The sequence below is a fragment of the Hordeum vulgare genome, chromosome 1H (assembly GCF_904849725.1).
Source record: "Hordeum vulgare subsp. vulgare chromosome 1H, MorexV3_pseudomolecules_assembly, whole genome shotgun sequence".
Lineage (NCBI taxonomy): Eukaryota > Viridiplantae > Streptophyta > Magnoliopsida > Poales > Poaceae > Hordeum > Hordeum vulgare.
The window spans coordinates 6,765,765-6,837,853 of NC_058518.1; the positions used below are offsets into that span (position 1 = coordinate 6,765,765).

General features: G+C 44.1%; 1 protein-coding gene and 1 pseudogene across 1 annotated transcript; one reads left to right on the forward strand and one right to left on the reverse strand.

Annotated features, from left to right (window-relative positions):
* The first annotated feature begins 21,210 nt into the window (after positions 1-21,210).
* Positions 21,211-23,979, forward strand: LOC123404021 (pentatricopeptide repeat-containing protein At3g51320). Its single transcript, XM_045097930.1, has 2 exons — positions 21,211-22,342; positions 22,431-23,979. The coding sequence occupies exons 1-2, from the start codon at positions 21,277-21,279 to the stop codon at positions 23,042-23,044; spliced, it is 1,680 nt and encodes a 559-aa protein (XP_044953865.1). The 5' UTR covers positions 21,211-21,276; the 3' UTR covers positions 23,045-23,979.
* A 19,913-nt stretch (positions 23,980-43,892) lies between these two features.
* LOC123395050 lies at positions 43,893-46,026 on the reverse strand (annotated as a pseudogene).
* Between the last annotated feature and the right edge of the window lie 26,063 nt (positions 46,027-72,089).

Consider the following 72,089-nt stretch of genomic DNA (forward strand, 5'->3'; position numbering starts at 1 on the left):
CTCTCCAACATTTCTGTATTGTTCCCCATCAATAATATGTCATCCACATACAATATGAGGAAAGCTACAGAGCTCCCACTCACTTTCTTGTACAGACAGGCTTCTCCGTAAACCTGTATGAACCCAAACGCTTTAATCACCTCATTAAAGCGAATGTTCCAACTCCGAGATGCTTGCACCAGCCCATAGATGGAGCGCTGGAGCTTGCACACTTTGTTAGCACCCTTAGGGTCGACAAAACCTTCTGGTTGCATCATATACAACTCTTCCTTAAGGTTCCCGTTAAGGAACGCTGTTTTGACGTCCATTTGCCAAATTTCATAGTCATAAAAGGCGGTAATTGCTAACATGATTCGGACTGATTTCAGCTTCGCTACGGGAGAGAAAGTCTCTTCGTAGTCAACTCCTTGAATTTGTCGAAAACCCTTTGCGACAAGTCGAGCTTTGTAAACGGTTACATTACCGTTTGCATCAGTCTTCTTCTTGAAGATCCATTTATTTTCTATGGCTCGCCGGTCATCGGGCAAGTCCACCAAAGTCCATACTTTGTTCTCATACATGGATCCTATCTCGGATTTCATAGCTTCAAGCCATTTGTTGGAATCTGGGCCCGCCATCGCTTCTTCATAGTTCAAAGGTTCACCGTTGTCTAACAACATGATTTCCATCACAGGCTTGCCGTACCACTCTGGTGCGGAGCGTGCCCTCGTGGACCTTCACGGTTCAGTAGTAACTTGATCCGAAGCTTCATGATCATTATCATTAACTTCCTCTTCAGTTGGTGTAGGCGCCACATGAAGAACTTCCCGCGCTGCGCTACTATCCTATTCGAGAGGGGATGTAATTACTTCATCAAGTTCTACCTTCCTCCCACTTACTTCTTTCGAGAGACACTCTTTCTCTAGAAAGGATCCGTTCTTGGCAACAAAGGTTTTACCTTCGGATCTAAGATAGAAGGTATACCCAATAGTTTCCTTAGGGTATCCTATGAATACGCATTTCTCCGCTTTGGGTTCGAGCTTTTCTGGTTGAAGTTTCTTCACATAAGCATCGCAACCCCAAACTTTAAGAAACAACAACTTAGGTTTCTTGCCAAACCATAGTTCATACGGTGTCGTCTCAACGGATTTAGACGGTGCCCTAATTGAAAGTGAATGCTGTATTTTCTAATGCGTATCCCCAAAATGATAGCGGTAAGTCGGTAAGAGACATCATAGATCGTACCATATCTAATAAAGTGCGATTACGACGTTGAGACACTCCGTTGCGTTGCGGTGTGGCAGGCGGCATCAGTTGTGAAACGATTCCACACTTCCTTAGGTGTGTGCCAAATTCGTAACTCAAATATTCTCCTCCACGATCAGATCATAGACACTTAATTTTTCTGTCACGTTGATTCTCGACCTCACTCTGAAATTCCTTGAACTTTTCAAATGTCTCAGATTTGTGCTTCATCAAGTAGATATACCCATACCTACTGAAATCATCGGTGAGAGTGAGAACATAGCGATAGCCACCGCGAGCTTCAACGTTCATTGGATCACACACATCAGTATGTATTATTTCCAATAAGTCGGTTGCTCTCTCCATTATTCCTGAGAATGGAGTTTTAGTCATCTTGCCCATGACGCACGGTTCGCATGTGTCAAATGATTCAAAATCAAGAGACTCTAATAGTCCATCAGTATGGAGCTTCTTCATGCGCTTAACGCCGATATGACCAAGGCGGCAGTGCCACAAGTATTAGGGACTATCATTCTCAACTTTACATCGTTTGGTACTCACACTATGAATATGCGTAACATCACGATCGAGATTCATCAAGAATAAACCATTCACCAGCGGAGCATGACCATAAAACATATCACTCATATAAATAGAACAACCATTATTCTCTGACTTAAATGAGTAGCCGTCTCGCATTAAGCAAGACCCTGATACAATGTTCATGCTTAAAGCTGGTACTAAATAACAATTATTAAGGTTTAAAACTAATCCCGACGGTAGATGTAGAGGTAACGTGCCGACGACGATCACATCGGCTTTGGAGCCATTCGCGACGCGCATCGTCACCTCGTCCTTTGCCAGTCTCCGCTTATTCCGCATTTCCTGCTTTGAGTTGCAAATGTGAGCAACAACACCGGTATCAAATACCCAGGAGCTACTACGAGCGCTGGTAAGGTACACATCAATAACATGTATATCACATATACCTTTAACGTTGCCGACCTTCTTGTCCGCTAAGTATTTGGGGCAGTTCCGCTTCCAGTGACCTTTTCCCTTGCAATAGAAACACTCAATCTCAGGCTTGGGTCCATTCTTTTTCTTCTTCCCGGCATCTGGCTTACCGGGCGCGGCAACGGCTTTGCCGTCTTTCTTGAAGTTCTTCTTACCCTTGCCCTTCTTGAAACTAGTGGTCTTGTTGACCATCAACACTTGATGCTCTTTCTTGATTTCTACTTCTGCAGACTTGAGCATCGAGTATAACTCGGGAATGGTCTTCTCCATCCCTTGCATGTTGTAGTTCAGCACAAAACCTTTGTAGCTTGGTGGGAGAGACTGGAGCACTACTAGGGAAAGGGCTATAGATGATATAGATACTAATGGCGCACCACACAAGCAGTGCGCCACTACTATATAGTAGTGGTGCACCATGTGAGGTGTGCCATTAGTGTGGTGGACACTAATGCGCACCACACACTCGGTGCGCCACTACTATATATTTTTTTTTGCGAAACTACTAATGGCGCACCAGCAGCTGGTGCGCCATTAGTAAAAAGGGTTACTAATGGCGCATCTGTTAGTAGTGCGCCACTACTATAAAAAAAATTGGGTTTTTTTTTGCAAACTACTAGTGGCGCACCATAGCTAGTGCGCCATTAGTAACCAGTGTTACTAATGGCGCATCTCACATGGTGTGCCACTACTATTTTTTTTACAGAACTACTAATGGCGCACCAGAGGAGGTGCGCCATTAGTAACCAGGGTTACTAATGGCGCATATGTAGGTGGTGCGCCATTAGTAACCTGGGACTAGCTAGATATTTTGGACAGCCACCTACCACACTCACTTTTCCCACTTTCATTCTCTCCACCTCCTCCTCCAAGCTTGTCTCGGGTGCCTCCTCCTCCTCACCTCATTTGCATCATAGATTCACCCAAATTAAGTGGTTAAATTACCTTTTTTTGATAGGTAAGTAAGGGAAAAACTTTTATGTTGTAGATCTACTTTTTTCTCCCTCCAACAACGTGCACATGCACTTTTTATGGCCTAGCTAGATCTACGTAAGTTTGTTGTGTTGCATATGTTCGTGGTGTTGCATATATGTTTGTGTTTGCAGGTACTGGTATTTGAAATGCGATAGTTGCCAATATTTTCCCGGAATGTTGATTCATTTCCGTTTCGGCGAGAATTTGGCACTATGCATTCTTTTTTGTCCTATTTTTAGGCAAAGTCATGCCAATTTTTTTTTGGTTCTAAAATATCGTTTTGCTCTACCCCGCAGGTGACCATGGTCCGCACGATGACCGAAGGCATCGTGAATAGGTTTTTGAGCTCCGCGAAGGCCGAGATGCTTCAAAAGAACGAGACGGAGATAAGATGTCCGTGTCGAAGATGCAAGCTGAAGAGCCTTATGGACCCGGATTCCGTAAAGGTGCGGGACCACCTGCTCTTGCGTGGTTTCATGGATGTCTATCGGTGGCAAGGTGATGAAGATGATTATGAAGTCGTCCATGGGGGACGAGAAAGAAATGAGGAAGGGCATGAGCAAGACAACCGCGGCGAGGGCGGGCGAGAAGACGAAGAATCTCCAGGACACGGTCATCATGTAGAAGATGCCGAACATGATGATGAGGAAGATCCCGGAGCAGACGAGGGCATGATCATGGAGATGAAGATGCCGGAGCAGACGACGATGGACCATCGATGGCCTAGGTGCAGGACCCTCATATTCAAGAGCTGCTTCTCAAGCAGACGGATAACGCAAGAGCTGCCGCCCGAGAGAAAGCCAAGCTGGATCAACTGGAGATAGACATGGTTACTCCATTGTATGAAGGATGCAGGCCCGAGGATACCCGCCTGAAAGTAACGCTCATGGCTCTGGAGATGAAGGTAAAACACAAAATGACCGACGCATGCTTCGACGAGAACATGTCATTCTGGCACGAACGTCTTCCCAAGGGGAACAAGTGCCCGACCAGTTTCGAGGAGGCGAAGAAAATCGTGTGTCCTCTGGATTTACCGCACGTGAAATACCATGTGTGCATGAACAATTGCATCATTTATCGGGACGAGCACGCGGAGTCTACCATATGTCCGGTGTGCGGCGTCAGTCGATACAAGAAGAGGAAGGAAGCTCCTCCAAAAGTGGTGTGGTACTTTCCAATCACTCCTCATCTGCAACGGTATTTCGCGGACCCTAAGGTAGCAAAGCTCCTGCGTTGGCACGCGGATAGGGAGGAGAAAAAGCGAGAAGATGACGGAAATGATCCGGAGATAAATAAAAAAGACAAGATGCTGAGTCACCCTAAGGATGCGAGCCAGTGGAAAGCGTTGAACTACGAATACCCAAATTTTGGGGACGATCCAAGGAACATCGTGCTGGGCGCGAGCACCGATGGAGTCAATCCGTTTGGCAGCCAGAGAAGCACACATAGCACCTGGCATGTGTTTGTGTGGATGTACAACCTTCCCCCCTGGTTGTGCATGAAGAGGAAGTACATTCACATGAGTATGCTAATTGAAGGGCCGAAACAACCAGGGAACGACATCAATCTATATCTGGGGCTGCTGAAAGAGGAGCTAGACACGCTGTGGAAAACGCCAGCCAATACGTGGGGCGCCACAGAGAAAGAATATTTCCCTATCAGAGCCGCACTGCTCACGACGGTGCACGACTATCTCGGTTACGGATATGTCGCGGGGCAGGTGGTCCACGGATTTTCTGGATGCGTCAGGTGCATGGATGACACAATGTATCGCCAGCTAGATAGAGATCCTGGGTCTTCAAAAACCGTGTTCATGGGACATCGAAGGTGGCTTCGCGACGATGACTCATGGAGAAAACGCAAGGATCTGTTCGATGGTGAAACCGAACCCCGAAGACGCCCCCTTATGAGGAGTGGCGAGGAAATATACGAGCTGTTGAAAAATTGGAAAGAATGCCCACCGCCGGGAAAGGCGCCATAGCCGGGAAAGAAGCGAAAGGCGCCAGAGCCGCTGCTGAAGGTATGGAAAACGAGGTCTGTTTTTTGGGACTTGCCGTACTGGAAGATCCTCCGTGTGCCTCACAGCCTTGATGTCATGCATATCACGAAGAACGTGTGTGAGAGTCTGCTTGGTACCCTGCTCAACATGCCAGAGAGGACCAAAGATGGACCGAAAGCAAGGGCAGACTTGAAATCAATGGGCATCAGGGAGGAGCTTCACGCTAATAATGATGATGATGATGAGGCGAAGCAGGACACGGAAAGTCATCACAAAGGCAAAAAGTCCAAGAAGACCGGAAATGACTTCCCTCCCGCGTGCTTCACTCTAAGTCAGGAGGAGATCGATCAGTTTTTCACCTGCCTCGTAGGAGTAAAACTTCCTTACGGTTACGCGGGGAAGATAAGCAGATACCTAGACTCAGCGAAGCAGAAGTTTAGCGGGATGAAGTCTCACGACTGTCACGTGCTGATGACGCAGATACTTCCAGTTGCAATCCGTGGGATCATGGACGCGCACGTCCGTGAAATGCTATTTGGCCTATGCGACTTTTTCGACGTCATCTCTCGGAAGTCAGTTGGCGTGAGGCAACTCAGAAGGCTACATGAAGAGATCATGGTGATACTATGCGAGCTTGAGATGTACTTCCCGCCCGCATTCTTCAACGTTATGGTGCATCTGCTGGTCCATATCGTGGAGGATATCATCCAACTCGGGCCGACGTTCCTGCACAGCATGATGCCGTTTGAAAGGATGAATGGTGTCATCAAAGGATACGTTCGCAACATGTCACGTCCAGAGGGAAGCATAGCCAGGGGCTTTCTGACCGAAGAGTGCATCTCCTACTGCACGAATTATCTAGGCATCGAGAACCCCGTTGGTCTGCCCGTCAACACGCACCTCGGCAGGCTCGCAGGATGGGGTCACCGTGAGGGTCGCCGCGAAATGCATGTCGACTTCGAGGGTTGACTCGCCGACTTTGAAAGAGCAAACCTAGTCGCGCTACAACACATAGACGTGGTCGATCCTTGGGTCGTAGAGCACAAAACCTTTATTGAAAAGACGTACAATGACCGAGGCCAACATAGGACGGACGGAGATATAATCAAAGAGCACAACTCATGTTTCACGCGTTGGTTCAAGCAGAAGCTTGTGTCGTACCCTTTACATGAGGATTCTTCCGCGGAAGAACAACTCATATTCGCCTTGTCACAGGGCGTCGAGCACAACCTGATGACGTATGAGGCGTACGATACCAACGGCTACACATTCTACACCGAGGGAAAGGACATGAAGAGCGATGGCTATCAGAACTCCGGGGTAACGATGGAATCCTACACCGGTAACGACAAGGACAGATACTACGGAAGGATCGAGGAGATCTGGGAGCTGAGCTACGCTGGAGAGAAGGTCTCGATGTTCCGTGTCAGATGGGCCAAGAGCGTCATAAAAGAAGACCGGTATTTCACCATCATGGTTATACCCGAAGCCAAATCCAAGACCGCGGGCGCAAACGTCACCGCAAAAAATGAGCCATGGGTACTGGCTTCCCAAGTGGACCGATGCTTCTTCATTACCGACCCGCCAAAGCCCAGTCGTGTTGTCGTGAGGAGAGGCAAAAGGAAGATCATCGGAATGGATGGAGTCGCCAATGAGCAAGACTTCGACAAGTACGGCGACCCGAAGATGGAACATGACGACGATGATGAAGTACCAGCATACACCACAAGAAGAAGCAGGACCACCCTACCTAAAGGACGTACGTTCAAGAGAAGAACTCCATTTACGAAAAATAAGGGCAAGAAGATTGTGAACAAATAGCTAGCTAAGATCGATTGTATTTAAATTGTAGCCTTCATTTCTCGACTGTATTTCGACATTTTCAAATTTGATGATATTTTTTCATATTCAATATGAAAAAATATTGAATATTCATGAGGACACTCGATCTCGATCCCCTCCATCTCGATCGCTATCACCCCTCGCAAGATCCCCCTCGCCGCCGAGCACCCCCCGCACCCTCCCCGCTCCACCGCCGCCGCCGTCGGCATACTTACCACTAGAACACCTATTCACAAGATTCAACTCCTATTCATAGGCATCTACTTGCAAACATCAAAAAAATATACTAGGCAGTGATGCACACCATGGTGTGATGCAAAAAAAAATATACTTGCAAACATCAAGAAAAATCTACTTGCAAATATCAAAAAAAAAATCACCCTCATGGTGTGATGCACACCACAACATCAGCTTCTCAAACCAAGGTGCAACCAGCACAAGAAAACAATGCATAGAAAAAAATAAAAGGAAAAAAAATAAAAGGAGGGGGGAAGAGGATTCGAACCCTGTCCCCCTAGTACTCAATCCTGCATCAAACCACTAGGCTAAGAAGCATCTGCTCGACAGCAAAGTGCAAGAGGGCAAGGAATACTCTCTGATGGCTAGTGTGCCGAAGGAAAATAACCCCAAAAAGGGTGCTGAGGGGGGATCGAACCCGCCACCTCCTGCTAGCACGCAAAACCCACGCACCACTGCGCCGGTCTTTCGGAGATTAACAATGTAGAGAAGGCGCACCTCATATACATGCGCCATTACTATATCTAAAAAAAAAATCTAATGGCGCACCGCTCGGGGTGCGCCATTCCTAAGCCGGCTGTCCTCGCGCGCCTCTACTCCATCTGCCCTCGCGCGCCCTCGTCCCCGCCCACCCCTTCCCCCACCTTCGTCCACGCAGAGAGCTCTGGCGGCGCTAGGGTTTGGCGGAGAGATCGCTCGCTGTCGGCCTCGGCTTTCGCGCCGGCCAGGCTCCCTTCCTTCGTCCCCCCGGAGCCGGCCGCCCCAAATCACCGCGGCCCCTGCCCCCGCGGCCCCTCCTGCGGCTTCGCGCACGGCGAAGGCGAGCTCCGCACGCCGCCTCCCTACTCCACCTTCCCGCCGCGGGCTGGACCTGGTATACGTCATACGCATCCCCCTCCCCCCCTCCCTCCCATCACCTCCTGCTTTTCTATGTGAGCTCGGTTAGGGGTTCTTGCCTGCTTAGCAACTGCGTCAGCGTCCAGAAAGCACCGATGATTTCTTCAGCGTGAGAGTGGACGGCAAAATTGCCGCTGTTGAAGGTACTTGCTTGCGATACGGAACAAGTCTGGGCGGCCTGCTGCTAGTACAAAAGGGGTGGCGTTCGGCGATATTTTTAGGCAGAAGCATCAGTGATCCAGCAAAGGAAGTTTTTATGTGTTTGTTGGATTTTGTTATAGCTTCAGGCAGTGTGTTATTTGCGAGGGGCATGGCAGGCAGTGTAAGATTCTGGTTGTGCATGGAGGAATAAGAGGGTATCAAATGCCATGCTTTCAGCAGAGGGCACTGAAAATGTTGTTAGCAACGATGGGAAATACTTGGAACAATAACTCCATTCTATCAGCTGACAAGAGACGCCCTTGCAAATTGGTATGCTTCTGCAATTATTGGAGCAAGTGGTATCAAATGCCATATGATTTCCAAGCTCCCGCAGAAAACGCTGAAAATCTTGTGTTTGGAGTTAGCAATGAGAGGAAATAATTGGAAGAATAACACCATTGTAGAAACTGACAAGAGTGCCATTGGAGGTTTATACAAAGTGGCATCATTCTGCTATTTCTAGTTGCTTGTGGTGGCCGAGGGAACTCTGTTGTCTGCTTCACAAACTTGGGGTCATTTTATAGTATGGAAATTTAGTACTATGATATTTTCTTTACATGTGCAGACATCAGAGTTATGTCATGTCTTGTTGTATTATCTTTTACATATGATCTCATATCCTTCCTATATATTACTTGAACTGAAGCCAAAGCTTCTTGCAGAACATCGTGGCATTCCTGCTGGTTATTCCGTTGATTTCACCACTGTACATATTAGCTGTCACCTGAGCAGATTTCTTAGGATTGATCACTTCCAGGGGATGACTCGTCCTATTTGCATTGCTTTCTCCCCCCCCCCCCCTCCACCCCTTTTTCCACACTGATCTCTACTATCAGTAGTTACTACCACTCCTGCAACCAATAGTTAATTACTTCCTCTGTCTGTAAAAAATATTGTTGTTATTTTCTTCCCCAGGATTAGCTAATGTTCTCGACGCGGATGAGGTCTACTGGATTTTTATGGTAACCAAAACATAAGTAATACTCTACAAAGTGTTACATAAAGTATCATCCCCAGTTTGTTTTATCTTCATATCGCTCTTTTAAACTACTGGCCAGTTAAGTATCAGACTGGCCATAGATCATTTTGCAGTCTCTGAAAGACTGACACGATTTTCTAATGGTTGTCTATGTGAGCATATGCTTGAATGTTAAGCTGAAATATTGAATGCTTGTCGTGGATACTGGACTCATGTCCAGTTTTGTATTTTTGTTGTTGCTGTTAATGTCTAATGGCTTGATAACGGTGGCTTATTCTTTATGAAAAAAAATCTAAGAGATGCTTATGATAGATACTTTCAAGGTGGGATCCTCCCTTCCATTCAAAGTTTAGTTTACTTCGTAAGTAATGTTTAGTTTACTTCGTAAGCTTGCAACAACGTCTACATTGTAATCCGTAACTCTTAACTTAGTCTGTCCTAGTACTTATCAATTTTACATGCGTTGTCATACTTAACGCATGCCTAATTTTAACACTAAATCAACTTCATTTATTTTTCAGGTACAGTACTCTGACGGAGTTACCTTCTTCAGAGTGCAGAGGACCAAAATTGTTCTAATCAGCAGCAGCACAGCACAATCACTTGGATCAGCGGAAGAGGAGCATCAGCAGAACAGGCACAGGAGCAGCAGCCGCTAGTTCTTCAGGTACAATGGGGGGACAACAGATATTGCTATGTGAAAAATGAGTTAGCTAGTCATCTAAGTTGAGCTGATTTTGATTTCCATATGTTATGGGGGGACAACAGATATTGCTATATGTTCATTCTTGAGGGTACAAACTTGCTAAACTATTGATGATTTTTTGTTGGGTGACCTATTTTTGTCCATATGAAAGCAGAGGACCATATGGTCTGTGTCCTTTTCATCCATATGAAAGTAGAGGCACATTGTGGTGCTAGTTTGCTGGGTTTTGTTTCCGACCATCGTGTCGTGATGATTTTGCAGGTACCCCAAGAGGCCCTTGAGTTTGCCGGAATGTCGATTAACTTCCGTTCCGGCAAATTCGGGTACTCCATATGTCCTATTTTCAGCAAAGGTCATGCTGAAATTCTCCGTGAATTTTAGCATGACTTTGCTAAAAATAGGACATATGGGGTACTTGCGACTAATGCATGGGCCGGGATATCTTAGTACTTAATTAAGTAGGATCAACTGCCCCTTTATTCTTGCTGCATTAAACCATAGGTGGCAATAGAGCCAAGTGATTAGGCCCAACTTAGAATTCTCCTTCCCTTTTCTTGATAGGGTATATTATTAGAAGATACCCACATATATCAGTCAACCTAGGGTGCCTCGGCATCGATAAACCCTAAATGATGAAAACTTAACTTAGCATTTAGGGTGCCTCAACATCGACAAACCCTAAATTATAAAACCTTGGCTTTTAGGGTGCCTCGGTGTCGATAAAAACCTAAATGATGAAAGCTTAGACTTTTAGGGTGCATCGGCGTCGACAAACCCTAAATGATAAAATCTTAGCTTTTAGGATGCCTCGGTGTCGACAAACCCTAAATGATGAGACCATGATCTTGTTCCTTGACAATAACCAACTTTTTGACCAATTTTTTTTCCTATTTAGAGCGAAACATGGCCCACAACGATGAGGCCGGCGGTTCGGGCAAGCCATTCTGGGAGTTGTCCCAGGAGATGGAGGAAGAACCTCACCGCTATGAGGACGCCGCGGAAGACACCGATCCCGAGTACACAACCCCTAGTGGTGTCGGGGATGACACCACTGATGGTGCCGCCGAGGATGCCACCACTGATGATGGCAGTGCACGCACAGATGGCGGCCAATCGAAGAGGCAACGGAAGGACCGGCGCCCGAACGTGCTCAGCACCGTAAAGGAGGGATTTACTGAAGTGAACTCCGAAGGGTATCCAACGGCGCCCAAAGAAATAGTCAAGGGGTACGCGGTTCAGCTCGGGTGCATTCTCCGGAGCACTGTCTCGATCAACACCGAGAACCTAAGGCATAAGGACCGAGGGAATTTGCGCAACCTCCTCTTCACGGAGCTGCACGAACGATATAAGTTCCCCGGTGACGTCGCAAACACACACCTCTCAAGGAATAAAGTGAACAGTGACGCCCTCACGAAGATGAGCAAGGCCCTGTCTACTTGGAGAAGCGTGGTGAAGAGAATGATTGACAAAGGTGATAGTTATGAGAAGATCAAGGCAAAAAGTTCTTGGATCAGCGAAGATGACTACAAGGAGTTCAAGATCAAGTGCGAGAGCAAGGAAACCGCGGAATCAAGTCAGTGGGGGAAAGAAATGCGGGAGTTGAACTTAGGGGTCCACCAACTCGGTCCCGGCGGTTACAGAGTGGCGGAACCTATATGGGACAAGGAGGACGCGGAGCATGCCGAGCAAGGCCTACCACCCCGCTTCGAGAAATACGGTGACAAGCAGACCAGGAACTATGTTAGGGCCCGGTACAAGGTGGACCCAGTAACAAAGGAGCTTACCACGGATGCGAAGACCAGGGCGCTTGAGCGTGTTCTGGTAAGGAATACACCCCACGTAATTAGCTCCATATGGTTGCATTCTAATTAATGAAGCCAAATTTCTAAATGGTTCATTCCTTCCGCAGGACACTGAAAGCAGTAGCGCGGGGTCGTCTCAGAGCTCCTATTGGGACACCAATTTAAATAGGGCGTTTAACATAATGAAAAACAAGGATAAGTCCAGTAAGCCGTCGTCAGCTGGTCGTGTGGCCGACAAAGGCTTGTCCACGAAATGGTCGTCATACTATAACGCTGGTGGGCGAAAGGACAGAAATACCAACTTGGAAAGCCAGTCGCGCGAGGTTGAAGAACTCAAGGAAAAAGTGGCGTGGATTCCGAAGATGGTCCAAGAGCTAGTGCAACACCAAGTGGGAGGGGTGATCACCGCCATTGTGCCTACCTTGATTGAGGGGCTGCAGGCATGGATTGCGGGCGGCCAACAGGGGCCGCCCCCGATTCCCAGCTTCACGGCCAGCAACTCGCACAACGCGCAGGCGACGCCATTGGTGTCTCCGGCGCTGGCGCCATTGGTGTCTCCGGCGCCGGCCGGCACCTCGGCAGCAAGCGACCCCTCCGTCACTTGCACGCCCGCCGTTGGCGGTGCCTCGACATTAGCCGAGCTTGACGCCATCACGGTAACTAAGCCTCTCTCGGCCGATGACTTCATCTCCTTGCCTTTGACTGGGCATCCCCTGACGCCCTACATGTTTTCGCAGGGCGCCGACGCCGACGTTCCATGCACTCTCGTGCACTTCATGGGCGACGAGTTGATGGATGTCGCCAAGGGCAGAATCGTTCAACCGGGCAACCCCATGTTCCACGGTAAACCGATGCCACCCACCACGTATAGGGTTCAACTGGTTCGGGTGCTGCCAGGCTGCGACGACTTGTTACCTCCGTTCCACCCCGCTGGGGCCGACAAAGATGATGTGATGACCCTCAGCGCCTGCTTAAGGTTACCCTAGCTTTGGCCGAAGAGCCAGATTCGTTTGGGGGCGGGGGACACCACCCCACAGACAACACCGCCAGTCGTGCCGGCGCCAAGCCATGGCAAGACCGCCGCAACGCTACCGGACATGCATATGGCACAGGTTCCGGACGACGACGATGACGACGATGGTACATTTACCAAGGTCGATAAGTACTTTGCCGAACATGGGTACGGTGAGGAATTCTTGGGGCCTCCTTCTCAAGAACCCAACCCTGCAAAAGACGACCGTGATCTAGCTGGTACCGCAGAGAAACCCAATTGCAACAGGCGTTGTGTGGCGTTTAGTTTTGAGGAGACACCTCCAGCTGCCGCCTTCACCGAGCCTCAGATAGCCGAGGTGCAAAATATTATCAGCCCCAACACACTCAAGAAGGTGGTCTCTCAGCAGATGAACTCGATCCCATTACATCAGCAGAAGAAGGGACGGAAAAGAAAGACTAACAAGGGTGCAAGCCAGCCGGCACTGAGTACGATCCGTGCTCTGGACGGGCCACCTTCACCTAAGGATATCTCGAGGAGGGTGCATGTGGCGGGTAGGCCGATGCTACCGACTAATCTGCTCCATGCTGCAACCGGTGCTATGCGGAGTCTGCATGATAGTGTTCTTTGTTTGGAGAAGCGGCGTCTCTCCGAGAATAATGTGGCATACCCGGTTTTCGTGGCCAAGGTGCCAGAGGGCAAGGGCTTTGTCGATAGCGCCATCGGGGGTATGATCGTCATGCGGTTTGCTGACATCTTCGCTATGTTTAACCTTCATCCGCTGCACTGCACCTTCGTTCGGCTATTTTCGCTGAGTATGGAGATGCGGATCATTAGAGACAAGACCCCGGACCTAGTGATAGTCGACCCCTTCTATATGCGTGCCAAGATCTTGGGCAGCGCTCGGGACCGGCAAGTCGCGAGTTCATACCTCGAAGGCGTCATTCTGGCAAACTCAGAAAAGGATAACTTCCTCGTGCCTTACTTTCCCTGGTAAGTTATCCCCTCATCGCCACGTAACATATGATTTCTTAGATTTTGATCGTCCTTTTTTTCTAACATTCCGTGTTTTGTGCAGTGACACACGTTGCACACTCATCCTCTTAAGCCTGAAATATTCCACGGCCACGTATTTCGACTCGGACCGTCAGTCAAAAAAAGACTACACAAATATCAAGAAAGTTCTTGATGAAGCTCTTCCTGGCTACGCCATATCTGGAGGCACCTTCAGCAGGACAAGTCTCAGGCACGGCAAGCACGTGTTCACCCACAATACGACGTTCGCCTGCGTCAAGCAGCCGCCTGGCAGTCAGAAGGATGCCTACTACGCCCTCCATCACATGCGGGCGATCATACGGGACAGTAATCACCTTCGGCTACCAAATAATCTCAAAGATTGGGCCGCGCGCTTGTCGGCAATCCAGGATGCGGACATCAGACAAGAATTCTTTCGCATCCAGTCGGAGTTTGCGGAAATCATCCATCAAGATGTCCTTCGTACCTCGGGGCAGTTCTACCTCAGATCTCCGCTGTCCAATAGTGAGATAGATACAATGCTACAAATGCAGGCTGACAACGACCGCAATTTCATGACCATCACGAAAGATTGCGGCTTCATCCACGTTCCCGTGAATCACTACTAATTCATGTTGCAATATTAAACTTTAATGAACTGGTATGTCTCTTTGGTTTGGGCAGTCGTTCAACTTATATATAATTGATGCTATTTATTAGTAGGACCATGAATCGTGCTGTTATAGTTGTAATATTAAACTTTAATGAACTTGTATGTCTCTGTGAATTGCTACTAACGTTTTGTTTGGCTAGTGCATAGAGATGTCGTCGTATGTCGTGTACAAGGGTAAGGTTCCCGGAGTCTACGACGACTGGGAGGAGTGTCGGAGACAGATTCACCGATTCAGCGGTAACAGTTACAAACGGTACACCACAAGGGCGGAGGCGGAAGTTAGATACGCGCGCTATCTAGCGGGAGAGAGGAGGGAGCGTTGGAGGAACCAGATGAAGACCAGTTTCATTGTGATTATGCTCATCGTGATGACCGCAGCTCTCTTCTATGTGATGGTAGTTTAGATGGTCGATATCGACTTGTAATGTGAAGACAAACTCGCTACTCGCGGTCTCGAGACTTGTAATGTTCTAACTTTGTTCAGTATTTTAAATTCGGAGACTAATATGATGAATTGTATTCGGAGACTAATCTTCTATTGTATTCGATAAATCTGTTGTTTATATGTTGTGCTATCTATATTCTGTGCAATAATATATTTTGTAATCTGTGCAAATATCAGAAAAAATAAAATAAATACCTAATATTCATATTAGTGGCGCATCACTCAGCACACTAGTGGCGCATCACTCAGCACACTAGTGCGCCATTAGTAAGCGAGAGCATATGGGTAAATATGGCCATGGGAGGCATACTAATGGCGCACCATAAGCTATACTAGTGACGCACCAGGATCTATACTAATGACGCACCGGGATCTATACTAATGGCGCACTACTTGGTGCGCCATTAGTATACCAGATACTAATGGCGCACCGTGAGCAATACTAATGGCGCACTACCTCGTGCGCCATTAGTATACCAGATACTAATGACGCACTTGTGGTGCGCCATTAGTAAAAAAATCTAATGGCGTGATGCTAGTGACGCACCTATAGTGCGCCATTAGTAGCAAACATAGGTGCCCCATTAGCAAGCCTTTTCCTAGTAGTGGAGGATTCTGTCAATTATAGCATCATCCGGAAGTTCGACTCCAAGTGAAGTCAGACGACCGTGTAACCCAGACATTTTGAGTATGTGCTCACTAACAGAATTGTTCTCCTCCATCTTACAGCTAAAGAACTTGTCGGAGACTTCATATCTCTCGACACGGGCATGAGCTTGAAAAACTAGCTTCAGCTCTTGGAACATCTCATATGCACCGTGTTGCTCAAAACGCCTTTGGAGCCCCGTTTCTAAACTGTATAACATGCCACACCTAACCAGGGAGTAGTCATCACTCCGCGTTTGCCAGACGTTCAGAATGTCCTGGGCTGCTGCGGGAGCGGGAGGGTCACCTAGCGGCGCATCAAGGACATAAGCCTTTTTAGCTGCTTCAAGGATGAGCTTCAAGTTGCGAACCCAGTCCGCATAGTTGCTACCATCATCTTTCAGCTTGTTTTTCTCTAGGAATGCGTTGAAATTGAGGTTGACGTTGGCCATCTACAACATTTATAAAGACAACTTTTAGACTAAGTTCATGACAGTTAAGTTCATTTAATCAAATTAAGTATGAACTCCCACTTAAATTGACATCCCTCTAGTCATCTAAGTGATACATGATCCATGTTGACTAACCCGTGTCCGATCATCACGTGAGACGGACTAGTCACCATGGTGAGCAGCTGATCGTATTCAACCATACGACTCATGTTCGACCTTTCGGTCTCTTGTATTTGAGGTCATGTCTGTACATGCTAAGCTCGTCGAGTCAACCTAGGTGTTTCGCGTATGTAAATCTGGCTTACACCCGTGGTATGTGAACGTTAGAATCTATCACACCCGATCATCACGTGGTGCTTCGGGACAACCATCCTTCGCAACGGTGCACACTTAGGGGAATGCGTTCTCAAAATTTTAAGAGGGATCATCTTATTATGCTACCGTCGTTCTAAGCAATAATATGAAAAACATGATAAACATCACAATGCAATCATATAGTGACATGATATGTCCATTATCATCTTTGCTCTTTCGATCTCCATCTTCAGGCATCGCATGATCATCATCGTCACCGGCGTGACACCATGATCTCCATCACCATGATCTCCATCATCGTGTCTCCGTGAAGTTGTCACGCCAACTACTACTATCACTACTACTACAGCTAACCGTTAGCAATGAAGTAAAAGTAGTAAGCACATGGCGTTGCATCTCATACAATAAATTAAGACAACTTCTATGGCTCCTGCCGGTTGTCATACTCGTCGACATGCAAGTCATGAAACCTATTACAATAACATGATCATCTCATACATCATACATGCAACATCACAACTTTGGCCATATCACATCACATGTCAAACCCTGCAAAAACAAGTTAGACGTCCTCTAATTGTTGTTGCAAGTTTTACGTGGCTGATTTGGGTTTTTAGCAAGAACGCTTTCTTACCTACGTGACAGCCACAATGATGATATGCCAAACCTATTTACCCTTCATAAGGACCCTTTTCATCAAATCCAATCCGACTAGAGTAGGAGAGACAGACACCCGCTAGCCACCTTTATGCACGGTGTGCATGTCTGTCGGTGGAACCAGTCTCATGTAAGCGTACGTGTAAGGTCGGTCCGGGCCGCTTCATCCCACAATACCGCCGGAAAAAGAATAAGACTAGTAGCGGCAAGCAATTGACAAATCATCGCCCACAACCTTTTGTGTTCTACTCGTGCATAGAATCTACGCATAGAAAACCTGGCTCGGATGCCACTGTTGGGTAACGTAGCATAAATTCAAAATTTTCCTACGCATATTCAGATCTTCCTATGTAGAGACCAGCAACGAGAGAGGGGTGAGAGCATCTTCATACCTTTGAAGATCGCTAAGCGGAAGTGTTACTAGAACGCGGTTGATGGAGTCTTACTCGCGGCGATTCAGATCGCGGTGTGATTCTGATCTAGTGCCGAACTACGGCACCTCCGCGTTCAACACACGTGCAGCCCGGTGACGTCTCCCGCACCTTGATCCCAGCAAGGAGGAGGGAGAGGTTGGGGAAGAACTCCAGCAGCACGACGGCGTGGTGCCGATGGAGAGACGAGGTCTCCCGGCAGGGCTTCGCCAAGCACCGGCAGAGAGGAGGAGAAAGAAGGGCACGGCTGCGCCGAGGGAGAGGCAAAAGTCTGTTCCCCAATGGCCAAAAGTGCCCACTATATATAGGGGGAGGGAGGGGCTGCGCCCCTTGAGGGTTTCCCTCTCTTGGGGGGCAGCCCTAGATGGGGCTGGTGCGGCGGCCAAGGGGGGGGGAGGAGGGGTGGCGCACCCCTCTAGTGGGCCTTAGGCCCACCTGCGCTAGGGTTTCCCCCCCTCTCCCTTCTTCCTGCACCATGGGCTGAGTGGGGGGGGGGGCGCACCAGCCCACCTATGGGCTGGTTCCCTTCCCCACTTGGACCATCTAGCCTTCCGGGGTCGTTGCCCCCCTTTGGTGGACCCCCGGGGCCACCTCTGGTGGTCCCGGTGGTCCCGGTATGTTACCGGTGATGCCCGAAACACTTCCGGTGTTCGAAACCATCCGTCCTATATATCAATCTTTACCTCCGGACCATTCCAGAGCTCCTCGTGACGTCCGGGATCTCATCCGGGACTCCGAACAACTTTTGATAACCTCGTATAACAATTCCCTATAACCCTAGCGTCATCGAACCTTAAGTGTGTAGACCCTACGGGTTCGGGAGACAGGCAGACATGACCGGGACACCTCTCCGGTCAATAACCATCAGTGGGGTATGGATACCCATGGTGGCTCCCACTTGCTCCACAATGATCTCATCGGATGAACCACGATGTCAAGGATTCAATCAATCCCGTATACAATTTCCTTTATCTGTCGGTATAGAACTTGCCCGAGATTCGATCGTCGGTATACCTATACCTTGTTCAATCTCGTTACCAGTAAGTCTCTTTACTCGTTCCGTAGCACGTCATCGTGTGACTAACTCCTTAGTCACATTGAGCTCATGATGATGTTCTACCGAGTGGGCCCAGAGATACCTCTCCGTCACACGGAGTGACAAATCCCGATCTCGATTCGTACCAACCCAACAGACACTTTCAGAGATACCCGTAGTGCACCTTTATAGTCACCCAATTACGTTGTGATGTTTGATACACCCAAAGCACTCCTACGGTATCCGGGAGTTGCACAATCTCACGGTCGAAGGAAAAGACACTTGACATTAGAAAAGCTTTAGCATACGAACAATACGATCTAGTGCTATGCTTAGGATTGGGTCTTGTCCATCACATCATTCTCCCAATGAAGTGATCCCGTTATCAATGACATCCAATGCCCATGACCAGGAAACCATGATCATCTATTGACTTACGAGCTAGCCAACTAGAGGCTTGCTAGGGACATATTGTGATCTATTTATTCACACATGTATTACTATTTCCTGTTAATACAATTATAGCATGAACAATAGACGATTATCATGAACAAGAAAATATGATAATAACCATTTTATTATTGCCTCTAGGGCATATTTCCAACAAAAACGACGTCCAGGACGCCGCCACCGTCCGATATAGAAGCTGGATCCAAGGCTTCCACCTAGAGAATGAATAGAGTATACGCGAAACCAACGCATCACACGACGACATCTCCAAGGAGGGACACGACGCCACAAAGCGACGTTGCCGCTGGTGTTGACCGAAATCAACACATGGCTTTCACCCATAGCATCACCCGCGCCACCCTGCTACCGAGCCGTCGTTGCCGAGATCGGGGGCACCGCCGAAAAAGGCAAGCCACCGGCGAGGCCCTGCCCCCCGGCAATCGCCGGCCCGGGCCGTAGATCAGCCGCACATCTCGCGCGCCAGATCCGCGTAGGCCAAGAGCCCGCGCCGCCCCGCGCACCCCCGCGGGTGCAAACGACAACACCCCCAGCCCTGCCGCACCACCTCCACCGCCCCGCAGCTATCGACAACCCACAGACCCGGGCTCGAGCCACATGGATCCTACCATGGATCCGTCCGCCAATGGCGATGAGAGGCCCAAGATCCGTCCGCCAATGGCGACGAGAGCCACATGGATCCGGCCATGGATTCAGGAACATATATAGGATCCAAATAGTTGTCATCATCCTCTTCTTCTTCATTGTCTTCCATCATAACCCCTCTTTTTCCGTACTTGGTCCAAACATTATAGTGTAGCATGAAATCCTTCTCAAGCAGGTGCAAGTGAAGGGTTTTCGAGAAAGAGTAATCCTTCCTATTCCCACATAGAGTACATGGACAATACATAAAACCATTGTGTTTGTTTGCCTCAGTCACTTCGAGAAAATTATGCACGTCGTCAATGTAGTCGGAGGTGCGACGGTCACCATACATCAATTGTCGGTTCATCTGCGTGCATTATATAATTAAGTATATCAGAACCATTACTGAACATCATGAATAGAGAAGTGACCAAATTAATATAAGTTCATCATCACACTAAAACCAAAGTACTAGTACTGATCAAATGTTATTACTGAAAAAATAAATACATAAAGTTCATATATATAGTTCTCATAGAACAACATACAACTCTCTAAAGCATCTAACTAAAACATACACTGAAACTAACATACAACTATGTAAAACATTTAAATGCAACAACAAATGCAATCAAAATCGCAACTAAGGTAACAATTAATCCAACAACATAATGATATCAAGCCTCATTATCAATGACATATTTTCTAACCTTTCTAATCTTCAAGCGCATTGCATTCTATATCTTGTGTAGATCGACGACATCAACAACATGCAACTCCAATTTCATCTTCCCTTCATCAACTCTTTTCAACTTTTTCCAAATAATTGTTTTTTTTCAACTAGATTTAACCTCTCGACAAGAGGATCGGCTGAAATTTTCCATTCACATACCTCCTAGATAAAGACATCTATGTCAAGTTGGTCGGCATAATTTTCATAAACACTAAATAAAACAAATGGTTATAAAAGATAATGTACCACATCTGAATCCTAGACCGGACGAGAGCCGACGGGGGCGGATACCAAAACCATGTCACTATATAATAACAAGCAATTACAAAAATAAGAAAATTATACAAGTAGCTATATAAATCATACAAGTTAGAATTTTTTATTTAAAAAAATATAATTAAGAACAAGAGGCTCATCATGGTGGTGCGGCGACGATGTCGACAGGGGTGATTGACGGGGGTGAGGACGACGGGCACAGGGACGGGACGACACCCTACACATGTTCATACTAAAAAGTTAGTTTGAGCTTAAATTGTGCATCTAAACTAAATAAATTCACACATACACTCCTTCATTAGAACCCACAAACCACACTAGTTCTAGAGCATTTGAAATGAGCTAAACTAGTAATGAGAGATGTGGATGAAGTTGCTAACCTTTTTAGAACACTTGGATGAGGTGCGCAAAGGGTATTACAAATAAACCAACACTATTTTTTGAGATGGTGATTTGATCTTCTCAGTTCAGATCTCAACGGAAGTGGCAGATCCAAAACCCCCACCGACTGCAGGTGGGCCCCGCCCGTCAGCGCCAGCGGCCCGAGCCCAACAGGCCTAAACCGAAGCAGGCGCCGAGTCTGGCCCGCTCCACCCCCCATGGCGCCGCCGCCCCGAGGTCGTCTCCTCCGTCTCCCCCCGTAATGGCGGCCACCTCCACCTCGGCCTCCTCCCCCGCCGCCGCCGACGACGACCTCCACGCATTCCTCCGCGGCGGCCTGCGCACCCGCGGGGCCGTGCTGCGCGCGCACGCCTTCCTCCTCCGCCGCGGCCTCCTCCTCGGCCACCCGGTCCCCTCGGGCCTCCTCCTCTCCGCCGCGGCGGCCACCACCACCGCCACCCACCTCCTCCGCCTCCTCCTCCGCCACCTCCCGCCACCCCTCCCGCTCTTCTCCCTCTCGGCCGCCCTCCGCGCCGCCGCCCCGCGCGTGCCCTTCTCCGCGCTGCTCTCCCTCTTCGCCCACCTCCTCCGCGCCCACCCCGCCTCCGGCTTCCCCGACGCCTTCGCCTTCCCGCCGCTCCTCTCCGCGGCCGCCTCCGCGCGCTCCCCGCGCCGCCACCTCCCCGCCGCGCTCGCCCTCCACGCGCAGCTGCTCCGCCGCGGCCTGCTCTTCGCGCTGCCGCCCCACGCCGCCAACGCGCTCCTCCATTTCTACGCCGCCGCCGGCAGCCTCCCCTCCGCGCGCCACCTGTTCGACGAAATGCCCTCCAGGGACATCGCGTCCCACAACACCATGATGACGGCCCACGCCGCTGCTCTGGGCGGCGGGGTTGACGCCGCGCGCCAGCTGTTCGACGGAATGCTCCTCAGGAACGTCGTGTCCTGGAACGTCATGATCAACGGGTATGTGAAGGCCAAGCGGCCCCAGCAGGCGCTGGAGGTGGTGCGGTGGATGGCGGGGGTCGGGGTCAGGGGCACCGCCACGACGATGGTCGGGGCGGCCACCGCGTGCGCCAGGCTGGGGAGGCTGGGGCCCGGGAGGGAGGTGCATTGTGCGTTCTTGCGCCGCTTTGAGGAGGACAACCTCTTGTTCTGGACCTCGCTGGTTGATATGTATGGCAAGTGCCGGAGGGTGGCGGCCGCGAGGAAGGTGTTTGATCGGCTTAACGTCCGCAATGTCGTTTGCTGGAATGCAATGATCATCGGGCATTGCGTGTATGGCGAACCCAGTGATGGGCTTCAGCTGTTCCAAGAGATGATTGGACGAGGTGAGTACATTGGTTTCTATATATGCTTGTAGTTCTGTTAGGCTCCATGCGTTTTCAAGTTTGATATATCTTGTGCCTGCCTTTTCAGGGAAGAACGGTTCAGATGACCAATGGGTTCTCGGACCAGATGAAGTGACTTTCATTGGTGTACTATGCGCGTGTACCCGTCTAGGTCTCCTGGATGCTGGGAAGGCATATTTCAACCAGATGACCACGACGTACAGTCTCAGGCCAACATTCGCGCACTATTGGTGCATGGCGAATCTGTATGGGAGTGTTGGCCTTCTGGAAGAAGCAGAGGGCCTCTTGAGGAGCGTGCCAGAGGAGCTGAAGGCACGTGCATTGGGCGGTTTGCTCGGGTTGTGCCGGTTCAGAGGGGAATGGAAACTTGGGGAACGTATAGCCCTCAGGTTGATCGAGCTGGAACCAAGCAACTGTGCTCACTATGCTCTGTTATGCAGTGTATATGCTTCGGCGGGAAGATGGGAAGATGCTCACAGGGTGAAGGCTATCATAAAGGAAAGCGATGAGAGGTTCAGTCCTGGACACCGTCTGGTGGATCTAAATGAGATCGCAAATGAATTTAAAATTAGGGAGAGGCAACCTGAGAATCAGGAAATATATGTTATCCTGGATGACTTGGTGTCAAAGCTGCAGTTTACAAGCAGAGAAGATGCGCACACCGAACCAGGGATAAAATAGTGCAGTGTACACTCACAGACCATTTCCGAGCTGCACGGGTTTTGAGCAGGCAGGCAGGAGGCAGCTAGCCAGAACAGTAGGCTATGTTGTGACCCCACATGTAAGACACAGGGTTGCAAGAAGTGTATTCCCCAGGTGTATTTTTGCTAAGCCATTTAAGATTCTCTTGGGTCAGAAATGTTTGAGATGATACATTGCATATACAGATGCATACAAGTGACAATCCACATACAGTCCATAAACTCAGGATGCCCTATTCTTCATGGAAATTCTCTGACAGCATGGTTCTGCCTGGGAGGATAATGAGATCGAGCTCTTGAGATATATTACCAAAAGGACCGTGTTGCCGCATCTCTGCTGGTTCGTGTGGATGGGAAGTACAAGTTCCGGTATACTGTGGATGGAGGCAACAGAGCTGAAGGGCTGGCCTGTAGTTATTTGGTGAGAGGACAAAATATTGGTCATACATTTGGCATAGGATGAAGGTTGCAACCATGAAATTTTCTTTTGCTTTTCTCCCATACTGACAATGACCAGAATCGGCGCAAGGCAAGTTTAAGAGAAGCCAAGTCCAGTGTAGAGTTTCTTACCCTTTTTTCTTACACCTTTATATGGTCAGCCTGTCAGGCCAATGTCTCCTGATGAAACTTTGATAATGATGCCATTCGAGTTTTTGGTCATACTTTTGGCATAAGATGAAGGGTGCGGCTATGGGATTTTCTTTCGCCTTTTGCCTGCACTGACAGTTGACCGTAATTGGCACAAGGCAAGTCTAAGAGAAGCCAAGTCTTGCGTAGAGTTTCTGTTTTTTCCCGTACACTTTCTTGTGGTCAGCCGGTCAGGCCAATGTCTCCTGATTAAAATTTGATATTGATGCCATTCAAGCCATTGTTGTAGAAGTAGAAATAACTGAAGAAATGGATTCTTTATAGTTCTCTCGGTTTGATGGACAAATGGAGTTAATGATTCATAATACCATTGCACAAAACCACCATGGCACGTAGATATGGAACCTATATGTTAGTATCTTTTTAGCCTTTGCTTTTTACAGCCTTTTTAGCTTTTAATTAGTGACTACCTGAGTGTCTACATGTGCTGAAGAAATAATTGAAACAAATGCAATCATGTGGCACACCAGTCTGGATAAATCTATGGCCTCAAAATTGACCTATAGTTGGTAAAAGCAATGGTACTTATAGAAAGAGCGAAACTGTAAATTGATCCAATGACAATTCACGGATATGGCAATTTTATGGTGACCATCGATGACAATGTTATGATATTTAGCAGACCAAGAAGGGTCTTCTTTAACTGAATGAATCAGTAAAAATTTAGAAGCAGCACAATCATGAACTGAACAGGTATGTACACAATCTTCATGGACATGGATGTTAATGTGTAGCCCTACTTTTCATCTTTCTTTCTTTGTTGTTGTTGCTGTTGTTTTTACTCTTCTTTGAATCGTATTTAGTTATGTGTGAAAGTGAGGACAAGAAAATATTCTAGGGTGTAATCTTTTGGATCCTGCTGTGTTTTATGCTGAGGATGTGTTAATGTAAATGTGATGGCACTGGTTGATTTCTCCTTGGTCAATAGAACCTGATCATCTAGTTCTTCGACCACAAGTCTTCAGTGACCCAATCAGTGTAGGCCATGCTTGGTCAGTTAATCTTCAGACTCATGTCACTCGGATTGGCCCACATGAAACTTGGTCAAAGAACAATGGACTGTGGTCTGACCTGTAGTTATCCTTTTCTATGGGGACATGTAGTTATCCTTTTTTATGGGGACCTGTAGTTTTTCTGGTGAGAACAAACTATTGTTCATACATTTGGCATAGGATGAATGGTGCGGCCACAAGGTCTTTCCTCTGCCTTCTTCCTGCACTGGCGGTTGACCGGGCTTGGCACGAGACAGGTTTAACAGAACCCAAGTCTTGTCATAGAGTTTCTTTTTATTCTCGTGCGCCTTTCTTATGGTCAGCCGGTCGGATCAACATCTCCTGTTGAATTGTTCGATAATGCCATCTGAGCCATTGTTGTAGAAATAGCAAATAACTGAATACATGGATTTTTTTTTGTAGTTGTGTTACTTTGCTGGACAAATTTAATTGCTTATATGTAGTATCAGTGCAGTAAACTACCATGAGACAGAGATATGCAACCTAAATGATATTTCTTTCGCCTTTCCTTTTTTACGTTTTTTTTTACTTATTGATCCAAGGAAATACAAAAGGCGAACCCAACCTTGCCACAAAATGTAGTGAAGACGGAATCCATGAGCATGGAAATGTCATGGTAGACAAAGGGTGGTGATTTAATTGGATTTAGCAGACTACTATAAAAGCTTAGAAGTGACACAACCGCCAACAGAACAGAACAGAGGATCTTCCTTTAGGTGTTGCTTCTCTTCTGCCCTGAATCTTATTTGGTTATGTGTGCAATTGCAGTTAACAAACAGTGAGAAAATTGGTTGAGATCAAATGCTGCAACACCGACAGGCCGCAATACTACCCTTCCTGGTAAACCATTCTCCCATGTTAAAAGAGTTGTCAGAACAGAGATTTGTGTGGAGAGCGTCCAGATTGAGGCGGAAGAGCTGCATCTCGCTTAGCAGTCACCTACAAAATATTGGTCATGCACCTGGCATATGATGAAGGGTGCAGACTTGAGAGTTTCTTTTGCCCTTTTCCCGCACTGACAAGTTGACCTTAATTGGCACAAGGCAAGTTTAATACTCCCTCCGTTCCAAAATAAGTGTCTCAACCCTAATACAACTTTGTACTAATTTGTACTAAAGTTAGTACAAAGTTGAGATACTTATTTTGGGACGGAGGGAGTAGAAGACAAGTCTTGTGTAGAGTATCTTACTCTTTTTCTCTTAATATTTTTATGGTCAGCCGGTGAGGCCATTGTCTCCAAATGAAATTTTGATAATGCCATTTGAGCCATTGTTGTAGAAATATCAAATAACTGAAATACACAGATTCCTTGTTCGTTTTGTCGGTTTGCTGGACAAATAGAGTTAATGTTCCATATACCAGTGCAGTATAAACTACCATGAAACACGGTTATGGAACCTGAATGCTATACTTTTACGCTTTTGCTTTTATTACAATATTTTTTTTTAGCTTTTACATTGAACGCATATGCCTTGCAGCAGAAATAATAAGAACAAATATTGTGGAATTTAGCTGATTAAGAAGGATCTTCTTTGACTGAAGGGGTCATGAACGGAAGAGGTATGCATAAAGCCTTCAGAGACACTGATGCGAGTGTAGTCCTCGTTTTCATCTTTTCTCTCTGTTGTTGTTACTGCTTTTCCTCTTCTTCGAATCATATTTAGTCATGTGTGGAATGTTCTAGGGTGTAATATTTATATCCTGCTGTGTTTTATGCTGAGGGGGTGTAGGCGTAAATGTGATGGCACTGGTTTGTTTTATCCTTGGTCCTGGTCATCTAATTCTTCAGTCGAAATTCTTCAGCTTGGTGATCCATCCAATTCAGGCATGCTTGGTCAGTTAATCTCCAGACTCATGTCCCTTTGATTGGCCCACACGAAACTTGGTCAAAGAAGGATGGGCAGTAGTCTGACATGTAGTTATTCTGTTGAGAACAAATTATTGTTCATTACCTTTGCCATGAGGTCCTTTTGCATTTTTGCTGCACTGACAGTTGACCAGAATTGGCGCAAAGCAAGTTTAACTGAATCCAAGTCTTGCTTAGAGTTTCTTAACTCTTTCTCTTACACTTTCTAATGGTCGGCCGATCTGGCCAATGTCTCCTGATGAGTTTTTTGATAATGCCATTTGAGCCATTGTTGTAGAAATAGCAAATAATCAAACACACAAACTCTTTGTACTAGTTTTACCAGATAGAGATTGCTAACCTGATAGTTTGCTGGGCAAATGGAGTTGATGATTCATCATACCAGTGCACTAAATAAACTACCATGGTATTCCCGCAAAGGAATAAACCCTACCATGGTACACCGATATGGATTACCTTTTTAGCCTCTTTCCTTTTTTACAGCTTTTATATTGACTAGCTGAATGGCCATGTTGTTGCAGAAATCTCAACTTTGTACTAACTTTAGTGATAATTAGAGAGCAACCTAATATGTTGTATGTTCTTAAAACCTTAGTGATAATTAGAGAGCAACCTTGGGCTTCTTTCTTGTTTTTATCAATCCATATGTAGTAGCATTTGCCAAAAATAAAATAAAATGTTGCTGTATTTAGGCCTGTTCAGTAAATAGGGCCCACTACTAATTTTTTTACAAGAAAAGTATATATTTCCCCATCAAATGTGGCTCTTGGCATCAAATACCCCACTCAACTCCAAAACATGTTTTTTATGCCCCTAAAATCTGGCAAACCGGATAAACCGGTTTGCTACATTTTAAGGGCCTAAAGATCCTGTTTCAAGTTGAGGGGGTATTTGATGCCAATAACCACATTTTGAGGGGAAAATCTATACTTTTTTTTCAGCGGTACTAGCAAACATGAATGTGCGCTGCAACGGGAGATGAAAAAATTACAGGTTAGTCAAACGAGTATGACTCAATACCCCGACATATGAGCGTCCTTTGTTCTAACACCATGGCTCATCATGTTGCCACCTATCTTTCTTTCCACCCTCGGTGATGATGGACGCGATGTCTACGTGATTGCAATGCATTCGGCATGGTAAATCCCAAGGCAATGAGCTTGCCATTACCCGAGACACACATCATTGTGACATTGTGACGCTCGAGGGAATGTTTAAAACTTTATAAAGAAATACCAACTCCACAAACTACCCCCAACGCTTAGACTAAAAAAGACTTTCCAAAAACTAATTGAATCCTTGACATAAAAGACTTTTTAATTGGCAAACAGTTTTTTGAATCGACAAACATTTTTCTAAATTCGGCCATTTTTTTAAAAATTCATGAACATTTGTCTTGTTTAGACAAACATTTTTTGAAGTATTCATTTTTTGACCCAGCAAACATTTCTTGAATCGATCAACTTCTCAAAAACTGGGGAACAAAAATTGAAATTCGCAAACAATTTTTTTGAATATTTTATAAAATTTCATGAACATGTTTTTCAGATTCACGAATATATTTTGAATAGAAGATCAATTATTCAAAATCATGAGCCAGCGTTTCAGCATTGTATAACCTTTTAGCATGCTGCGATAGCGCGTCTGCTGGAGAGGCTCTTATGCACAATACTATGTGACATCTCACGAAAATCCAACAACCCCTGCATGCCCCATTTTAATTTTTGCATAGGAAGACATGATTTTATTCTATTCTCCCTGATTATTTTGTTCAGGTGTGTACTGAAAATTGTGGTGCGCATCGTGTTTGTGAATTAGATGAAGGCTATCGTTATGAAGCCAAATGTCGGGTCAAAAGGTGATTGAAATATAAATGTGTACTCCAAATGTACATGCATGCTTATTTTATTGGAGTTTCGTTTCGTAGGAACTTAGTTTGTTGTTGTGCTTTATTCATGCGCATTTTTCTACACTCGGTTCATAATCTTACTTATATTGTTGCATATTATAATTCAGTTTAACTGGTCAACACTACTTTTTCATCCTAAGGTCTGGGGGTCATGTCCATACAGATGTAATAGCTCGGTTTGTGAAGGTAGAAACGAGGCTAATTTCATACGCTCAATCATACAATGATTTGGGACTTCGGTGAACCTATCATTGACACGTGAGCTAAAAATTAAAAGTCATGAATTACCGTGTCATTGGCGCCGTCTGACATATTTAATTCTAATAATGTGAAGGAACTTTCCATGAAATAGCATAATCTAGAGTGGTCTACGTATACAAGCTACGGGATCCACATCCACCATCCGCATACAACAAACACATATTTATTCAAAATTAGACACACATTGAACAAAAATATATCATATGGCGCGATGGTCTCCACGCGTATTGCTTGCGCCATCACCCCACGTATACGAGGCATCTACCTTGATGTCATCAAAATGGCGTTAGTGTCTCTCAAAGATGTTTGATGTATCCTAGGCATAAACTCTATCCGGAGAATAATAATAATATGAACTTAGTTTGTTAGAAGGTGATCAAAATATATATGCGTACTCCCAATGTAGATGCATGCTTATTTTATTCACGTTTCTTTTCATAGGAACTTAGTTTGTTGTTGTGCTTTATTCATGAGCGTTTGTGTACACTCAGTCCATACTCTAACTTGTATTGTTGCATGTTATAATTCAGTTCAAATGGTCAACAATATTCTTTCATCATAAGGTCAGGCGGTCATGCCCATATAGATGGAATAGCTCGGTTTGTGAAGGTAGAACGGAGGCTAATTTTAACCGCTGAACCTTACAATGATTTGGTACTTCGGTGAATTATTCAAAATCAGCTAAAGATTATAAGCCATGAAGTGCCGTGTCATTGGCGCTGTCCGGCATATTTAATTCTAACAATAATGTGAAGCAACTTTCCATGTAATAGCATAATATCAAGTTGTCTACGCATGCAAGCTAGGGGGTCGACATCTACCATCCACATACAACAAACGCTTAATTATTCAAAATCAAATACACATTGAACAAACATATATCATGTGGCATCAAAGTCTCCACGCGTAATGCTTGCACCATCACCCCACGTATACAAGACATATGTTATGATGTCATCAAAAGGCCTCTATCAAAGATCTTTGATCTACCGATGGCATAACCTCCTTCTTAATAATAATAATAATAATAACAATAACAATAATAATAACAATAATAATAATAATAATAATAATAATAATAATAATAATAATAATAATAATAATAATAATAATAATAATAAGAGTAAAATACATCGGAGGTCCTAAAAATATTTCAGGTGTGTCAAGTAGGTCCTAAAACTTTGAAATCATTCATCACGGGTTCTATATGTTCATTTTAGCCGTGACTTATAGAACCTACTTGACACACTTGGAATACTTTTAGGACTACAGTTAACGATTTACACACACTGAGGATCCGTGGTGAACGGCTTCAAACTTTTATTCACGCGCTTTATGCACACTCAGTTCATACTCCATACTTATATGTTTGCTTATTATAATTCAGTTCATCCGATCAACACTATTTTTTTTATCATAAGGTTAGGAGTCTTGCGCATATATGAATATAATAGCTTGATTGGTGAAGACTGAACCAAAGCTAACTTCAACCGCTCGATCTTACAATGGTTGACAGTTTGGTGAATCTATCATCGGTACATCAGCCAAAGACTACAAGCCACGAAGTGCCGTGTCAACATATTCAATTCTAACAATGTGAATCAACTTTCCTCGGAGTAGCATAATCTATAGTTTTATACCTATGCGAGTTAGGGGGTCGACATCCACCATCTACATACAACAAATGCTTATTCATTTAATCAAATACACATTGAAAGAAAATATATCATTTGACGCGATTGTCTCCGCGTGCGGACCATCACTTTGATGTATCCTTTGGCATTCTCTGTGATGTTATCAATGTCTGTCACATATCTTCGATGTCTTCTAGGCATAGCCTCCTTTTTTAGAAGAAAAAAAGATCTTTGGGGTATGTTACAGATTCTACGCCAGCTACATGGTGGAGTCATTTTTTAACATATAATCGATACTCGAGGAATTTGCCCATAGTGAACACGAAGCTCCACAGGATCACTTGTGCACAATACTATCTAAGAGTGAATTCCACTTTTTACCCTGCAGTTGTACATTTGTGACACTAATTACCCTACCGAGTGAAAATTCATCTAGAATAACCCTTTTGGAAGCTTTGAATCCTTGTTTTCTGAAGTGTGTTCATCATGCAAGTGTGAGATGACGCCCGAGGTCCAAATATATGTGGACGATGACAAGGAATGGAACAAATGGATAAGAGAAGTCTCGACATGATCGTCAATGATGCCTTCCAATCTTTACAGATTTTTTTATGAATCATTGCTGCAACATGACGATCCTATCTAACATAAACAAGGGAAGTGCAAAATCGGGGAAAAACCATGCTAATAATTTCCAAAATCTGATATTTCTATGAAAGTTCCACTAAGTGGGGTAATATATGTCAAAAATTTACAACTACAGGGTAAAAAGTGGAATCCAAACAGCCAATGCATATCCCATTTTTCAATTTTTGCATAGGAAGAACTGCTTTTATTCTATTATTTCCGGTGATTCTGTTTGAGTGTCTGTTAAAAATAGTGGTGCGCACCGTGTTTGTGAATTAGGTGAAGCCTATTCTTCCGAAACCAAATGTTGCGTTAGAAGGTGATCAAAACATAAATGTGTACTACCAATGTGCATGCATGTTTATTTTATGCGAATTTCTTTCCAGAGAAGCTTGGTTTGCTGTTGTGTGCTTTATCCATGCACGTTATTTTTGCGAGAAAACTTACAATCTATTTCTCAAACATCAAAGTACACTAGTAGAAAAAGGGCCTTTTGTCCCGGTTCGTAAGGGCCTTCTGTCCCGGTTTTGGAACCGGGACTAAAAGGTCGTTACTAATGCCCTTGGTCTTTAGTCCCGGTTCTTGCACGAACCGAGACAGATGGGCCTCCACGTGGCCGGTGCGGCGAGCCCGGACAGGGGGGCCTTTAGTCCCGGTTGGTGACACCAACCGGGACCAAAAGGCATCCACGCGTCAGCATTTCAGGTGATGGGTTTTTTTTGAGGGGGGGGGGGGGGGGGTTTAGGGGTTTTGGGGGGTTAATTTAGGTGTTTCATATATTGTGTTAGCTAGCTAATTAATAGAGAGAAGTGTCATCTCTTATCTCCGTGCTTGGTCGACGCTGCATACTATACGTATAGAGAGGACTAGACACGGTAGCTAGTAAGCAAATGAAGGAAACAGAAGATCGTCATGAACATATGCATACAAAGAGAAGTGATATCGACCACCTCGCCTTCTCTGAGAGATTGGTCGAACAACAAGTTCTCGTATATCTATCCGACACTACTGGCTACATATATACAATATAATTATCTCTTATAATATAATCTCCTAATTAAAATTCAACTCGTTAGGGTTCACATGGTATTCTCCGTCTTAAGCGACCACGTGGTCAAGAAAGAATGCCGCCAATTCCTCTTGAATTCCTCGCATACGATCTGCTGGTAGGAGTTCATTGCGCATCCGATATATCTAATTTGAAGAAGGGGGTCAATACATATATATGAATAAATGAAACTGAACACAAATGATGGTAATAAAATAAAATTGTGAATATTATTATTTACGCACGTCATATTGTTTGTCAGAGTAGCCCCGCTCACAGGTCACGTGGCGGATGGACTCGCAAATGTAGTATCCACAGTAATCATTCCCTGGTTCCTGCCACAACCACTTTACAGGAAATAGAGGTCAATCAAACTGATAGTTAGCAAGCATGCTAAATGGTATTGATGAAACTAGCGCTTGAATCACTAGGAGACGCATGGAACATGCTACTATAGTACTTACTTTCGGGTGTCTAAATTGCAGCTTCTTCGGCAGTCCCGGAGTTTTTGCGGTGAATTTTTTCCAAACCCTGTCAGACAAAGAAAACAATTACTTGATATCAGGAAATGAACAAAGTTGCCGATATGGTGCAATAATGATCGATTTAACTTACTTCTCTAGAATTTCAATCATGTCCGCATACTCGTTGGGATCTTTTCGTCTTGAGTCTAAGACGGTTAGTAGTCCCTGCTCAAGCTTAATCTCTAGGAGAATATAGTGGAAGCTGCACACGCATGCATAACTCATCAATTACATTACTATAACCTTGACTAATAAGGGAAACCGAATATGCACAAGACAGTAACACTCACTGGAATTCGTAAGGGAAGAGTATTATAGCTTTGTTTTGATTCAATACAAACGATTGTAGCAGGTTGGCCTCGGTATCTTTGGCCTGAGATTTAATCATAAATGCATCTACGAGATTTGTGTTAATGAACCCAATATCACCGATTTGTCTTTTCTTTAATTCGACGATCTTCAATCTGCATATAATATAGCGAGGATAATTAAAAATACATGCAATGAAAGAGCTCACCTATATATAAAGACTTAATGACAGAAGTAGTACTAGTTACAGGTAGTAGCAAGTGATCATTAATTTATCGAGGGCCTTTAGATTGAAAAACGGGAAGAACTCCTCAAATGGAACCATCAACAGTTCAAGTCCAACGAGGTCATGCTCCTTTCTAACTCCCAGCGTCAAAATATTACTCCCCCTAGACTCTTTGGAAGTTTTCATGTACCAATCATGGAATCTTCGCATCATCGTTGTTAGGGATCTTTCATCTTTGACGAGAGGCTTCCCGTACACGTATTTGTGTTCGTCCACCTCCAATAAATCAAAATGTGCATCATCGGGCAGGTAATCTACAGGATTGGTACCGGGCAACAAGATCCCCGGATGATTAGCGACGATATCGCTAGACACCTTGAGCGGGGGGAACGATTGGTTCGCTTGTTCGCCGAGCTGGACAACTTTTTTCCCAGCTCGTCGTTCTGCTAACCTTTGATCACTGACAGTACTTCCCGACCGCTGCGCTTCGATAAATGACTTTGTAACAATGCGCTCATAGTTGCCTTTCGTCGGAGACTTTGGTGGTTTCTTCAGGGCATCCAGAGTACGCTTTGCTTTTACCGGATCTATCTTCTCCTCCGGAGGTGGATGTTTTTTTGCTTTCACCCCTTCAAAGAAGGTCTTCACTTCGGCTTCCACGATCTTCGTGATTTCCTCCTAGCTCCTCTCGTATGATAACTTCTCTGGAGTCTTCAGAGAAGGACCGTATCTGTATTGCCTGCCTCTGGCTGTACTGCTAGACGCCGGAGCAGACGGAGCGGCTGCGGCTGTCTTTCCTTTCTTACGAGGCGAAGCAGAAGGACGACGCGCCGGAGGAGCCGGTGCGGCGGCGGGTCTCTTTCGCCCTTGTTGACGAGGCGGAGAAGGAGGAGACAGCTGGCTGCTCGGGTGCGCCGGTGCAGGCGGAGAAGGAGGCGGAGTGCCGCCATGCGCCGGAGAAGGAGGTTGAGTGCCCTGATCACTCGCCGGAGGAGGCGGAGTGTCCTGTCTCGCCGGAGGAGGAGGAGGAGGCGGAGGCGTCCAGTTCGGAAGCTTGCTGAGCTGCTTCCGCCATAGGCATGTAGTCTTCAGAGAAGAACCCAGCCGAATCTCCCCTTCACCCGTAGGGTGGTCAAGCTCAAGGTCCTCAAATCCGTCCGTTATTTGATCCACCATCACCTTAGCATATCCTTCTGGAATCGGCTGGCCGTGGTAGGTTGAGCCAGGTTCATTAGGGAAAACAGAGCCAACAACCGCCTTGACTTTGAATGTCATCCATCGCGTCATAAGGTGGCAATGTTGAGACTCTGTGATAGCATCCACGGGGTAGCCCGTGAAGACAGGCTCCAGATGCTGAGTCTGCTCGGTGGAAGCCATGCTGCTTCTCCGCTGAGATGGCGGGGTAGCTTCAGGGGAAGCTTCGGCAGGTCGTTTGCTGCGATCTGCTTCTCGTTCCTCTAGCCCTTGTACCCTTTCATGCAGCGCCTGCAGTTGGCTATGCTCCACTTTCTTCCTCCTCTCCTGGGTTTTCTAACCCCCTGCGTCCGGAAACCCAGCGTTCCACGGAAGGGAGCCTGGCGTGCCTCGTGTCTGTCCAGGGTGCTCAGGATTCCCGAGGGCCATTGTCAGCTCGTCCTTCTCTCTGTCTGGAACGAACGTCCCTTCCTGTGCTGCGGCGATATAGTGCCGAAGCTTCGTGACGGGTATTCGCAGTTGCTCTTCCGTCCAAACGCACTTCCTTGATACAGGGTCCAAGGTTCCGCCAACCCCGAAGAACCAAGTCCGGCAACGGTTTGTCCATCTCAATGTCTCTGATTCGACCCCTTTAGCAATCAGGTCATTCTCAGCCTTCTCCCACAAAGGTCGGGCTTTGAGGTAACCACCTGACCCCGTGCGATGGTGATGCTTCTTCTTCGCAGCATTTTTCTTGTTTGTCGCTGACATCTTCTTACTCTTTTCCGATGTCTTATGGGCCACAAATGCGGGCCACTGATCTCTTATCTTCTCAAACCGGCTAGTGAATTCTGGTGTCTCTTCTTTGTCGACAAACGTTTTCAGCTCATTCTTCCACCTCCTGAATAGTTTTGCCATCTTCTTAAGAGCATGAGACTTGATCAATTGCTCTATAACTAGCTTTTCCGGATCCTCCTCTGGCGGTAAGGTGAAAATTGCCTTAAGCGTTGTCCAAAAATCTTCTTTCTGCATATCGGAGACATAAGACGTCGGCACCTCAGGGTCTTCCTTCTTTGGCTTTAACCATTGCTGGATACTGATCGAGATCTTGTCCCTAACAAGAACCCCGCACTGAGCACGAAATGCAACCCTTGTCCGGATGGGTTCAATCGGCTTGCCATCGGGCGCGATTGCTGTGATCTCAAACCTTTCATCCGAGCGCAACTTTTCTTCGGGCCTCGTTTCTTTACCGAAGTTGAGCTCGATCCGGAAGGCTAGAGAAAAAAGAAGAAAGACGAGAGTTAATTAATATGTGTACATATGAAAACAATGAATGCATCAATTAACTAGTCAGCACGGGCTTAACTAATATATATATACCTGGCCGGACTCGGTTCGGTCACCGGAGCCGTCATCACAGTCTCCTTCTTGTACCTCCATTGGGTCACCGGAGCCATCATGAACATAGCCCTCTTCTTGTATTGGCATTAATGGGTCACCGGAGCCATCATGAGCATAGCCCTCTTCTTCACCCGGTCCTTCCTGACCATCGGTGTCGTAGAGAAACGACACAATGACATCACTTTCTTGTGCGATTATCTCCCCCAACATCGCTTCTGATGCTTCGTCTCGGGAGGGATCCATAGTTTCTGCAAATATTTACAACATGTCAATTATTATTCAAACATGGAATAGATGGATATATATTAGTGGAAAACGTAGAACTAGCTAGCTAATCATAATAAGGAATCATGTTAGTGGCCTCGACGCTGCTTCTCTAGGGTTTGGGGTGGCCTAGACGACGCTTCAAGGGTTTGGGATGGCCTCGACACAACGCTTCAAGGGTTTGGGGTGGCCTCGACGATAACACTCTTTTAACTTGGTAAATTTGGGTGGCCTCGAGAGAGTTTGTCGGGTAGGGGCGCGGCGGGAGGGGGTAGGAGACCAACATCGTTTTTTCTCTAGGGTTTGGGTGTCCTCGAGAGTTTCGGTCGAGCGAGAGAGCCGAGGGGGGGTGCTCCCGTGGTATAAGTTATCATGGTCGAGAGTGGGTATATATATCGACCGCCCCTCATGTCGAAGTTATCCGGGAGGGGGTTATATCGACAACGACGCGACATACATATACATGGGAAAATAATGTTATCGGGGAGGGGGTATATCGGTACCCCCCTCGTGTTGAAGTTTGATCGGTAGGGGGTACATCGACAACGACATACCCGATAAAAATAAGAAGACAAAATAAGAAATAAAAAGAGGAGAAGAAGAAAGGAATAGAAGAGAAGCAATCGAAGAAAAAAAGAGAAGAAGAAAGGAATAGAGGAGAAAGAAGAAAAAAATAGAAAATTATTTTTTCCTCTTCTTTTTCTTCTTTTTTCCTCTTCTTATTTATTTTTCCTCTTCTTCGTCTCCTCTTCTTCTCCTTTCTTCCTCTTCTTATTTTCCTTTTTCTCCTCTCATTCTTTTTCTTCTTCTTCGTTATCTTCCTAGCTATATATAATACTTTTCTAAAAATGTAAATTTTGCATATATAAAACTTTTTCTTCTTCTTCATTCTTCCTTCTTCCTTCTCTTCCTTCTTTTCCTAAATATATAAAACTTTTCTAAAAAGGAAACTAACCTAAAATGTACTAAATCAGAGAACATATATAGATAAAACTAATCTAAAATGTACCCAAATGTACTAAAAATCTAACTTTTATATGCACAGAGAACATACATACATATATACATTTTTATAAAAATACAAAAAAATCATCATTTATATGAACAAAAGGAGAGGACAGGGTGGGCGGCGCCGGCCTGACCAAGGAGAGGCATGGCGCTGGCATCGGTGTAGAGGGCGGTGACGGCGGCGTGGTCGGGGCAGGGGCGATGGCGATCGACGGGGCAAAGGGCGGCAACGACGTCGACGGGGCAGGTAGGTGCGCGGTAGAGGCACGACGAGGGCGTGCGGTGTGGTCGGGGGGCAGGGGCGACGACGGCGTGGTCGGGCCGGACAACGGCGGCGTGGTCGGGGGCAGGGGCGACGACGGCGTGGTCGGGGGCAGGGGCGACGACAGCGAGCTCGGGCAGCCTAGCGGCGTCGTCGGAGGAATCGAGGAAACTGACAAAATTTTCACAACTGCTGGCTTATATAGCAAAGCCATTGGTACTGGTTCGTGGCACCAACCGGTACCAATGCCCCCTTTAGTCCCGGTTGGTGCCACCAACCGGGACCAAATGTCACTTTTCAGCAGCCCAACGGGCAGGAAGCGGCGGCCTTTGGTCCCGGTTGGTGGCACCAACCGAGACTAAAGGTCACTTTTCAGCAGCCCAAAGGGCGGGAAGCGGCGGCCTTTGGTCCCGGTTGGTGCCACGAACCGGTACCAATGCACCCCCTTTAGTCCCGGTTGGTGCCACCAACCGGGACCAAAGGCTGCCCGCGTCGCGGCCAAAGTTTAGTCCCACCTCGCTAGTTGAGAGGGGCACGTAGTGGTTTATAAGCCCCACTGCCGCACCCCTCTCGAGCTCCTCTCCACTGCAGACTTACGGGCCTACTTGCTACTGCTTTGCCTGATGGGCCTTCTGGGCCTAATGCGGGCCTGAATCCTGGCCCATGGATGGGTTTCTAGTCGTATTCATGCCGTGGTGGCCCAGTTGGTGGCAATTACTTTTTTACCATTTTTTTGTTTTATTTTTTGCTTTATTTATTTTGTTTTGTTTCTACTTACAAGAAAATACTTATTTATTTTATTTTATTTTGTTTATAATTACTTATTAATTTTATTTTATGATAATTCTTTTTTGCTATTAAAGTTTCTAACAAAAAAAGTTCTTTATGAAAATTCTTTTTGCTTTTAATGATTTTGAACACAAAATACTTTGATAATTTTAGTTGCATGAATTTTATATAATTTTAGTTTCAATAATACTAGAAGTTGCTTATAATGTTTTGAACAGAAAATACTTTGATAATTTTAGTTTCACAAATTTTATTTATGTTATTAAAGTTTTTTTGTTTCTACTTATCTATTTTATTAAAGTTTATATTATTTTGTTTCAAATTACTTACTTATTTTATTTTATTTTGTTTCTGACTTCATTTGTTATTTTTCATGCATTTACTGATTATTTTCAACTATAAGACCATTAAATTGAAAAGCATTTGAAATGAACTCTCAAAAAGTTCCAAGTTGGCATGTTATCATCATTTAACCCACATAGCATGTGCAAGAAATTATAGAGGCTTACGGCAAAAACTGGAAGCACTTCGTGTACAAAACGGACAATCTCCTTCGAAGTATCACGGTTTCATACGGAAACTCGTCTGTTACAAAGGGATTTCAATTTTTTTGAACTTATTTGAACCCCCTTGTTTTTCTGTGTTCAAAATGCACCATTCAAAGCCACATCATCAATTTACAACCCTTTCTGACTTGATTTGTTATTTTTCATGCATTTACTAACTATTTTCACCTATAAGACTACCATGAAATTGAAAAGCATTTGAAATGAACTCTGAAAAGGTTCCAAGTTGACATGGTATCATCATTTCACCCACATATCATGTGCAAGAAAGTAGAGAGGCTTACGGCAAAAACTGGATGCACTTCGTGTACAAAACGGACAATCTCCTTCGAAGTATCAGTGTTTCATACGGAAACTCGTCTCTTACAAAGGGATTTCAATTTTTTAAACTTATTTGAACCCCCTTGTTTTTCTGTGTTCAAAACGCACCATTCAAAGCCATATCATCAATTTACAACCTTTGTGACTTCATTTGTTATCTTTCATGCATTTACTGATTATATTTAGCTATAAGATCATGAAATTGTAAAGCATTTGAAATAAACTCTGAAAAGGTTCCAACTTGGCATGGTATCATCATTTCGCCCACATAGCATGCGCAAGAAAGTAGAGAGGCTTACGGCAAAAACTGGATGCACTTCGTGTACAAAACGAACAATCTTCTTCGAAGTATCTCGGTTTCATACGGAAACTCGTCTGTTACAAAGGGATTTCAATTTTTTTGAACTTATTTGAACCCCCTTGGTTTTCTATTTTCAAAATGCACCATTCAAAGCCACATCATCAATTTATAACACATTCTGACTTCATTTGTTATTTTTCATGCATTTACTGATTATTTTCACCTATAAGACCATGAAATTGTAAAGCATTTGAAATGAACTCTGAAAAGGTTCCAAGTTGGCATGGTATCATCATTTCACCCACATAGCATGTGCAAGAAAGTAGAGAGGCTTACGGCAAAAACTGGCTGCACTTCGTGTACAAAACGGACAATCTCCTTCGAAGTATCAGTGTTTCATACGAAAACACGTCTTTTATAAAGGGATTTCAATTTTTTTGAACTTATTTAAACCCTATTGTTTTTCTGTGTTTAAAATGCACCATTCAAAACTACATCATCAATTTACAACCCTTTCTGGCTTCATTTGTTATTTTTCATGCATTTACTGATTATTTTCACCTATAAGACCATGAAATTGTAAAGCATTTGAAATGAACTCTGAAAAGGTTCCGAGTTGGCATGGTATCATCATTTCACCCACATAGCATGTGCAAGAAAGTAGAGAGGCTTACGACAAAAACTGGATGCACTTCGTGTACAAAACGGACAATCTCCTTCGAAGTATCTCGGTTTCATACGGAAACTCGTCTGTTACAAAGGGATTTCAAATTTTTTGAACTTATTTGAACCCCCTTGTTTTTATGTGTTCAAAATGCACCATTCAAAGCCACATCATCAATTTACAATCCTTTCTGACTTCATTTGTTATTTTTCATGCATTTACTGATTATTTTCACCTATAAGACCATGAAATTGTAAAGTATTTGAAATGAACTCTGAAAAGGTTCCAAGTTGGCATGGTATCATCATTTCACCCACATAGCATGTGAAAGAAAGTAGAGAGGCTTACGGCAAAAACTGGATGCACTTCGTGTACAAAACGGACAATCTCATTCGAAGTATGAGGGTTTCTTACAAAAACTCGTGTGTTACAAAGGAGTTTCAATTTTTTGGACTTATTTGAACCCCCTTGTTTTTCTGTGTTCGAAATGCACCATTCAAAGCTACATCATCAATTTACAACCCTTTCTGACTTCATTTGTTATTTTTCATGCATTTACTGATTATTTTCAGCTATAAGACCACGAAATTGTACATCATTTTCTAATGAACTCTGAAAAGGTTCCAAGTTGGCATGGTATCATCATTTCACCCACGTAGCATGTGCAAGAAAGTAGAGAGGCTTACGGCAAAAGCTGGATGCACTTTCGTGTATAAAACGGACAATCTCCTTCGAAGTATCAAGGTTTCATACGGAAACTCGTCTGTTACAAAGGGATTTCAATTTTTTTGGACTTATTTGAACCCCCTTGTTTTTATGTGTTCAAAATGCATCATTCAAAGCCACATCATCAATTTACAACCCTTTTTGAATTCATTTGTTATTTTCATGCATTTAGTGATTATTTTCACCTATAAGACCACGAAATTGTAAAGCATTTGAAATGAACTCTGAAAAGGTTCCAAGTTGGCATGGTATCATCATTTCACCCACATAGCATGTGCAAGAAATTAGAGAGGCTTACGGAAACAACTGAACGCACTTCGTGTACAAAACGGACAATCTCCTTCGAAGTATCAAGGTTTCATACGGAAACTCGTCTGTTACAAAGGGATTTCAATTTTTTTGGACTTATTTGAACCCCCTTGTTTTTATGTGTTCAAAATGCATCATTCAAAGCCACATCATCAATTTACAACCCTTTTTGAATTCATTTGTTATTTTCATGCATTTAGTGATTATTTTCACCTATAAGACCACGAAATTGTAAAGCATTTGAAATGAACTCTGAAAAGGTTCCAAGTTGGCATGGTATCATCATTTCACCCACATAGCATGTGCAAGAAATTAGAGAGGCTTACGGAAACAACTGAACGCACTTCGTGTACAAAACGGACAATCTCCATCGAAGTATCAGGGTTTCTTACACAAACTCGTCTGTTACAAAGGGATTTCAATTTTTTTGAACTTATTTGAACCCCCTTGTTTTTCTGTGTTCAAAATGCACCATTCAAAGCCACATCATCAATTTACAACCCTTTCTGACTTCATTTGTTATTTTCATGCATTTAGCGATTATTTTCACCTATAAGACCATGAAATTGTAAAGCATTTGAAATGAACTCTGAAAAGGTTCCAAGTTGGCATGGTATCATCATTTCACCCACATAGCATGTGCAAGAAAGTAGAGAGGCTTACGGCAAAAACTGAACGCACTTCGTGTACAAAACGGACAATCTCCTTCGAAGTATCAGGGTTTCTTACAGAAACTCGTCTGTTACAAAGGGGTTTCAATTTTTTTAAACTTATTTGAACCCCCTTGTTTTTCTGTGTTCAAAATGCACCATTCAAAGCCACATCATCAATTTACAACCCTTTCTGAATTCATTTGTTATTTTTCATGCATTTACTGATTATTTTCAGCTATAAGACCATGAAATTGTAAAGCATTTGAAATGAACTCTGAAAAGGTTCCAAGTTGGCATGGTATCATCATTTCACCCACATAGCATGTGCAAGAAAGTAGAGAGGCTTACGGCAAAAACTGGATGCACTTCGTGTACAAAACGGACAATCTCCTTCGAAGTATCAGGGTTTCATACAGAAACTCGTGTGTTACAAAGGAATTTCAATTTTTTGAACTTATTTGAACCCCCTTGTTTTTCTGTGTTCAAAATGCACCATTCAAAGCCACATCATCAATTTACAACCCTTTCTGACTACATTTGTTATTTTTCATGCATTTACTGATTATTTTCAGCTATAAGATCATGAAATTGTAAAGCATTTGAAATGAACTCTGAAAAGGTTCCAAGTTGGCATGGTATCATCATTTCACCCACATAGCATGTGCAAGAAAGTAGAGAGCTTAAGGAAAAAACTGGATGCACTTCTTGTACAAAACGGACAATCTCCTTCGAAGTATCACGGTTTCATACGGAAACTCGTTTGTTACAAAGGGATTTCAATTTTTTTGAACTTATTTGAACCCCCTTATTTTTCTGTGTTCAAAATACACCATTCAAAGCCACATCATCAATTTACAACCCTTTCTGACTTCATTTGTTATTTTTCATGCATTTACTGATTATTTTGAGCTATAAGACCATGAAATTGAAAAGCATTTCAAATGAACTCTGAAAAGGTTCCAAGTTGGCATGGTATCATCATTTCACCCACATAGCATGTGTAAGAAAGTAGAGAGAGGCAAAAACTGGATGCACTTCGTGTACAAAACGGACAATCTCTTTCGAAGTATCAGGGTTTCATACGGAAACTCGTCTGTTACAAAGGGATTTCAATTTTTTTGAACTTATTTGAACTCCCTTGTTTTTCTGTGTTTAAAATGCACCATTCAAAGCTGTAAGACCATGAAGTTGAAAAACATTTGAAATGAACTCTGAAACCAAAGTACATACATAGTTCTCCAGAGCATTAAAACCAAAGTACATACATGGTTCTCATTGAACAACATATAGCTCTCCAGGGCATCTAATTAAACCATACATTAAAATTATGTAAAACATTTCAATGCAAAAACAAATGCGATCATAACCGCAATCAAGGTAACAACTGATCCAACTGCATAATGATACCAAGCCTCGGTATGAATGACATATTTTCTAATATTTTTAATCTTCAACCGCATTGCATCCATTTTGATCTTGTGATCATTGACGACATCCGCAACATGCAACTCCAATATCATCTTCTCCTCCTCAATTTTTCTTAGTTTTTTCTTCAAGTAATTGTTTTCTTCTTCAACTAAATTTAACCTCTCGACAATAGGGTCGGTTGGAATTTCCGGTTCAACAAGCTCCTAGATAAATACAATCTATGTCACATTGGTCGGCATAATTGTCATAAACAATAAATGAACCAAATAGTTATGAAAAGATAATATATACCACATCTGAATCATAGACAGGACGAGGGCCGACGGGGGCGGATACCAAAACCATCGCACTATATAATAACAAGGAATAATAAAAGTAAGAAAATTAGACAAGTATCTATCTGAAGTCAGAATTTTTTTCTTTCAGAAAGAAGATAAGAACTAGAGCACCCAAATGCCCTCCCCTCGCCGGCTTGACAAAAACAGAGCACTGTGGAGTGCTCTACCGCGGCGGTGGGTATATGTAGGCAAGTTATTTGTCCCGGTTCAAGCCACGAACCGGGACCAATGGTTGTGGGCCAGCAGCGAGGACCATTGGGCCCGGTTCGTGGCTCGAACCGGGACAAATGGTTACACACGAACCGGGACCAATGCCCAGGAGGCCCCGGCCGACCCCCTGGGCTCACGAACCGGGTCTAATACCCCCCATTGGTCCCGGTTCTTGAAGAACCGGGACTAATGGGCTGGCGAGGGCCGAAATGATAGTCCTGTTTTCTACTAGTGGTACTACGGAAAACAGTAGAAGCAACAACTATTACATCCAGCTACGCCGACCAACTAGCAACGACTAGAAGCACTGGAGCAAGCCTCAATGAAATTCACCTGACTGTTTATTAGGCTACAAAAGCTTCAGCTCATTAGAGCGTTGTAACTTGTAAGCCATGAATGAAAACGGAGTGACAGCAGCACAAACATACAGATGGGTACAGAAACAAGCAAAATTAAAAGCTTTGATCATTGAGCTCCCCGCGGGCGTCCAGTGCGTCAAAACTCTCCATAAGATGCCTGTGATAACAGCTGTTCCGGTGATGAGCACGAACGCACAGGTGAAGCCGCTAACTGACTTGTTACTGACGGCTGGCACCGATACAGCCAGGAAGCCCGCAGAGATGACCTTGGTTAGCTCCATTGTCGCCGGCATAACATGTTGCTGTTGATCTTGCGGTTCGGTGTCGGTAAGACTTTCGTATGCCCAAGCGAGTAGAGAAACCAATAGCTGAATCCACACTAGCCACGCCAGCTCTCCCAGCGGCGCCCACGTGATCAAAAACACGTTGAGGGCGAAGAAGCCGGCCAGAAACTTGTTCATAGCCTCGATGTAGTTGCATGCGGCGTTGCTTTGATCAGCGCATGTGATCATTGGAGGCACCGTAGCCAGCAGCATGAAAAGCACGCCCGCAAGGCAAGCAATGAAGCTCAACACGAGCGAGGCAGCTCGCAGTCTCTGTGCGCTTCTACTCTGCCCCTCCAATGCCAAGCCTTCCAACCCCAGAAACAGAAGGGCAGTGACGGAGGCCGAGAAATCGACCGAGGTTTCAAGCCTGCCTTGGTGATCGCCTGTGTACAACACCGCATCGCGACCATGGTCATGCCGGTACATCTTCCAGCAGCGCCGAAGGACAAAGAATATGGAGACGCCAGGAATAGGCACGTAATAGACGTGTTTCCGGTCGACGAAGAAGTAGGATGCCCAACAGAAGGGCACAGAGGTGGACGAGCCACTTGGAGCCCACAAACAGCAAGTGCGCCAGCCTGTCTGTTACAATCCTAAAAGACAAGCAGATGCAGAGGCAGAGGAACGATAGTAAACCAGCTACAAGAGTTAAGGCCGACAATGGAGAGCAGGGGCGGACCTATGTTATAGGGAGCGGGGGCCCAGGACCCCACTCGATTCTTGGTCCTCCTCGTACTAGGTCCGAGGCGAGCTACAAGGCCCCCAGTCAGGATTTAGCTGTGCCCCCACTCCGATTAGAAAGCCCAATAAACAAAGCTAATCACATAAAATTAAGCCTGAAGCCCGAAGCCTGCCGCTTCGACTCTGGGATTAATAGCGAAAAAAACGAAGAGGCGAGCCCTGTGTCCTCGGCCGCTGCTTGGTTGGAGTTGGACCATCGGTGGATCGCATCTCGGACAATTCGGTCGCCCGTCGCCGGCCGCCGACAGCAGCGTCAGCATTGGGCGTTAGCAGTAGGCAGCGGCGGCCAGCGTCGAAGGCCCTGTGTGTAGCGCAGGCAGCAGCAACCAACTCAGGACTGAACCAACTAATCTCTATCTCTGATCAGGTATGTACGCTGCGTAGGCTCATCTCTCAACTGCTAGAGTGCTAGTCTGCTACTCGGTCCTGCATGCATCTCCCTAATCCTTTTCCCCAACTAGTAATTAGTAAACTCCCCTAGATACAAACACTGCTGACTGGACACAATTACCGATGAAGTGATTGTTGATCGTTTTCATAAGATGAAAGATCGTCGTGGGAGAAAGGAAATGTAATGGCCTTTTGCTACAGATGAACTACTGGGATATAAAATGTAAGTTTTGCTTAATTTAATGATAAACTTATGATGTTACTACTGGATGAAGTATCTTTTGTTTAGAACGTGGATCAAGTATCTTATTATTATAGAAAAAATGCTAGATATTTTTTATGGATGAAAAGCACTAAGCGTTTTTATATGATTGTGCAAACATGTTCATGAGTTTTTCATAAATGAGTGCCCCCACTCAGTTTTTATCCTAGGTCCGCCACTGATGGAGAGATGCTGCCGCGCGCGAAGCCATGTCCGTTGCTCGTCGTCTGAACCTTGTTCAGCGAGGCAGCAAGAAGAACTGGGCAGACCATTATCACGGCACCTTCGGCGAGAAGTCGAACCCGGCCTGTTCTTCAATTTTTCGACAAAGACACGTTTCGCGTGCTCCGGATCAATGTCCTGGTGCACAACCAAAAGCCACGGCTTTATTAGAGAAGAGCGACTTCAATCTTGATGAGCTCGAAGAGTAGATCACAAGATGTACATAAACGGAAATGAAAAGCTCGACCAACATATCACAAAAATACTTCATTTACATTCATTCAAACAAGACTGAATAAAAAGGAAAGGAAAGTTGCTTCAAGACGTACTGGATTCTTACCATCGTCTATGGGTCACCTTTGTAGATCCAAGATGTAAGGAAATTTGCTTCAAGACGTACTATGATTATTTCAGCTGAGAAAGCCCCTAGCAAATATTTGATGGCCCATGATTATCAGGTGAATGTTGATAACCGCAAACAAGTCAAGACAGATGAAAATCAACATAAATTACCAGGCCGGCCGGAAGCTTCCTAAGGCTGCCCTTGCACAATCTTAATTCAGCTGCAGCGCATAATCGTGGGCAAACTGCTTGTTTGGTGGAATGGAAACTATATATGCAAGCAAATCTTTGCAGCTTCCTTTGAGAAATAGGGAGCTCTCAGGGGTTGAGTGCACGGCCAGGTCAAGTCAACCTTCCTTTGAGAACCCACACGGTAATTGCCAATCTTTTTAAGTCGTTCTCATATGTATTTTTTTTATGTACTATAGGTCCAGCTTACAATTCAACACGGTATATTGAATTCCTGGTGTTTTGTCCAACAACTCTATAATAACTATACTTGTATAAGAGAGCAGCTCCAGCAAGCCAAACAATCACCAGCAGCACAATCGGGCAATGACATAACCCGAGGATGAGTTGGTGGTCTTCAGCTTTGAAGGGCAACGAGGAGGAGGCCTTACCGCCGTCGACACCATGGGGTGAGTGATCCTCACCATTGAAGATCACCTCGAGCTTCGATGAGTGCCGTGTAGAAGGAAATCTTCATTTGGCCGGCCGAATCGATTTTTGCTAGAATGATCATATGGCTTCTACTATATTGCTTACACTTCCTACTTTGATCACCCTGATTAATGCGCAGGCAGAGGCAGGCCCGGCTTACAGGTGACGAAGCTTGCAATGGAATTTGGTTTCCAAGAGGAGGATTACCACTGGCATCCGCACCAAATTGGTGCATACAGACAAGAGGAAAAGGGCATTCAACAACTTTGTATCGATAATTATTTTGAAGATCATGATACAGGACCAGTCAAGGTAAACCTTGTGCCAAATTAAGCAGATCGATAGCTGTGTTTGTTTAGATTCTTCATTGCCTGGCATGGGAAAATCAAATATATCCGCACCATCTCTCTAAAGATATGTGGCGGAACAGGAAATTGAACCAACTGCTAGCCGATGAATTAGAGGGTTCTGACTATATTCAGACAAAAGCAGTAGCACAAGAAACTATAGCCATTCATTTACCGTGGAAGTAAAAAGATGTTGAATTCGATCTGCTCAGGCTCTTGGTTAATCTCAGTTTGGCTATTTCGCTGGTCACTCGGACCGCCGACTCCCTTGTCCGCCATGCCGTCCCCTGCCTCTACCCGCAGCCCCTCTAGGGACCGTGTTGACTGGTGCTCCTCCGATGAAACGGAGGCCGGCAGCCGTGTTTTCTGGAATGCGGTGAATGCTCGCGGGATGGGCCGGCCTGTTATTAACTTATTATAGACAACTAACGTTTCAACCAATATAAGTAAGCCAAAATGCCTTTTGGAGCTCGGCCTCCATGAAGGCCGGTTTTTGAAAAAAACCCAAAATTCATGTTTTTACAATTTTAAAAAATCTGAGAAAAAATGCAGATATACATGGAGGCATAACACATATGGGTGTAAATTTTTAGGACAAAATACGTTGAAATAAGGTCTGTGCAAGAAAAGAATATTTGTGGCTTTTTAACACATGATACTATTCATTTCAAAAGTACATGAATTTTTGCACAGACTGCATCTCAAAGTATTTCATCCTAAATTTTTGCACACGTATACGTTTGATCATTGTGTACTTGCATATTTTTTCAGTTTTGTTTTGAAACCAGAAAGTTTGAATTTGGAAATTTTCAAAAATAAAAGGCTTCATGGAGGCCGAGCTCCAAAAAACCCTACTCAGTAAGTAGCAATTTTTTAAGGTCATTCCAACTATTTCAGATTGTACTGCGTCTGCATCATTTATCGCAATGTGGTATCTTTTCTTTTTTCTAAGATTCGTTTATCCAACAAGTTTTATTTTTCAAATCATGCGTCCAAATGTTGAACAGTTTTTTTGTTGGATTTCTCGCGTTGAGATCTCCAAAACTTGATGCGATGTTGATACATTTCGATGAACTTTTCTTCATGAAAGAAAAAAACGGATGAAAAAAATCCAAATCGGGAGAACTTTTTTCCCTTTTCAGAGGCACGACTCTCACGGAAGAAAGCAAAGAAAATGCATTTTTATTCTCTTTTTGAGAAACACAGACGTGCCTCTTGTGAAAGCAAATTTGTGCCTCCACAAAAAGAAAAAAACATGTTTTTTTCATGCAAATAGTTTTTTAATAATTTTTTTGGTCTAAATCCTAGAAAAACTTGGGAAAACCGAAAAGCCAAACCCCCCACCCCCTCCCAAAAAAAATCATCTAAAAACCAAAAACGAAAAAAGATAAAATAAACAAAATTTGAAGGAAATGTCAAGAGTACAACGAAACACAAGCCAGAAAACACAATATGCGTAGCTGCCACACCTTCATAACTCCAAATACCCGGATTTGTTACAGTTCCTCCTGAAATACTCCAACCACCCCACGAATCCGTTATTCCTAAACGAGTCATGAAGGGAATTACGAACATACCTTGTCGACGAGTTTTTTCAATTGATCCAAAGTGACCCTTGGAGAGGCTTCTGAACGAATACTCACCCATTGATTGCTCTCATGTTTCAAGCTTCAGTTATCCAACAGTGGAGACGAAGGTGGTCAAATAAGATCGAATGGCTCGCTATACTCACCTAAACTTCTCATAAGTTAAAAATTAGCACACAACTGGTCCACCTATGCTCAGTCCAAACATTGACGATGCCTAATACCCCTCAAACACAAGCCAATATGTGAAACGGATATGGGACAGACCAAACACGTTCCAACATGGCCACCTCGTTGAATCGGCCGCGGTAACCCACCCCGTCCTAACTGTGTCCCTAGAAAATTCCCACCCTATCCTAAGACGGACCAAAGCCCTACTCTCGTACTCCCTAGTCCCACTCCACTACATCCGCTCCGCTCTTCGTCTCTTCCCCTCCCGCGTCATCATGGTCATCTCCGGCAGCAAATCTAGTAGGGAATAGACCCCGACTTCTGGGACGTGCCAATCACAGAGGATTCAAGAAAAGCCCCCAAAAATGAGGAGATTGTGCCCCGCATCGCCCTCCACCGATCATGAGTGTACATGCTCGGGAGTTCGAGCTATGCGATGTCCACTGCCAGGCAGGTCCATGCCTATCTGTCGCGCCGCCGTGTTTCCTGGAACATGGTGAATGCTCGCGCGATGGGCTGGCCTCTTCTTCCCGGCACCCGGCCTGTTAAACCACATTTTTCGGAATTGAGGGGATTGCCCCCCAATTTCATTGCTGAAACTTATAAGACATACATAAATGAAGACCATTCTAGCTAGAATGGTTTAGGTTCCATGACCACAACACCACTCCATGTCTACCATCTCAGAAACAGATTACCCTCCGTGGCACCAACAAGCCGAGGTGTTCTGTTCTTCTGTTAGTGTTTTAAGGTTCAGCTATCCAACAACAGAAATAAAGATCGAACGGCTCCTACACTCACCTACACATCCGTCCCGGTCATTGTGTGGTTAAAAAGCATACAACCGGCCAACCGATACCTAGTACAAACAACTAAGGTATGCATCGCTCAAACCAAAGCGCACACATGGGGTGGATATGAGGCGGATCAAACATGCCCGAACACAGCCCCGACGCTGGACCAGACCACTCTAGCCCATCCCGTCCTCACTGCGTCCCGACAAAAACTCCACCCCATTCGGGGGAGACTATGTACGACTTATTGTGTTTTTTTTCTTTAGCTAAGATAGCTAGTCTTTATTGATTAGTGCATACGTCCTTCAGAAATAAAAAATTTGCACTGAGAAAAAGAAGATATGTGTTAAAAAAAAAGAAAACAGACTAGAAAGAATAGAAAACCAAGAAAATCTGAAAAAAAAACTTGAAAGAAACAAAAGAAAGCTAAAGTATAACGAAGAAATAAAAAAAACAAATAATATTTTTTTTGTAAAATCAAAGAAAATCCGTGAGAAAAGAAATAAAACCAAAGAAATAAAAAAAAGGAAAACGAAAATAAACACAGAAAAATGAAGCAAAACGAACATAAGCATGAGGTGACCAAACAACGCTAACGGATTAGCCCACTAGACGTCGCCCGAAGGCAATTCCTATTATGAATACTAGCAAACATGTCCGTGTATTGTAACGGGAGACAAATAAATTATGCGAAAGTCAAATGAGTATGACTCAATACTCTGACATACGAAGGTCTTCTATTTTAACACGGTGGCTCACCATGTTGCCACTTATTTTTCTTCCCACGCACATTGATGATGGTGCGATGCCCACGCTGATCACAATACATTGGACAATGTAAATCCAAGGCTATAAGTTTGCCACTGTACGCCACAAACTTTTCATTGTGTTGCGCAAGGAAATGCTTAAAACTTTTAAAAAATCTCATCGACAACGAACTACTCCCAACGTCTAGACATATAAGGACTTTTGAAAAACTAATCAAATCATAGACATAAAAGATTTTTGAATCGGCGAACAGTTTTTTAAATCGATAAACATTGTTTTAAAATTTTGGATTTTATAAAAATTGACGAACATTGTTTGAAATAGTTTAACAATTTTTGAGTTCATGAAAAATTTTCTACTCAACAAACATTTTTTGAATTGTTGAGACTTTTTTAAAAATTGGGAATAAATTTTAAAAATCTGCATTTTTTAATTTATGTGAACATTTTCTAAAATTTCATGGATTTTTCTTCAGATCTCTTAATATTTTCTAAAAAATTTATACACTATCATTTTGTTAAAATCATGAACATGGTTTTACTTTCTGACCATTTTTGTAAAACGTGAATACTTTTTATAATTGATGACCAATTGTGCAAAACCGCTACATTTTTTTAATCCACAAAAAATATGATTTCCTTAACATTTTTGGAACTCACATAAATTTTATGGTTTCTTGAATATGTCTTTGAAAAGTTGCAAAAATCCAAATTAGTTGAAAGAAGGAAGAAAACAGAATGAGAAAAGAAAAGAACAAAAAAGAAAATGAAAAAAGTAGAGGAGTCAAGCCCCGCACAAGGGCCAGCCCATGAAGGCATTTGCGTGAGAAAAAGAAAGGGGAAGTTTGTGTGCCCTTTTTTCGAAAAAATCAAAAACCATAATTAAAAGTTTCAAAAAATACTGAAGATAATTCTGTGGAAACTTGTATCTATTCACTGCTGATCCATAAAGTTTTGTTTTGACTAAATGTAATTTGTTAGCTGTACAAAACCAAATTTCAGGCCTAATCACAAAAAAATCTGGCCCATTTGAAAATATATATTTGTCTTTTTTGTTGTACGCCACTTGTGAATTTAAAATGAAATGAATTATTACACATGTGTAGTATATATGCCTGTGTGTGTGTGTGTGTGTGTGTGTTTGTAAAATGTTATGATTTTTGCAGTAAAAATGCTTTCTTTTGAGGTGCCCGTGCACAACTCGGAATATTCGCGGGATCGATCCCTAGTATCCCCGCTAGAAGCGCTAGGCGTTAGCCACTATCCTGCTTGTGCATCTTTGATTTTTATCAGTATTATGTCTGTAGAACAATTCTAGAATAGACGAACATATTTTTCGAAGTTGGTGGATGTTTTGAAATTAACGAACATTTTTTGAACAACTTGCAAAACACCAGATCCGTGTATCAAACCCAACCAATAGTCACTAGATACAACAAATCGCTCAAAATCAGGTGATACTATATATATTTTGGGGTGGGTGAGAATTTTCGAGTTAGGTAAGAAAATAATTCAAAATAATGCTAGAAAATTAGGGGATGGGGTCCAAATCATGCCAACCTTGATCATTATACCACATGATTTAAGACAAGGCCTAGGCAAAATCACATGGGGAACACGAAAAGAGGGACAATTAAGGAAAGATTCAAAATAATCCATCAAAACTCAACTCAATAGAAGGGGTACATCTGGCATCTAATAACATGACAAGAAAGTAAAGCGATCTAGGGTAGTTCTCTTCCAAATCTCTAGGAGAAATTGGTCTTGAGAGACAATCCCTCCAATTGAAAGGTTGTGGAGATCTTCACTAGTAGAAAACGGGCCTTTGGCCTGGACCATTTAGTCCCGGAGTGCCTCTGGGCCGGGACTAAAGGCCCGGCCACGTCGCCCCAATTCTCAATGCCTCCCTCGAGGCTTTAGTCCCGGCCCGTAAGGAGCCTTTAGTCCCGGTTCGTGTCACAAACCGGGACTAAAGGGCTACGCGGTGGGCAGTGGTGGTGGCAACCGTTCGTATCCCCCTTTAGTCCCGGTTGGTGGCTCAACCCGGGACTAAAGGACTAACACGTGGCCTGCCGTGGTGGTGGCAACCGTTGGTATACCTCTTTAGTCCCGGTTGGCGTCTCAACCCGGGACTAAAGGACTAACACGTGGCCTGCCGTAGTGGGGCGACCGTTGGCATACCTCTTTAGTCCCGGTTGGTGGTTGAACCCGGGACTAAACGCCTAACACGTGGCCTGCCGTAGTGGTGGCAACCGTTTGGCATACCTCTTTAGTCCCGGTTGGTGGTTGAACCCGGGACTAAAAGCCTAACACGTGGTCTGCCGTAGTGGTGGCAACCGTTTGGTATACCTCTTTAGTCCCGGTTGGTGGCTCAACCCGGGACTAAAGGCCCAAACGGTTTAAATCCCGCGTCGTTTCGGGCGATGAAAAGCACGAACCGAAGCGTACAATCGCCATTTCTCTGTTCTTCTTCTCTCTCGCGTCACCCTCTCTGTTCTTCTTCTCTGTCGCGTCGCCCTCTCTTCTTCTCCTCTCTTCTTCCCTTCTCTTCTTCCACCATGCCAACTATCTTTCGTGAGGTGGTCGCGCATGGCGCGACGAAGCTCCGTGTCGTGTACACGAACCTGAGCGAGGAGGTGCCGTTTTTCCTTCAACAGTTGAAGGAACGATGGTTTAACCCCGCACCGGATCATGAGAAGTTCTTCGGCCTTGATCTGGAGTACACGGCCGATCAACGTGGTGTTGCCGTCATTCAAATATGCTTCGCAAGCCATGTCGTGATCTTCCAATGGGCGAAGTAAGTTCTGAGGCTTTCTTTGTGTATTTGTGTATCTGATAATCCCTCCCCTAGGGTCACTACTCCCACGTTCACATGGATTTTGTGTATTTGTGTATCTGATTAAGTAGCGTAGTAGATTTTGTGTATTTGTACATTTGATTTAGTAGTGTAGTCAGTGGCGGTGCCAGGATGAGAAGTGTGTGATGTCATTTCAATTCTACAATGTCATATACATGTGTTTTTTTTCTAAATTTATAAAAAAATACATGGTTTCTTCTTCTGTACAATGGATTTGCCAAAAACCTGTGTGGTCAATTGACCACACTCCTCTCCATGTGGCTTCGCCACTGAGTGTAGTATGTGTGGAATTGGTTTTAGTAGTGTAGTATCTGATTATATTTAGTAGAAATTAATTTGTTATTGTACAATTTTTTAGCGTTCAATATGTTTTAGTGTTGAATAGGACATGCTACGTACTCTTTTGTGTTGATTTAGTAGTGTAGCTAGAGTCCGATTATACTTAATATTATATTTAGTAGGAATAGATTTATTTGTGTTCATTTATAATTCACATTGGATCGAATTTTGTCAATCCGATAAGACTTAGTTTGTAGTTTGGATTTACTAGTTAACAAGCTTTCTTTTGTTTGCATATTATGCATAATGTCCATAATCTATCATAGTGAATTCCACGTATAAGTTTATTTGTTTCTATCATAGTTGGTTCCCTTCAAATAGTTGTAGTGAAACAATTTTGATTAGTTGAAGGGGAGCACAATCTAATTGGAATAGTTTTCCATAATCTGCAAAAATCGTATTAGAATGAACTAGTGTTTAATATGTTCCATTGGAATCATAGTTGGTTCGCTTCAAATAGTTGTAGTGATCTCTCTAGTTTCCATTGCATATGTTCTATATGAATCCTAAAGATAAGTTTCTCTTTAGTTGTAGTGAAACATGTTTCCTTATTGCAGCAGTATGTAACATTTGGTCCATTTTAATTTGTTTCTGTTGCAGGAGTGACAAGCATTGTCCAGGACTCATGGAGTTCCTTGGCAGCGGCGTCACTTTTGCTTCCGTTGACATAAGGAACGACAGGCTGAAGATGAGGCACAGCTTCGGTATTGAGATACCAGCTGGTTGCCACGTTGATCTCCAAACGATATTCAAGCTTCAACATGACAGGACTTCGATGGCTCGTATGGCAGTTGCCTTGATCGGCGATTCATATGCTGATATGAAGACCAGTTTCCCAAGGTCTCAGCACAGACTTTGGGAGAAGGGCCCACTTGATCCTATCAACATTGAGTATGCAACAAAAGATGCATATGTTTCATACGAGTTGTACCGCAAGATTCGAGTCGTCCACTATGGCCAGCGTCACCTCGAGGTAGTTGGACATTCTGATTCAGATGATTCAGACGAGTAGTGTTCTTAACGTCGAACACTTGTATATATATATCTATTGTAGCTATTATTATGTACTGTTTGGACTAGTATCATGTATTTCTTGGACCAATTTATATATGTCTAGTTTCTGTTTGTGCCATTATAGTTTCCAAATTTGAATGGTTTAGCCCTTTCTAACTTCATTTGCTACTTTTGAATGGTTTAGCCCTTTCTAACTTCATGGTATCATGCATTTCGACCACATATATATACAAAAATTCTTCAGTTCAAATAAGTTAAAAAAATGAAATCCCTTTGTAAGAGATGAGTTCTCGTTCGAAACCCTGCTACTTTGAGAGAGATTGTCAGTTTTGTACACGAAGTGCATCCAGTTTTTGTCGTAGCCCTCTCAACTTTTTAACACATGCTATGTGGGTGAAATGATGATAGCATGCCAACTTTCAACATTTTCAGAGTTCATTTGTAGTGCTTTTCAATTTCAGGGTCAACTAGCTCAAAAAAAATAAGTAAATGCAAGAAATATACCAAATGAAGTCAGAAATTGTTGAAATTTTGTGATGTCCCTTTGAATGGTGCATTTTGAACACACAAAAAGTATGGAGTTCAAATAAGTTAAAAAAATGAAATCCCTTTGTAAGAGATGAGTTCTCGTTCGAAACCTTGCTACTTAGGGAGAGATTGTCAGTTTTGTACACGAAGTGCATCCAGTTTTTGTCGTAGCCCTCTCAACTTTTTAACACATGCTATGTGGGTGAAATGATGATAGCATGCCAACTTTCAACATTTTCAGAGTTCATTTGTAGTGCTTTTCAATTTCAGGGTCAACTAGCTCAAAAAAATAGTTAATTATGAAAATATTAATTATGAAAATAAAAAAATAGTTTTGCATTATTTATTCAATTTGAAACACTTTTCATTATCATAGTTTTGTCAAATTCTTAAATATGCAAAAAGAATTTTTAATAAACATAGTTTTTAATTGAAAATAACTAAATAGATAATAGTTTGGATAGTCAAAAATATTAATTTTGAAAATAAAAAATAGTTTTGAATTATTTATTCAATTTGAAACAATTTTCATTATCATAGTTTTGTCAAATTCTCAAATATGCAAAAATAATTTTTAATAAACATAGTATTTAATTGAAAATAACAAAATAGATAATAGTTTGGATAGTCAAAATGATTAATTATGAAAATAGAAAATAGTTTTGAATTATTTATTCAATTTGAAACACTTTTCATTATCATAGTTTTGTCAAATTCTCAAATATGCAAAAAGAATTTTTAATAAACATAGTTTTTAATTGAAAATAACAAAATAGATAATAGTTTGGATAGTCAAAATTATTAATTATGAAAATAGAAAATAGTTTGAATTATTTATTCAATTTGAAACACTTTTCATTATCATAGTTTTGTCAAATTCTGAAATATGCAAAAAGATTTTTTAATAAACATAGTTTTTAATTGAAAATAACAAAATAGATAATAGTTTGGATAGTCAAAATTATTAATTATGAAAATAGAAAATAGTTTTGAATTATTTATTCAATTTGAAACACTTTTCATTATCATAGTTTTGTCAAATTCTCAAATATGCAAAAAGAATTTTTAATAAACACAGTTTTTAATTGAAAATAACAAAATAGATAATAGTTTGAATAGTCAAAATTATTAATTATGAAAATAGAAAAAATTGAAACTATATCCGAAATCATAGAGAAAATTCAATCTAAATTCTCATTTGAATTTAGATTGAATTTTCACTATAATTTCAAATATAGTTACAATTTTCAGTGAGTTTAGGCCCGTAAGCCTGCTTTAGAGAGGAGCTCGATGGAGAAGCTGCGACGGGGCTTATAAACAAGTATTAGTCCCCCTCGCTGGGCGAGGTGGGACTAAACTTATCTTACAGCCGAGGAGGGGCTTTAGTCCCGGTTGGAGCCACGCCCCGGGACTAAAGACCCCCTTTAGTCCCGGCTGGAGCCACGCACCGGGACTAAAGACCCCCTGCTTCCCGCCTCTTGGTCTTCCCGAAAAGAGGCCTTTAGTCCCGGTTCGTGGCTCCACCCGGGACTAAAGGGGGTCTTTAGTCCCGGCCCGAGCCACGCACCGGGACTATAGATCCACCTATATAAGCGGGACCTCGAAAATTTCCAACCCAATTCGTCCATTACTCTTCTTCTTCCTCTCGTTCTCCTGCCCGGCGCGGCACAACGACGAACGTAACCGACGCCGTCAGGCTGCCCGCCGTCCTGCTCACCGTCGGTCGTCCTCCTCGCCGCCGCGCCGTCCTCCTCGCCGCCGCGCCGTCCTCCTCGCCGTCGTGCCGTCCTCCTCGCCGCCGCACCGTCCTCCTCGCCGTCCTCCTCGCCGCCGCGCCATCCTCCTAGCCGTCGCGCCGTGTTCCGCGCCGCCGCGCCGTCCTCCTCGCCGCCGTGCCATCCTCCTAGCCGTCGCGCCGTGCTCCTCGCCGTCGCGCCGTCCTCCTCGCCAACACTCCGGCCAGTAAGCCCCCCGCCCCCTCCTCCCCAATACTCCGCCCAGTATAGAAGAAAAGATGAAAAAGGAGAAGAGAAGAAGAAAAAGGAGAAGAAAGGAAGAAAAATGAGAAGAAAAGAAGAAAAAGGAGAAGAAAAGAAGAAAAAGAAAAGATTTTTTTGTCATTTAATTCCTATTGTTATTATGTTTGTGCTAGATTATTAGGGTTAGTAATATTTAGAATTAGGTTAGGGTTACAAGAAGAAGAAATATGAACAAAAATAAGAAAATAAGATTAGGAAAAATGAAAATAAGAAGAGGAGGAGAAGAAAAGAAGAAAAAATGTATATTGTATAGTGTATATGCTTAAGTGTATAGTGTATATAGTGTATAGTGTATAAGGAAAGGAGAAATTTTGCTATAGTGTATATAGTGTATAGTGTATAAGAAAAGAAGAAAAGAAGAGGAGGAGAAGAGAAGAAAAGAAGAGGAGGAGAAGAAAAATGAAAATAAGTGTTAATAGTTTAATTTTGCTATTGTATATGCTTAAGTGTTAATAGTTTATTTTTAGCAAGAAAATTAATAGAACTAGTTTATTTTTTTAGTTCATTTTACGATGCCTATCCCGCATCCTCGTCGTCGACTCGGCGGAGGACACCTGCTTGATCAGAGGGGCCCTGTCCGGGACTGGGCTTCGCCCGGCTGGTATTGGGAGGTGCTACCTTCCGGGGGGCGTAGGTTGGTGAGGAGTCAGCCCGTCGTTGACCCGATCCTTGTCTGGTGGCGGTCGCATGGGCCAGTGAGGGTGCCGAGGCTTCCAGACACCGCGGAGGTGGTACGTCACCGTGTCAGCGAGGAGGATGAGCACGTCCGTCGCTACATGGTTGCGTTGGAGGGCAGGTTCGAGCATACCTGGCAGGTTTTTCGGGGATCTCACTAGAGCTATGATCCTGTGATGGTTCCTTCTCTTTGGGTGTCCACCGCCCGCGCCGATACCCGTCGGGCGCTACGGTTCTAGATGTATTAGTGATGCTATATGTATGATAGTATTCGAGGAGTATTAATGATAATATTCGACGATGTACGGACAAAAGTGATGATGTATTAGCTTATAATTGAATGCATGCTAATTTGAATACTACTTTATTTTATGATTTGGTTTTGCTTATTGAATGCTCAAATTGGAAAATTACTCCTACTTTGAATACTATGCAGAAATCTAGGAGTCTCAAATTGGAAAAGTACTCCTACTTTGGTTTTTGGTACAAAGGTTAAGAGAATCCGTTTTTTGCAGAACTATGGATCCACATATCAGGAACCTCGAAGAGGAAGAACTTCTGAAAGATATAATCAAAGACGGCCCCGACGTTGAACCAGCTGAATCTCCGTCGTTATATCTAAACCAGGACGTTGGAATGGAGGTCGAGCGACACGAAGATGAAGCCGATGGGGCAGGAGATAGGTCCAATGACGGAGAAGGTGATAGCTCCACTGATGGAGAAGCCGGTGAAGAGGAGAAGTCCGGCGAGGTATACATATGAAGTTCGACAATCACTTGTAATATGTGAAAAATATTGGAGATAGCTCTATATTGTATACATACATTCATTTGACGAATGTTTCTCCCTCTTAGGCCTCCACATCGAGCAAAACTACGAAACGAGGCCCGACTAGAAAGTTGGATGCACGGACGCATTACACATTTGAGGTGATATTTCCTACGGGCGAACCCAAGCTTCCTAAGAATGCTGCTGACACATTCAAGAAGCAATGCGGAGTTCTCGTTAGGGATCACGTCCCGATCAGCGTTCGGGAGTGGAACAAGCGCAAAGGGGCAGCCGATAGTGACTATGTCGCCGAAAGGTACAAAGATAATCTTTGGAATGATCTCATGTCACATTTCAACCTGCCAGAATGTGAGAATGAAGACGCCGCAGACAAACTGAGGGCCAAAGTCAAGCAGTGGACTCTGAAGAAGATGGCCGAACTGTTCCGTAGCTGGAAGAAGAAGCTATGGAAAAACTATCTGAAGACACAGAAAGTGCCAGTATTCGAGGGGTATCTAGCCAAGCAGGCGAATCACTGGAAGGCATTTCAAGAGTACAAGGAGTCAGAAGATGCCCAGGCATTATCAGAAAAGAACAAGATAAATGCCGACAAGAAGATATATCACCACAAGCTGGGGCCAGGGGGCTATGAGACTGCCATCCCAAAGTGGGATAAGAAAGAGCAAGATCTGATAGATAAAGGCGTCGTACCTGAACCACTCTATGATGAGTGGGAATTGAGAGCAAGAAATTGGTTCCTTGCGCATGATGGGTCGTACGACGAAACAACAAGGGACCTCATATGCAATGACAATCTTAGGATACCCAGGGAGAACTGGAAAAGGATAGTGAAAGAAATTAAGGAGGGAAGAAGAAAGTTCACTGCAGATAGAGAGAAAGATTTTCTCACACTGGTCCTCGGGAATGACGAACATGGAGGACGAACGCGAGGCTTCGGTCCTTCTTACCCGTGGTGGCTTGGGTTTGCCAGAGACCAAGACACTTACAGAAGCCGAGAGAGAGCAAAGAAGCGGCAGCAGGATGAGGAGAATGACAAGTTCAACCAGTTGCTTGCCAGGATTAACGAGCAACAGAAGCAGATTGATGAGCTTAGAGGAGTACCGCGCCAGGAAGATCCTGCACTTGATATTACCGGCGCCCCATCTAAGCGGAAAAGCAGCGTGGCTGAATCTGAGGCCCCACCCGACGATGAACGAAGAATGATAGAGGGCGGTCCCGGCTACCCCGTGGATGGAATCAAGGAGTCAACATCATGTGAACTCCATCAGAAATTCAAGAACATATCCATGAAGGTGGCCGTCGGACAAGCTTTACCTTCTGGCCCTGATGCACGCTGGCATGGCCGTGAGATTCCAGCTGGCTTTGCTAAAGTCGGGGTGGATGAAATCATGACGGGGTTTAATGATATGGAGCTCGACATAGGAGGACCCAAAGATGAGAGGACACTCGGAGAAGTACTGGGTGGAGTCATCCTATGGGACAAGAACTACATCAAGCTTCCAGGCTCGGCCCCAAGGACAACACCGCCTCCGAGTCGTCGCAGGTCACCTACACCTCCATTACCTCCAAGCCCTCCACATGACGTCGGCCAGCACAACACGAGTCCATCTCGATCACCGCCGCCGGACTTGGGTCGTCCGTCTCCGCCGCCGCCCGCACATGATACTAAGCGGAAGCATGCCAGCAAGAACGCTTCGTCGATGATTTCTAAGGGACGGAGCTCCCCAAAGCGCAAATTGTCGCCCCTCCCAAAGGTACCTCATGCTAATCTTCCTATCAGACCTTATGATCGTACCCCCGAGGAAAACGCCAGGATAGCAAAGGAACAGCATGAGGCGCAGATGAAAAGGAAGGAACCCGAGCCCCGCCCAAAATACACCGAGAAGGACATAGCATGGGCAAAAGACTTCATAACCACTCCATCACAGTATGACTTACACCATAAGCCTGATGACTATACACGCACATTGCAGAAGGAAGTGAAAAAGAGCAGGTCACATGCAAGTGCAAGTGGGAGCAAATCAAGTTCAACTACAAGCAAGAAAAAATTAGACGTTCCTCAGCTTGGACAACATGCCAAACAGTCGATCCCACCCCTCAAGTTGTTAACCGAGAATGTTCCCCCTCCGGTGCAGGGGCAAGCTTTTGAAAAAGCAAAGGAGTTGGCGGATGAATGTGCTATCTTGGTTGAAAATTTGCTGGCTTCCCAAGACGACAGGATACCCAAGGCTGTGGTAGCCCCTAAGCCACAGTTTGTCATGGGAGAGCCTTTGGTCAGCAAAGATGATCTCCCAACAAATATGCGTTACTTGCATAAATGGTACTTAAGTGAATCAAAGAATGGGAGAACGGTGATCGTGCTGAGTGTCCCACAGGAGTACTACAGCCGCTCCGAAGAAATCCATATTGACTTTGATGAACTCTTCCAAATGTACAATGGCGACGCCCTTGACAAATCGCTTATGAGTTGCTATTGTCTATAAGTTTTTCAATTCGTTGTCTACATATAACTTGTTTAGTTATTTCAATTCATTGTCTATATATAATTAACTTGTACTCTATTATGCAGAATGAAGATTCTGGAGTGTAAAAGTAAGAGCATCATAAATATTGGGTTTATTGATCCAGATAAAATACATATAGCGACGCTAACTAATTATCCCAAGGAGACGGAGGAAAACCTTCTAAGGTTTCTAAGAGATCAAAATTTCTGTGACCACATACTGTTTCCATACAACTTCAGGTGAGGGTCTTTACTCTGTTGTGTCCATTCACTTATAAGTGTAATTGATAAGTTACTCACACACATATATATATGTATATATATATATATATACATGTGCAACTTCCATTGGATTCTGTTGGACATTCAAATTGATAAGGGAAGAGTTGATGCCTTCGACCCATTATCGAGACCCTTGGAACAGTTCCAAAGCCTGCAGGACATGCTCCAAGGGTAATTTTAATCATTCTTGCGCTCTATCGGTCTCTTTCGATGATTTTCTGATATATCAATTAATGAAAAACTTAGCAAATCATTATCCTTGTCGGGCAGGGTTTGGAATCGGTTCAAGTGCGTGACTTCCGGTAACTTTCCTGAGAAGCTGACCTTTAGAGCGGCTCACGTAAGTAGTAGTATGATATACTTCTATTAATTTTTAATACATTTATGATGCTAGATTATTATTTTGATTATATATATTCCATTCTCGTAAAGTGTGACCAACAGCCACGGGAACGCATCTATGCGGATACTATGTTTGCGAGACCATTCACACGTTTACCTGTGAGTTCAAGGAGCAAAGATTCGACGTAAGCAATGAACATTCACACCTCTATTTTTACCCGTCATTCTTTGTTATCATGATTGATATTCATATTCATCTCCTCTTCTTATATAGCACACGACCATGAGGACGAAGGTCCTACCAGAGAAACGCGCGATTGCTGTTGCAGAGGAGCTTGCGGGATTTCTGAGAACTTAAGCTATATAAGACAAAAGACGATTTAGTGTAGCTAAGGGCCATTACTGATGTTCGTCCATGTAATCGAATAGACGGGCTCTAGTACCGATAATTCAGATCTCCATATAATTGTATATATATGATCGCTTGTAAGATAAGTTAATCTTATATATATATATATGCATAATTATTTCTATTTTAAATTATATGAAAACTAATTCCCGAACACAAAACGAGGCATCACGTTAATCTCCTGAACACCTAAACCCTAAAACCCTAAAACCCAAAAATAATTTCATCCAAAAAAAAAACCCAAAAGCCAGCAAAATCTGAAAATCTTTAGTCCCGGACCGTGTAACGAACCGGGACTAAAGGGCCTGCCCCTGGGGCGCTACGAGGCGCCCACGTGGAGCACCTTTAGTCCCGGCTTGTAAGAGGGCCGGGACGAAAATGTTAGGCTTTTAGTCCCGCCCCTTTAATCCCGGTTGGAGAACCGGGACTAAAGCCCCTTACGGGCCGGGGCTATAGGCCCTGTCTCCACTAGTGCTTGGTAATCCACAGGAGGATTCTACTCCCTTGGGAGGCCTTGGCAATCCGAAGGGATTCCTCTACATTTAGGAGGCCTTGATCCTACTAAGAGGAGATATGATGAGAAAAGCTCTGACAAGATCTATTTTATGCTTTGCTAACCCTAGAGTGGTGGTGGGAGCAAAGTATATATAGTCTCCCACGATGGGGTAAGTGATATGGAGGGATACATGCGCCTTGTTGTAAATCAGCTTGAGGGGCAGCACATCAGGACAATATGGTCGGGTTTGACAGGACAATCTGGTCGATCCAGAAGGTTGAGACGGTCGTACAGGCACTCACCATACTGTTCAGTCGGCCGGAAGGACTATCCGGTAATGCAACTTTTGCATGTGTTTTCTTCCTTCCCTTCTTTCGTTGTCGCTTCCACACTTCCCTCACGGATAGAATAGTTGTACTCTTTTGCTTGACCATCTCCGTTGTTTGTTCTTCACTTGGCTCAAGCCGAAGGGTGCAACCTAAGTAGTATATCATTCATGAGAGAATCAAATAGACACACATAGATGATATAATTCACCTTATATTTGATATGCATGCACCTTGAAAGTGGAGCCAAGGCCGTGGTGAGGACCCTATGATGCTCTGTATCACCCTGGTTGCTAATCAAAAGGGGTCAAGGCCATGATTATTCAGACCGTTTGGGAAATCTGGCTGGGTCGTAGTAGATAGATCTTCAAGAGTCATCCTCCCTTTCTCCCTAAATAATTGTCCCAAATTTAGTACTAAGTTAGTACAAATTTACTACGAAAGCAGCGACACTTATTTTGAGACGGGGGAATACTCATTTAGGGTGATTGAAACTACGGTATTCTTTACAATTTTATACATAAACAAATTGAATTAATAAGCAAATGCCATGCGAGTCAACATGGCGGTACTAGTGCAACACATATTTACTTCCTGAAAACAATCTGTTTAGGGAGTGTTTAATTGAATCCAACAAGTTATGACTAGTTTGTCCCCTAAAATCTGACAATTTTTTTGTTGCATTTGGGCTAATAAACAGCTTATGACATTACCTTGTGTACTTCAAAACGAAGTGGAAGTATTGCAAATGTACCATCTGCTTGCGATGTCTGCATCCACCCTTGTTTTGTTTTTACAAGCTCTGCGGTCTGCAGTTATAACGGGATTCAGGCAGAGGCGGAGGACGAAAAAAAATTAAGGTGTGGCGAAGTCTTAAGAAAAGAATTCTTTTAATGCAAATCGAAAGAGTCAATACACATTACAAATAAAAACCAAATACAATAAAAATGTAAACATGTTTAAATAAAAAACAACTTAAAACATACCGATAATGAAGCTTTCAATGACGTCTAGAAGACCCAGGTAATGTCAATGCTCTACCCTCATTCTGAAAATCTTACTTAATTTTATCAAGTTCAATACTTTTGAAGATCTCTCGCTCAATACTCTCTCTGTCACGGTTTAGAGGGCACGCTTGAAAAATCACTGGGATCGAGGTAGTCACCGATTGGTTGTGAGATATAGCAGGTGTAGATGCTAATGCGCCTAATCAACTGAGAAAATACTAGTACTAATGCTTGAGCAGTAAATTGGGATGAAACATGCATGAGTAGTACCAGTACTAATTAATAAGAATAATTGCTTTCGCATCTTTAACCTTGTTTATTTTAAAAACGCACGCAAGTTTAACCGTGTCTTCTGAACCGTGACGGAGGAAATATAACAAACCATCAAGTCATTAAGTCATCCAGCGATGTGGTGGGCACGGGGCAGGTACGCACCAGGTATCCAGGCTGGCCTCTTTTGGTTGTGTTAATTGAGACATTGAGTCATTAGTTATTAGCACTACTAGTATTAATTTTTTTTTCTCCAAATCAAGGTATGGCAAGTGCCATACCTTGCCCACCGGGGAGCTCCGTCAGTGGATTCAGGAATACACTTCTGATAAGCTGTGTGGAGGATTTTGGTGTGCTCATTTTTGTTTTGGTGTTGGTGCTTCAATTAGTGTTGAGGTACTTGAGGAGTATATTTCGCGGTGTTTGGACTTGCAATGCAACTGCTGATATGGTGTCGCAACATTATGCCCTCTTACTACTAATCAACAGAAGGTACATCAGAGTTGCTATCGTACCGGTTATCATCCTTGTCTTCATAGGTGCACTTGCCAACAAATTTAAGGAGAATCCTAGTATTCAGTACAACAGCAGTGAAGAGGTTCCATCTGAAAACGACATTAAGAGTGCCCAGGACCGGAGAAAAATGGCAATGATTCCTTTTTGTTTGCAGTTATCATTCGTGATATGGACTCAACTCAGTGGACAACAAGGCGGTACTTTTGTTCTCTCTCAGTTCCCTCTATTCATCAATTCGTCTCTAGGCACAGTAGCAGTGATGGTAGCTGCACCGCCTATTGGAGGCAGTTCTGGTGTGGTAAAGGTTCTACCGGCGCTGCATAAGTCATGTCTTATACTGCTACTAATAACAACTTGGACAATCGTCACAGAATGGTTATGGGAGGGCATCATACTTGTCTGCATGCCAGAGTTTGTGGCACTGCTTCTATGTTCACTAATCTCTTTGGCCATGCTAGTCGCACAATGAGCGTCAATAATGCCACATGGCGCATATTAGGAGTACTCATTCCTAATTCACTCGCGGTACTTCTGTCATTTGGGTATGACCACAAAATATTGGCTTCATGGTACAGAAGCGGGCTTGACATCTCTAGTTCTTCGTGTGCTCTATCCTACTTGCACATGTGGATGCTATGTCAATGGCCTGGACGGACATCCGACTCGAATGCACCAATCAAACCGTTGAAATTTTCCGTGGAAGTTTGCTTTCATTCAACACTTATGTTGGCTGCATGCTCAATTTTCCATGGAATAATTGTGGTAACCATGTCTCCCAGTCAAATTCTGAAGGAAGCCATGTATATTATGTATGCATTAATGATAGTATTTGGAATGGGTGGATTATATCTTTCTCGGGGGACTAACACTATTGGACAGTACAACATTTTTTGGATTATGCTGAGACCGATCATAGTACAATACTTCGATCTTATTCATGTTATGGCAATCCGGGGATTCCGATTCTTTGAAAAGCAAACTAGGATCCCTTGTACTGAGATTTCTTTGGAGAAAAGGGATGTGTAAGCCATACTCCCATCCAAAGGCCCTATGATCACTTTTATTCATATTGGGCGTATTGGCCCAGGGATTACCTTAATCATTTACTTCTTGCATCACAATCTATCTTTAGAAAAAGAAATTATTGTAAGTCCAGTCTTCAGTATACATCTAAGTTTGGAGGTAAACTATATCCCAATAAAGTGAACATGTGACATGTGTTGGCACAGATGTGTAGATTGTTGCATGTAAAAAAACAATGCAATAGACTCTGCTTCGTTCGATTTCATCATTTTCTTATTGTCAATTGCTACTTTTTTAGCTTTGTACTATTTTCTTGACTGCCTAGGCGGATTATATTGTGTTAATAAACAAGGGATATACTCATATTGTGGAAGTATTGGCAGGTAACTCTTTCATTTATTTTAGAAATGTAAAGAAAAGGAAACCTAGATGTTATGCTCCTATGAAAGGAGACAAGCTCAATTTTAAATGGTAGGAATATTGTATCCTAGGAGCCATTGTAGTACAACTCAGAATTTTGATGGGTCCAACCTACATCATGACTGTCCAGGGTGACCGGGGAAGCACAATATAACCCACACCCCTTCTTAGTACCCTCTCCCCTCGTTGGCCCGAGCGGCAATCGTCGTGGAAGCCTGCGCGCCACTGGTGAAGGATGTGTCAGGTGGTGTCTCACCCAAGATGTGGCTGTGTGGAGGGACAATGCACGACAGACTCGAGAAGAGGTGCAACTAGTTTGAGACGAAGGATCTTAAAGTAGTGGCTCCAGACATGACCGCGGTGTCTGAGGCGGAGGTTCACCGGTTCGTCATAGGAGGGGCATGCGGCTAGAGCTTTCTACGCCATCGACGACGCTAGGTGCAGGGGAACTGCAGCCCTTTGGGTTATGATCATCGAAAGCCAGTGCGACGGCTCCAGATGATGGTCATGGAACTGACCTCACATTCGGTGGTGAGCTAAGCGGGTGCTGGATGGGAGTTAAGGTTTATGATGCCAGCGTATTTGCATTGTTATCTTGTTGAAGGTATCGTTGCTGCAGCTCCAGTCTCTTACATTGTATGCAAGGTAAGAGATTTATCTTTGTATTTTTTTTGGAAAGATCGAGCGCCTGAACCCAATATCGAACATGCCAGGACCAATGAGGGAATTGTGGACCTCCATATTAAATATTTATTACCTTCTTGCCTTTTTCAATTTTCTACAGATTACATGAACTATGTTTGTTCAAGTGTCTACAGACTACAAGAAGTAAGTTTCTTATATCGTATTCGAAGTGTCTACATACCGTGCCATACATATAGGTGTTCGTGGACGCGGTCATATTATATTTATTGACACTCATACAGAGAGCCAGACATGCTACCTTCTCAAATCAAATGTGTTCATTCAAATGTCAAGAAATTCGTTAACAAAATGTGTCCTACAATACTCGACCATCTTCGTCGTCATACGTAGCAGCTAGTCTTGCGAAAATATTTTAGAAATCGGGCACTATATCAATTTGAAAATCAAACCTTCAATGAAATTTATTAGCTACAAATTTAATTACATGTGCAATTAATTAGGTCCACTTAAATAGGATTGAGAAAGAAGAAGATGAGGCGTCGATGGCGACCACACTAATGTTGACGCGGTGCTGGTTGGCGCCAATGAAACGGATTAACGAATAGGCTAGGAGTAGAAGATGTAGGGTAAAACGAATAAAAGAAGAACGATAATTATACATTCTAGGAATGATTGGTATGGGGGATGGAGGTGAAACTTATTGATGACTATACGAATACATTCATGTTGCCGTCACTTCCAATATCGGTGTGTGTTTCCAATGTCGGTGACGATAATTACTTGTTGTTGTCAATATTATGTGTTATTTTAACCCACTCTATTATATTTTTAACATGAATTTTTTTATCTTTGTTGCAATGCACGACGAAGATGAGGTGGACATCTTTGATTTTAAAGGAGGTGCCTCAGCGAGAAATGTGTCGTTAAGGCGAAAACCTGGGCGCGAGGGGGAGGTTTTGACAGAGAAAGGGCATGCACGTCATGGGATGGTGGTTTTGTGTTGAATTCGGATGATAGAGATAAGATGTCACATAGCCCGTAGCAACGCACAGGTGTTCTGCTAGTTATCCTTTAGGAAAGACCATCATGACTTTAGATGGATAAGTCGACCAAACATTATGAGTGTTTATTTATGTCATAATAATAATAAGCATAATGAAACTATATTATTGGAAACTTTGATAGCCTTTTTTTAAACAATAATGAACAAAACGTCGATAGCCCTTTGACATACGTTTTCCGGTCATTCTTTGGTTAAGAGCAATCGTGGTATCTGTTCTTATCAGTTTATCTTTTGATATGTGGGCTATGCATGAGTATATTGTACTATAATTTATTCCATGCATCCATTATCCTAACCGTGATGTCTGGTGAGTGACAAGCTTCCTTCATCACTAGAGCTTTTTGATTAACATGACATTTTTTGAACAAAGGGAATATTTTAATATCAGTTACACTCTGTCTTTGCCCCAACAAGATTAGTACCTACTCAAGACATAAAAAATGCACACAACTAAATTATTACAAGAGCAAATGAAAGAACCAAAAGCGAAGCTCCAAAAACAATAGCAACAACAATCAATGGTCACAATCCCATGTAACAAGATATATACTCTAGCAATGGTGCCTCAAGTAAAGGAACGACATACATGTGTCGTTGTCACTGGAGCAACAATTGAAGGCAAATCATGGGTTTCACCCTGGCAGACTAGTCTGAGTAAACTCCATTCAATGCTTTTGACAAGGAAACGCCATGTCAACTACGCAATTGGCACATACAAATAATGAATGCTAGACATAGAATTTTCACCCCCGAAACTCAAGCTCCAACACAAAAAGAATCACCTAGACGACATCACCCCGTCCTGCCACTACCTGCTGATCCATCACCACACAACCAAGCAGACGCATAGTCTTGGTGGACCTAGCCACAAAATTAGAACTATGCTGACGTATCACATTCCACTAAGCAGCCCTTGGGGGTGCCCGACATCTCCACCGACCCCATGCCATGGGGAGTTAGGACCGCCCAGACAAAAAATTAGGCCAATCACATTCACCACCTCGGTCAAGGGTGGAACCCATGCATCAAGCATAAGTTGAGTCGCCTGATCTACTGTCTCATGCATGAGGGTCATACCTAGCAATCCAAACATCCTTGTTGAGTCACAGACGTCCAATCATTGGATCGCGCTGTCAGGAAGCTCCGATACAAAGGCTAAAACTCGTCGACCTTACGGTTTGAAGAGAAGGCTAGCAGCCTATTGTTGTGTTTTTTTAAAATTGTTTGGATTGGTCACCACATATGTCACTCCCCATGACTGATGTGGGTTGCAACCGGATGTTTCTCAGTTTGCAACTGAGGAAAGGTTCCTTGACTGTCTGATTTGCCTCGTGATTCATGTTGATTAGGAGTTGCAACTAGTCACTCCCCTAAACATAACCTTAGTGGACAAGAAAGAATCTTAATTAACCTATCTTTTGACAAGAAAAAGCAATCCCTTTTTTGGGGCAAAAAAACTTAATTTTTTTTGAGACATTAAAAGTACTTAACCGTGCTTGCATTTTTTAGGAAGTGATAACGGTTTTGTTATCGAAACACATTATGGAAGGGAGATGCACCTGCTAGGCCGAGTTTGCAAAAGCATATGCTGGTTTCGCCTCTCCTAAATTGCAGCACTCAAAATTCTGGTGGGGGGCAACAAACAGCGAGCGGAAAGTGCATTCGATTGCGTGGGACAAAATATGCATGTCAAAGCGAGATGGTGGAATTGGCTTTAGGGACCCGAAAGCTTTCAATCAGGCTTTCTTAGCCAAGCTCCGGCTCTGCCCGCCACACCACCGTGTTGCCCGACAGAGCTCCACACTCCGACCCGAGCCGCCGGCCCGCGCCAGCACCGCCCGACCAGGAGGACCACGAGGCCTTGCCGCCACCAGCGACGATCGGGCTTCGCCCGACCGCGTGCTCGTGGGGTGGCGAGGGAGGAGGGGGAGGGGAGGAGGGTGGAGTCCGATGGGATTTAGGGTTCCCCCCATTTGCCTCGCGGGGGTGACTCGGGAGGGGAGGGGGCGTTCTTCTTGCAAATTTCAAGACATATCGTCAAGGCAACATCACTCTGTTCTGTAGTGAGACTTCATGCGAGCATGGCATGAAGCTTCACTTTTGGTCAGCCTCATGGGACAATGTCTACATATAGATTTTCATGGTATTGATAGAGATGGAAAAACATGGTGGTTGCGAGCGGAGGATTGTTGTATTGGTGGAGATGAAGAATTTTGGCACATGTTCTTCCTGTGTGTCGGGTGTTGATGACTTGCAGTAGCGACCTTGGCAAGCAGGGGGGTGTGTAACACCCCGGACACACCCGCTGGTGGCCGTTACTCCTGGCAGGATCTAGACTGGCCCCACATATCAATACTAGTCTTTTCTGCGCACTTTGTCCTCACTCATGCGCACCCAGGATCAACTTCCCGGTCGGTCACCCATCCTAGAACTACTCCAAGCTGAGCATGCTTAACCTGAGAGTTCTGTTCGAATGGGCTCCCGGAAAAGAAGGAATTCCTTATTGATATGAGTAGTCTATCAACCCTAATAAGCCAGGCTATCACATACACCACCACTCAGAGGAACTGACGTCCTCGTCGGGCCACAGGAGCGTTCCCTCTTGGCACAAACGTCTGTGCATCCAGTCCAGTACATGTGCCATGCCGTGTGCCACGACGGGTCACAAACGTCATGAACAACATGACTGCGCACCTTTCCGCAAACATCCGTGTAACCGCGAGGGTCGGCTCTGATACCAAACTTGTAACGCCTCGGACACACCTGCCGGCGGTCGTTACTCCCGGCGGGATCTAGACTGGCCCCACATATCAATACTAGTCTTTTCTGCGCACTTTGTCCTCACTCATGCGCACCCGGGATCAACTTCCCGGTCGGTCACCCATCCTAGAACTACTCCAAGATGAGCACGCTTAACCTGAGAGTTCTGTTCGAATGGGCTCCCAGAAAAGAAGGAATTCCTTATTGATATGGGTAGTCTATCAACCCTAATAAGCCAGGCTATCACAGGGTGGCAGCATAGGTAGACTGCATTTGGGTGGTGCTCAGTCCGAGGCCTGGTCTTTATCCAGGATGAAAGCCCAAGGCCTGGTCTTTATTGGTTGTGTCTGGCAATGACCTTGCTGAAGGCATTGTTTTGTGAAGTCGGTCTTTCTCCAGGATGAAAACTCAAGATATGCTATCGGGCAACAACAACGCTTGTGCATTGTTTTCTTTTTGGAGGTGTTGTCTTTGAAGAATCTCTTTTGTAGTACGGATGATGTCTTCGATGCTGGTTAAAATGTTGTTGTTGCGAGTGTGTCGTCACCGCGACGGGGTCTTTGTTTTTCTGTTTATCTCCTTGTTATTTTTTCTTCGACGTGTTGATGTCTTTGAACCGATAGGGTATAACTGGTATCTTTATCTAAAAACTGGCGAGAATGGACTAAATCTGCGAGTTTGACGAGGTCCCCGTAACCGGGCTCCAATTTTCCCGGAACGGTCATATCACCCCGGGTCCCAAAATCACTGAGTAATAGCATAGAAAACTAGCCAAAATGGACCAAATCTGCGAGTTTTGACGAGGTCCCCGTAACCGGTTCCCGGAGTTCGTGGATCATTTGTAGCGCCCCGGGACCGAGAATCAATGAGTAATAGCATAGAAAACTGGCCAGAATGGACCAAATCTGCGAGTTTTGACAATGTCCCTGTAACCGGTCCTCGAAGTTAGCGGAACGTTTGGATCGCCCCGGGAACCAAAATTAATTAGTAATAGCAATGAAAACTAGCCAGAATGGACCGAGTCTACGAGTTTTGACAAGGTCCCCGACGTTCGGATAGCCACATAACCCAAAATCAGTGAGTAATAGCATAGAAAACTAGCCAGAATAGACCAAATATGTGAGTTTTGACGAGGTGCCCGTAACCGGTCCCCGGAGTTTGTGGAACGTTTGTAGTGCCCCGGGACCCAGAGTCAGTGAGTAATAGCATATAAAAATAGCCAGAATGGACCAAATCAGCGAGTTTTGATGAGGTCTCCGTAACTGGTCCGCGAAGT

Excerpts from the sequence above, each read along its gene's own strand:
- LOC123404021 (XM_045097930.1), top strand. The coding sequence starts at position 21,277 with ATGGCGGCCACCTCCACCTCGGCCTCCTCCCCCGCCGCCGCCGACGAC. Across the intron at positions 22,343-22,430 it reads CCAAGAGATGATTGGACGAG|GGAAGAACGGTTCAGATGAC; the intron begins GTGAGTACATTG and ends CTGCCTTTTCAG.